Source organism: Chelonia mydas, chromosome 2 (assembly GCF_015237465.2).
Source record: "Chelonia mydas isolate rCheMyd1 chromosome 2, rCheMyd1.pri.v2, whole genome shotgun sequence".
In the NCBI taxonomy this organism is placed as follows: Eukaryota; Metazoa; Chordata; order Testudines; family Cheloniidae; genus Chelonia; species Chelonia mydas.
The window spans coordinates 124,535,109-124,607,197 of record NC_057850.1 but is presented as its reverse complement, the minus strand read 5'-3'; positions in this window follow the sequence as shown (position 1 = coordinate 124,607,197).

The window sequence follows — 72,089 nt, the reverse complement described above, 5'->3', positions numbered from 1 at the left end:
TAGAGCTAAGCAAAATTCCAACATTTCATCATGTGTTTTAATCCAAAAACAGGATGAAAAATTGATGTTTTAACATTTCTGCAGAATGGAAAGTCTGAAAAAAATAAATTGGAAATGTTGGAATGTTTCATTTCAATATTTTTGATGGAAACAAAATATTTGGACATTCTCAAAACTGAAATATTTCATTTCAGTTTGTTGAAATGTGCTAAAATCTTGGTTTTTTGTCACTTCAACATTAAACAGCATTTCCTTATGGTGTTGCAGCATGGGAGTCACATGACTTCACGCATTCTGGGAGTTGTAGTTTGGAAGCCTGATGCCCCTTTTTCCTATATAGGCCAGAGTCCCTGGGTGGACTACAGACTCCATAATGCAACCAGAATCAGGTAACTCTCATGACACATCATGCAGCCTGGTCAGAGTGAAATCAGTGCATTGCCTCTTAGAAGCCGGGCCCATAACACAGAATGAAGACTAAATTATAATTCCTTAAGATAATGCACCATTATAGGAAAATGTAATCTAATGGTTTGTTTAACTGATATGAACTTAAACATTTTTGGTCAGTTGAAAAACCAAAAATAAAATATACTCCCTTTTAAGTCAAACCAACTTGCCATGAAATATTTTATTTTCCTGACAGAAAAATGATTTTTCAATGGAAAATATATATTGGCTAAATCAAAAATTTTCAATTAAAATTTCTACTTTGCAGAAACTGCATTTTCCAGAGGGTTTTTTTATCCCCCCCCCCCCCCCGCCCAACTGGAAAATGCTGCTTTGTCTAAAATGAAACTGTTCGTGGGAAAGGATCAGTTTTGACAAATTTCCCACTAAAAAACCCCCCCAGAATTTAAAAGTCTTGAAATTGTAAAAACATCCTGTTTTGACACTTGCAAAATGAAAAATTCATTTTTCCATGGCTTTTTGTTTTAAAATTTAAGCTATGTTATAGTGTAAAAAATAAACAAACAAAAACAAAAAAAACACCCAAATCTGTTTCCTGATCAGCTCTACTTTCACCTGTGGGTTTCTGTCTACTGAGTGTCATTGATTTGTAGTCTTGGGGTCTTATAAAACTGATCTCTCCTTCTTGATTACTAGACAGAGTCTGTGACAGACTGACAATAACATGTAATATCCCAAATTAACTTTGATGAGTTAAATTAAACCTTACTGAATTAATGTTAATACCATTGAGGTACATTGTATTAGAAAAGCAAATATTTATGTAGTGTTGTGAGAGTGTATGGAATTTCTTGAGCAGGAGACAAGATGAGAGCAGTCTAATAGTTTGAACGGTATTAGAAAATTCTCTTTTGGAACAATATGTGTGAAGTGGATTTCTTGGGAAGTACCCTGGGGTGAGGGGAATGCAAATTCTCCCCCTCTGAGCCAACCTTTTGAAGATAAGCACTGGGGAGAGAAAACCATTGTGTACGAATTACTTGCTTCTGGAAACTCAGATCAAAGACCCTCAAACTATATAACGGGAACGAATCATGTTAGTAGGGTGCTTGTTCTGAGCTCAAGCTGTGATAAAACGGTAACCACACAGACTCCCCTAAAGTGGGTGGTTGAAGCATTGGTCCGACCAGAGTCCAGGTGACAGTTATACATTGTAATCTATGCAACCATGACTTCCAGGCTTGCTCTTGCAACTTACTCTGATTATTGGCATATATTGACTTAGGACTTGTACACACTAGGGCTTACTTCGGTATTAAGTGGCTCAGGGGTGTGAAAAAGACACCACCTGGAGTGACATAAGTTACACAGATTTAAGCACTGGTGTGGACAGTGCTATGTCAGCGAAAGGAGATCTCTCACTGGCATAGAGCAGGGATCAGCAACCTTTGGCATGCGGCCCGCCAGGGTAAGCCCCCTGACAGGCCGGTTTATTTACCTGTCGTGTCCGCAGGTTCAGCCGATCGCGGCTCCTCCCACTGGCCGTGGTTCACCGTTCCAGACCAATGGGGGCTGCAGGAAGCGGCGCGGGCCGAGGGATGTGCTGGCTGCCGCTTCCCGCAGCCCTCATTGGCCTGGAGCGGCAAACCGCGGCCAGTGGGAGCCGCGATCGGCCGAACCTGTGGATGAGGCAGGTAAACAGCCCGGCCCGGCAGGGGGCTTACCCTGATGGGCTGCGGGCCAAAGGTTGCCGATCCCTGGCATAGAGTATCTGCACTAGTAGGGCTACAGCTGCGCCTCTGTAGCAATTCTTGTGTAGACTGGCTGTTAGTCTGTAGAGTGCTTAGCTACTATGGTGATGAGTACGGTATAAATATCTACAGGTAGGGGTTTTGGCTTTGTTTTGTAAATGCAGAAGTATGCGGTTAAAAACAGCCATCTGCATATCAAGAAATTCACCCTTGTAGAGATTCAGCACAAGCTGTATGTACAACTTCAGTGCCATGTACACAGAGTCAATATTAAATGTCATTTTGACTGCTTCCTTCCAAGTTTGGATGCATAAAAATAAAGGTTTTCGATATTGCCAATAAATAACTGTGAACAAGAGATGTGTCATATTTTCTAAGAATTCAACAAGATGAAGTCAGCTTTATATTTAACTTATTTTTTTTTTGGTATTAAATCATGGGTAGAAGGCAATGAACATTGATAATTGAGGATCTATTTTGATTAAAATGGCTCATGTTGATCAATAGAAGCAGTAAATCTTCCAGATTTCTAGCGAGCTTTTTAGCATCTATATTAATCAATAAGATGAATCTTAGATTAACTTTGTTCTCCACTGGAAAACTACTTCTGTTGCAAATATCCTTTACCCTCAGTAATCTATCCTTGGCCTAATATGGGATATTCTGAAATCCAAATAGTCCACACCCTCACTCTATTTACATCAAAGCAATAGAGTTTTCAGGGAGGGATCACAAGACCAGTGGTTAAAGCAGGGGACCAGGAGACAGATGCATAGGTTCTATTCTGGACTCCTTCTCTATCTTCATGGCCTTTAACAGGATACATATGTTTCCTCCCCCCATTCCCATCAACCAATTTTTTTTTTAAATGGAGAAAATACATAATTCCTTCACCAAGATTTTTCAAGGCTTAGTTAATGGCTGCAGAATGTTATATTCCTCAAAGCAAAGACACTCTGTAAGAGAATTTTTAAATTGCATTAACTTCTTCTATAATATTCATTACTTGAAACATTTTATAAAATACATATGTAACAAATGTAACTAGTGAGCATGTTCTTTTCAGTGCACCTGTCTTTTGTTAGAAAGAATAAAGCAAAATATGCAGGATGCATATCTGCATTCCTGTATCCTGATTTTAGTAATCATGATGGTTGCCTTCCTTTCAATGTTTTGTTTGTCAGACTGTTTAGTTTGTGTTTTTCAGTCTTGTCTTTACCTCTTACAATCCTAGTGACCCTTTATGGGATCTGGGGCTCTGTTGCAACTTTGCCAGGCTTAGCCCACTTCCCCAGCTGGACAGAATAAGAGTACTAGGGCCATATGACAAAAATAGGCCTGCTGAAATGATAGAAGGGCAGCCTGTTGTCATGAAACTTTTAGGGAAACTAGTAACTGTATGTTTTTGCTAAAGTTCTTGCTAAAGAAGCACTAGGAAAGGAGAGCACAAAGAGGTAAACAAGAGTACACAATCTGGCAAAGACATAATGATACAAGAGAAGTTCCCCAGATTTCACTTCACATTCCTGATCTCCATTTTGAATCAGCATTAGAAGCTGCAGGTCACATGATATTTACTGAGCAAGTGTAAACAAAAGCAAGGGAAATGTCAGCAGCTCATAACTCTGAGGTAAACAACAGTTGCAGGCTAAAAATAGAACTGGCAGTGGGCATCCTTTGAATGTTGGTACTGAGTATGTACAATAAAAATTTGACAGAAAGATATTATCAAAAGTGCCTAGAAAGTTCTGATAAGATAGTATAAAAGCCAGTGTGTCAGTGGGCAGCTAGGGAGTTGAGAGGCCAGGAGAAGAGAGACAAGGAGATGAGGAGCCAAGAAGCGAGCAGAGTGGAAGAGAGCAGCTGGTGGCTGATGGCAAAGAAGCAAGGGAGCAAGCAGCAACAGGAAAACCAGCACCGGAGGAAGTCCTGCCACTGAAGTGAAGTCAGCAGGCAGAGTAAGCCTGTCAGCTATAATTATAGTATAGAACTGTATAGTGTTAGTGTGTATGTGTGTTGATAGTGAAAGAAATGTATAAGATTAAAACCATTTAAGAATTGCTGTCAGCAACCTGTGACAGCCTGGTAATCTGTAACAGGGTACAGTTTATTAGAATAACCTCAGCTGTATGTTGTTCTGGTTTAGGGGTGCTCTAATTTGTAAGGTATTTGTGCTTTAGATTATTGTATCAGGGACTGCTGTTTGCACCAATAAAAGGTGCCTTGTTTTGGAAAGAACACTGCTTGTGTCAATCATTTATTTATCAGAAGGCTGAATCCATGCCCTCCAGATATTTCCTTAGTCACCATAGAGACCAATCCCTGATGAGAACAGGCTGTTTTATAAGAGGTGGGCTGTTTTTGAGAGAACCCTCGGTAAACCCAAGAGGGGGCAATAAGTGGGCTATTCTGGGGGTACCCTAAATCTGTTTTCAGGGTAACATAAGCATAACTTTAAATATGTGGGGGTGTCTGCACTGCATTACAGAATGATTCCCTGAAGCAAGTTGTGCTGTCTGGGTAAAAATTGAGAGTCTGATCTAATTTCCACTGGAATTACCATATAGGAGTCTTTCATTTCACTTTCATGGAAGCTGGAATAGGCCATGAATGAGAAATGGACCTATAAATAAATAGAGTATTACAGTCCTTAAGGGAAAAAGTTAACATTGTATAAATGCAAAGAATTATTAATGACTGTGACCAGAGGCCTGGGATGGACCACACTGAGAATGCCCCACTCAGGGCAGACTGCAAGAATCAGGGCAGACAATCCCCTAAACTGGTGGTTTATTCTATAATTAGATTCACCAAGGCAGTAACAAGAGCTTTGCAGTACCACACTGAATCATAGAATATCAGGGTTGGAAGGGACCTCAGGAGGTCATCTAGTCCAACCCCCTGCTCAAAGGAGGACCAATTCCCAAATAAATCATCCCAGCCAGGGCTTTGTTAAGCCTGACCTTAAAAACCTCAAAGGAAGGAGATTCAACCACCGCCCTAGGTAACACCTTCCAGAGCTTCAGCACCATCCTAGTGAAAAAGTTTTTCCTAATATGCAACCTAAACCTCCCCCACTGCAACTTGAGACCATTACTCCTTGTTCGGTCATCTGCTACCATTGAGAACAGTCTAGATCGATCCTCTTTGGAACCCCCTTTCAGGTAGTTGAAAGCAGCTATCAAATCCCCCCTCATTCTTCTCTCTGCAGACTAAACAATCCCAGTTCCCTCAGCCTCTCCTCATAAGTCATGTGTTCCAGTCCCCTAACCAGAAGCCCAAAAAGGTCCTTCTTAGGCATTCCACCCCTTGATTCCCAGCCAAATAAGTCTAATATAGTGAGGGCTCACTGAAAACCCAGTTCATTATACGTGATGTTCTACTAATCCCAAAGAATCTGAAATTTACCACCAGGTCAATATGTATCTCAGATCTTACCCAAATATCATACGGTCAGCCAATCTTCAGTAAACTAATGATTTATTAATAAAGGAAAAGAAGAGTTATAAATGGTTAATAGATCATATACATGCAAATAATTACAAAATCCTTATATCAGGTTTGTAGCAATGATGGAATAGACTGCAGGCTTGCAAAAGTCTCTCTGATAACTCCCAAAAGACTGGAAAGTTCTCAGGCCATATTTCAAAATACTCCTTTTAATTGAAAAGTCCACAATCTAGAGAAGTTGGAGCAGGAGTGAGGAAAAGCAGAGATGTCACAGCTTGCAATTTATAGCCCAGCCCAGCCTAATGGAAAGATACTGGCCCAAGATGGAGTCCAGGGTCACATGAGCATGAAAAGGTACTGGTAAAATATGGAGTCTTAGGTCAGGTGTCCTCATCTCATGTCCTTACATGGTTTCCTGAATTACAGGGGTGGCCACTGGCCCCTCACTGTGTGATGCATCCGCAGGAAAGGCCTACTGGATGGGATCAGTTTCTTCAATTGCCCAATCTGAGAGTGGATGACCTTAATGGGCCATCAACAAATAGCTAAAATTTACCTTTGGGTTGTCACCTAGAAATGTTTGAGATACCAATGCACAGCCAATATTCACAACATCAGATACAAAGATGATACATGCATAAAGAGGATAATCACACTTAAAAATTCATAACTTTTCTATTGATAGCTTACATGACATACTTTGTATCAAACGTAGTGCAATTGTGCAACAGTGGTAGCAACAATGATTTAAATGGTCATCGTCATTCATACAGCATCACAATGACAATGCAGATCCTAGGAGTTTCAGAACTGCTTTCTTTGGCTAACACATTTTCAGACAGCTCAAATGTTATTTGCAAACCCATTTATTTCTTATTTACTGGAACTATTTTTTTTAAAAAGTCTGAAGATTATTGGAAAAGATGTGCTAATGTTTTTAAATAAAAAGGTTTACCAGTAATTTAACTACAATCAAAGTATTTAGATTGGGTTGGGATAATATTTCTAAATTTATTTTACATTACTCTACAATGTAGTTGAATCCACAATTTCTTCCAGGGCACGATAAAACTCTCTAATTATCTTTTTTTTCCACTTTAGTTTCATGAAATATCAACCCATTTTATCTTTAAGTGGCTTGATAGAGCTAGACTCATTTTTGTCACCTAATTAAATGGAACAGGAGTTGACTTGGCTTGTTGCCCAGTGTGTATGGCCTATGTCTGATGCACTGAACCAGGGGAGGGAAAGGGATAGCTCATCTTATTGAGTGAAAATCTGGAGTGCACAGATTTTTATTTATGATCTTTTGAATCCACATGAAAGTCACCAATTAGTTGAAATTGTAATTAACCCAGTTTAGATAAATGAATAAACAATTCCATAGCCTGAGACTGGTGGCTTTGTTCAGAGAATAAAATAGAATAGATTTTCACTCAGTTAAGACCATGTTTTCAACATGCATTAGTAAACCAGAGAGCTTATTTTCACTTTAAAAAGAAAAGGAGGACTTTTGGCACCTTAGAGACTAACAAATTTATTTGAGCATAAGCTTTCATGAGCTACAGCTCACTGCATCGGATGCATTCAGTGGAAAATACAGTGGGGAGACTTATATACACGGAGAACATGAAACAATGGGTGTTACCATACACACTGTAACGAGAGTGATCAGGTAAGGTGAGCTATTACCAGCAGGAGAGCAGGGGGAAAAAACCTTTTGTAATGATAATCAAGGTGGGCCATTTCCAGCAGTTGACAAGAACATCTGAGGAACAGGGGGGGGGGGGAGGGGAGGGGGGGAGAATAAACATGGGGAAATAGTTTGACTTTGTGTAATGACCCATCCACTCCCAGTCTTTATTCAAGCCTAAGTTAATTGTATCCAGTTTCCAAATTAATTCCAATTCAGCAATCTCTCATTGGAGTCTGTTTTTGAAGTTTTTTTGTTGCCACTTTTAGGTCTGTAATCGAGTGACCAAAGAGATTGAAGTGTTCTCCGACTGGTTTTTGAATGTGATAATTCTTGACGTCTGATTTGTGTCCATTTATTCTTTTACATAGAGACTGTCCAGTTTGGCCAATGTACATGGCAGAGGGGCATTGCTGGCACATGATGGCATATATCACATTGGTAGATGTGATGCTTTTGTCAGGACCACTTCCCCCCCGCCCCGGTAAATGCTGCCTAGAGACAGTTCCTTAGTTTTTGATAAACCTCTTTGTAATCCTGTGCTATTCTTCTTTTCCTTCATAAAAAGTACTGAGCAATTAAAGAAAGAAAACTTACAAGCCTGCTAGAGTTTAGTAACTGAATATTTGCCATGCAAATTTCAATGCCTAATTTATCAATTTTTAAAAATAAAATCACATTAACTATGTTTGTACCTGTTAGATTACTTTGCTACAAACTAAAGCGTATCAAAACAAAGTTACTTGCAGGATTGTTTGTCAAACACTGTATCTTAAGCTATTATGGAGGAATATCCACAGAAACTGAATTTAACATTCATATTCATTAATGTATTCCCCAAAACCATCAGGGAACAGAAAAAAATTGTTATAAGCTGGGGACGCATCACTTGGAAGTAACAGAGGAAGAGAAAGACCTCGGAGTATTGGTTGATCACAGGATGACGATGAGCTGAGAATGTGATAAGGCTGTGACAAAAAGCTAATGTGGTCTTGGGATCCATCAGGCCAGGTATTTCCAGTAGAGATAAGGAGGTGTTAGTACCGTTATACAAGGCACTGGTGAGACCACATCTGGAATATTGTGTGCAGTTCTGGTCTCCCATGTTTAAAAAGGATGAATTCAAACTGGAACAGGTACAGAGAAGGGCTACTAGGATGATCCAAGGAATGGAAAACCTGTCTTACGAAAGGAGACTCAAGGAACTTGGCTTGTTTAGACTAACCAAAAGAAGGCCAAGGGGAAGATATGATTGCTCTCTATAAATATATCAGAGGGATAAATACCAGAGAGGGAGAGGAATTATTTAAGCTCAGTACCAATGTGGACACAAGAACAAATGGATATAAACTGGCCACCAGGAAGTTTAGTCTTGAAATTAGACGAATGTTTCTAACCATCAGAGGAGTGAAGTTCTGGTACAGCCTTCCAAGGGGAAAAGTGGGGGCAAAAGACATATCTGGCTTCAAGACTAAGCTTGGTAAGTTTATGGAGGAGATGGTATGATGGGATAGCCTAATTTGGGCAATTAATTGATCTTTGACTATTAGCAGTAAATATGTCCAATGGCCTGTGATGGGATGTTAGATGGGGTGGGATCTGAGTTACTACAGAGAATTCTTTCCTGGGTATCTGGCTGGTGAATCATGCCCACATGCTCAGGGTTTAGCTGATCGCCATATTTGGGGTCGGGAAGGAATTTTCCTCCAGGGCAGATTGGCAGAGGCCCTGGGGATTTTTCGCCTTCCTCTGCAGCGTGGGACACGGGTCACTTGCTGGAGGATTCTCTGCACCCTGAAGTCTTTAAACCACAATTTGAGGACTTCAGTAGCTCAAGCATAGGTTAGGGGTTTGTTACAGGAGTGGGTGGGTGAGATTCTGTGGCCTGCGTTGTGCAGGAGGTCAGACTAGACAATCATAATGGTCCCTTCGTACCTTAACGTCTATGATTCTAAGATATTGGTTAGGTGTCCAATCTAAAAAGCCTGAATTTCATAGACCAAAATATCAGAGAGGACTCTTCATGAGCAATCAGCAAATAAAGAAGTATTTGACAAATAATTTTAAACAAGGAATACATTCAAGAAAGTCAGGATCTACTCATTGATCAGAGATTTTTCACCTGTCTTCAGTACTATTGTATCTACTAGGCCCAACAAACAATGAGCATTTTCTCAGTTATCGCAGAGTGTTCACAGTAGTATCCAATATAGTGCAGTTATTTCTTTATTTTGAATAGGAAATCATTGTCATGTCTCTGATAACATGAAGTAACAGTGAGAATTGACATTCTAATGGTGATTGCTGTAGTTAAAACATGCTCTTGAGGTTGATGAGAAACTGAGGGATTATGGGTAGGGGAATGTCTTGCAGAGATATATAATTTGTTCACCTAAGGAGACTATTGCATTGGATGGGAGCTATGCTGAGAAGTGAAAGCAAAGTTTCCTTTTTCCTTTTGCATTCTAATCAAAATAAAGCTGACAACTTTTAGAGCTCCCTTTGCGTGTTAGGAGTATTGCTTCAGAGTCACCACTTTGAAGGCGTGATTCATTAGTGAACTTCATTCTGATGCATGTACATGTTCATTTCATTACTAAGGAGACAGATTGAAGCTGGTCCCTGAATGGGTGCTCCCAGCGGGAGAGCACAAGGATTCTCTTCTTCTCTTTTGTACCGACATATGGGCTGGCCTGTCATTACTTTCCTAAAAGTTTCAGTGGCACTTAAGCTCCTACGTCCCTTAGGGTACGTCTACATTGCGATGTAAGCACAGGGTTAGTAGAACTTGAGTTGGCAGTCTCTGGTTTTGTTAAGTTAAGGCTTGAGCATCTATATTCATTTGTAACTTCAGGTTAGGAATTGTTGAACCCTGGGTTGGAACCTGGGGCTTCAGCATCTACATTGCATTTTGCAGGCCTAAGTCCAACCACCCATATCCCAGACTTCATAGAGCCCTTCCAAAATGTGGATGCTCTAGCCCTTTGTTCATGGTTCAGAGTGGGAAAACTTGACTGTCCACCAAACATGACTGTCAAAAGGACAAAAACGTCAGCCCATGTGGAATACTTTTGGAGGACTCCCAGAGTCCAAATGCAGTGGGGCTGCATCTACACTGCAAAGCAATAGTGCTTGAACCCTTTGGTCCCGGTTTGACTCAGGCTCAGCCCCCCACCCCCATGAGGTCTGGGGACTCTGGGTCCAAGTCCTGGGTTACACAACTTGTGTATAGATGGAAGGAGCTTAGGCTTGAGCCCGTATTTGAACCCTGAGCTTACATTGCAGTGTAGACATATATATAGCCCAGCCTTGTATTTTATATATTTGCATATATTAGAGAGAGAGAGAGAGAGAGAGAGAGAGAGAGAGAGCCCAGCCTTGTATTAAAGGCTGTGTTGTATTAAAGAAGTGTATAGCCACATCTTTAATCTTGCATCCTGCATGTTAAGAATGTATACTTTACTTGTAAATGGAACTGACTGAGCACATTTAGTTGCAAAACCACTGTGATTAATAATGTCTGTTAAAGGAAAATTAAAACCATCAATTTATATCTCTCCCAACCCCCCCCCCCCCCCAAATCTTGCATTAGCACTGCTAATTCATTACATCTAAAAGCATCATTATGTACACACATCAGATTTGTAGCCAAAAAGCATTTGTTGTGAGGGAATATTTTCATTACACTGCTAAATTATATACACTGACAGCCATCCCGAGTTCAGTGCATTATATAGTTTTATTTTCAAAACAAAAATGGTATATGATGTTATGTACTTGATGGTGCAGTGTTAAGTACTTGATGTTCATTACTTAGTTTAATAATTGCAGCATTTAAGCTTTTAACAAAGTTCGTATTCCTGGAATAAAGTCAAAACTACTTTTCACCAGCAGAACGTTGCTGAATAGCTAAGGGAGTATGCACAACTGCTAGATCACTACTTCAACTAGTAACATAAATTATTTCTCATGTAGTACATTGTGAAATGAGTTGGTTATCTCATTGGGGTTGGGTGGCACCACCCTTTCTGTGGCTAGGGCTCTGCATTGGGACTCAGAACACCAGTGTTCTATTTTTGGCTCTGCTGCTAACCTGCTATGTGACTTTAGGTAAGTCACTTCACCTTTTTACTTCTCCTCCTAACCTTTGTCTTTTCTATTTGGCTCATAAACTCTTTAGGGAATATCTTTTGGGGTGTATTTGTAAAGTGCATAGAACCAGTGGGAATCCATCTCAGCTGGTGCCCAAAGGCCCTGTAATACAAATGACTGGTTTTTTTAAACAAAGTTGATGACAATCAAGTTGGCAGTCCTAGCAGAGATATTGGGCCTGATTCTCCTCTGACTCACCCTGGTTTAAATTAGGAATGACTGAGGTCAATGGGGTTATGCCAGTGTAAAATCGGTATATGTTAAAGGAGAATCGGGCCCCTTCATATTTAGAGCCTTTAGTCAAGGCATGTTGGTGGCAATGTGGGTAGCCTGTATTGCTGTGTATCTATTCTGTGAATAGTTATCTCCAGTGCAGCCTAGCCAGCCTCTTTCACTGGCATGCACTAAAGTCACTTTTTTTTTTTAAATGTGGTAATGTTGGGAAGGGGAGGGAGAGGAACAATGCAGAAAACTTCAGTGGGCTGGATTTTAGAGTGAAATTTGCAGAAAACTGCTTAGCCAACCCTCTATCACTCCAGCTCCAGTTAAGGGAGGTGAATTGGAGCTGGGTAGACCACCTGGCCCTGATTGGGGAAGCTTGAACAGCTGCAGCCTCATCAGGCTGTGGCTGGATAAGAGCCCCAGGGGAAGAAAGTCAAGAGGGAGCTGGAAAGAGGAAAGGCAGTGAGGGGAAGTAGAGAAAGATAGTTTGCCCCCCTCTCTCCTGCCGGTGGAGTGCAAGAAGGGGGGAGGGATAGCTCAGTGGTTTGAGCATTGGCCTGCTAAACCCAGGGTTGTGAGTTCAATCTTTGAGGGGGCCATTTAGGGATCTGGGGCAAAAATTGGAGATTGGTCCTGCTCTGAGCAGGGGGTTGGACTAGATGACCTCTTGAGGTTCCTTCCAACCCTACCCTTCTATGATTCTATGACTACTTGTATGGTGGAAAGGTGGTGTGAGCACAGCCTGTAAATAAAAGCACTAAGTGGGCACTGCACCTATAGGTCTCTGTGATTTTCTCAGCCCAGTGTGGGCAGGAGCCAGGAGGACTCTGCAGGGATGCTGCTACAACCCATCATGTCATTTTTTCCTTGGAAAAGAGAGACAAAGATTGCAGAGCATTTACTGTGTATTTAAAGCTTATAGGAGAATGGCTACAAAAGGGAGGCATTATGAAAGCAAGTAAGAGTGAGAAATATAAGAATGCTGGGTTTTCCCAATAGTGGGGATGGGCAAGATCTTGTGGAGTTTATGGGCTGTGCTTTGTATTAGAAGTTGGGTCATCCTCTCTCAGGGGTGCAGCCAGAATTTTCCTAAGGAGTGGGCCTAGTTTACCAGCCATGTCCTTGCTGAGCCATCTCTCCTTCTAGAGCAGTCCTGTATAAACTGACCTCGCAGAGTTGAGTTATTGTGTTATAATTTGAAACAGCCAAGGGTCACCCCATTCCAAAACTACTGACCAAGGTTTAGCAATGGTCCGTCACAGTGGTAGTATAATTTACTCGGCAGGTGAGAGCTGGGGAGAGGGGAGCAGGAGTGTTAAACCATAACATCAGGTTACTTAATGGTAGATAAAATAATTGGTTGTCAAAAAATAACAGGGATTTTATTTAAATTAGAACAAACAGAACTACGATAATGTTATTTTTTATATATTTAAGAGCTTGAATACACAAACTGTAACCTACTACTAAGTGTACGTAACTAAGTATAAACCTCTAAGGAAAAAAATCTATATCTATTTCTTTATGTACAAGCTATTATCTTGCAGGGTTTTGTTGTTGTTAATTATTATTATTAGTTCAAGCAAAAATGTTTTGTCTCACCATGTGCTCACAGCAGTCTGTACTGGTTGAAAAGCCTTCCAACCAGGACCACCCCTCTTCCAGTTCAATGATGCTTTTTCAGTCTTTTGAACATTGTAGCTGCCATGAGCACAGATGAGGGGAGAGAGAGAGTTGACGTGTTGTGTGTGTTCTCCATTCTTACACAATTCTCCCTTCTTTGAGGAATATCTCCAGCTGGGGTACAGGTGACAGCAGGTCTGGGGAATGGAAACCCCCAACTGTGTCTTTGCCAATATGCAAATCTCTTGCTCACACCCTTCTTCACGCCAAAGAATGGCGATGAAGTGAGCTGTAGCTCACGAAAGCTTATGCTCAAATAAATTGGTTAGTCTCTAAGGTGCCACAAGTACTCCTTTTCTTTTTGCTTAACTTAGTGATACTTTACTTGACTTCGACACCTGGCTTGGGTACTGGTCTGCCCTTTTGTTTCTGAGAAACTGGTTCGGGCCTACTTTTCTAAACTTGGAACATGTTACAGCAATGTGTTACAGAAGAATCCTATTATTTCACATACACAATTTTACCAGGACAATAATGTTCAGCAGATTATGAGTTTTCAAATGATACCTCACAAGGCATACTTTGATAAATTTTGGACACAGTCTTGTTAAAGTGATGAACATAGTGGTATAGACTGTCACATTATGCCTGTTCTGGATCTCTGGGACCACAAAAATCAATGACAGGAGAAAACCGGATCTGATGTACAGGAACACACCACCAAACACAAACTGTGGGACTCTCTTCTGCACATCTGTCTGTCCTGCCCAACCTCAGCCTCTCCACTCTTGCTCATTTTCTCTCAGTCCTGGTTCCCCCCTGTCCCTGTCGCTGTCGCTGTCCCCTTCCCACCCGACCTGTGTCTCTCAGGTTGCTCACAGACTCTCTGTTTATCTCAGGCTCCCCCTGCCTGCCTCTGTCCCTCCACCATTCCCCTCTTCTCCTCCAAGTTTCTGAGGGGATGGGCCACTTTCTCCAAATGGGGATTACCTCCCCGCCATAGAACAATGACAGTGCATTCACCCTGAATATACCCTAAATCATATATCTTCATACATGACTGAATCTTTTTGTCATATTTATACCTGGAGGTAGAGGAGGCAGCATAAGGGAATAGTAGCCTGGGATTGTGGGGAGCCTGGTCCAAGGCATGGAACCTCAGGAACAGCTGCTGTCCAGGCTCCATACCACCTCTCACTGCCCTTCCAACCAGAGAGACAAGGAGAGACTGTGAATTTATGGTAATATTTATGGCCAATGGGGTGGTCGGGAACTGGGCCTCCTGTTTCCTACTCGCGCTTCTGTTACCTCCATATGAAGAGGGTTAACACAAGCCAGTAATGTAGTCATCAGAAATACCAGGCAGTGGAGAAATAATAAAGGAGTACAAGCAGTGGATATTAACGAGCATAACCACATAGACTCAGAGAGCATCATGGTAAAAAGATTTGGAATGTGACAGCAGAGTAAGAAGTCCCTATCTTAAGCAGTTCTGTGAAGCAGAGACACAACAATGTTATACTCAGGAAAAAAAAATAGGATTATCTAAAAGGAACATTACATACCTACTGGGAAACTGCCTGACTGTCACCTGTAAGATAAAATTCAAGCTGTTTAGGGAATTATGTGACTCTGACAACAGTTTGTCAACATTATTTAGCAATCCAAGTCATTTTACCACTATAAGTCAGGATGCTTCCATACAATATTCTGTTTTATCTCCGGAAAAACAACTCAGCACCCATGTCTAGTTATCTTTAAGGGCTGATTTTTAAGGGTTTAGACAAGCTATATAGTTTTTTCTCTGCAGCTCTATCCACAGACAGTGGACAAATTCAGATGAAATAGATACCAAGTTTAAATATATTTCTACACCCTTAGAGATGTGTACAGGATATGTATGGTATAGTACAGGGGTCAGCAATCTTCGGCACGCGGCCCACCAGGGTAATCCACTGGCGGGCTGTGAGACATTTTGTTTACATCGACCATCCACAGACATGGCCCCCTGCAGCTCTCAGTGGCTGGGAATGGCGAACTGAGGCCAATGGGAGCTGGGGATGGGGGCATGCCTGCAGACAGTCAACATAAACAAAATGTATCGCAGCTCGCCAGCGAATTACCCTGCTGGCCCACATGCCGAAGGTTGCCGACCCCTGCCATAGTATCACTTTTAAATATGTAATTTTGAAGCCAATAGCAAAGCAAGAATAAATTACTTCTTGTATACTCTTAATTTTCCCAATGTTGTACCTATTTTCCTCAGTTATGTAAACTATAAATGTAGTAAACAATTATAACTGTAATCTCTCATTTTGATGACAGGATGTCTCAGGAAAAATGGTAGGGATGCAGATCCTTTAACTTCAATATTAAGGCACTCCTGTTGCAATGAGGCTCTCCCTGATCACAGTTTCTGCCTGCACAGAGCCCCATTGCAGGATCTAGGGCTTGCTCATGAGATGTGGGGACTCATATTCTGCTACTAAGCACTAGTGTTCTCCATTTCTGTACTTAGTATTTTATTGAACAGTTCTCAGATACATCACTGTGTAAATATTCCAGGCGTTCAAAAGCATCACATAGTAGAGGAACAAATACAAGAACCACTGACTCAGTAGAGTACCTAGATTCAGACACACTTGAAGTTTAAGAGCATTTTTTTAGTTAATTAATATAATCTCTGCAGGGAAGAAACTTTATTAAATAAAACACGTTTAAACGACGTTGAACTCAGGAACAGCAAGGAACACCTACTAAAAGGATAATAAATAAGCAGGCACCCATTTATACTTGGGTATAAAAGGAACACACAGTTCCAAACCTTTCATTACCAACAAATTTCTTTGCCACAGAAAGGTAGTTATGTGCCTAATTTTGGGGGATGGGTTTATAAAGAAGTATTCACAGATTATGAATGTCCTTCTTTGGTCTCATTTTCTAACCATTATTAACAAAAAACAGTTAATGGTAGTTTACATCATATATTGCAGTTCTCTGACAATTTCTGCTAGAAGCTCCACAGGGTCCCCAGCTCTCCTATTTCTCTTGCAACATGGAATTTAGGAGCAGCACAGGTTGCTAGCTACTCTTTCAATTTTCTCTGGTCTTACAATTTAAGAGCTCTGCAGGATTTCAGCTGTCCCTGTCATGTGGAACTTAAGTGCTCTGCAGGGTTCCTGGCTCTCCCTAGCTAAAACTGCCATGAAGGCTGTAGCAGGGCAATCTTCCCCTTTAAGGGCCTCTGGAAAAAGGAGCATCAAGCCCTGGCCTAAGGAGCAGTCTAGCAGGCAGGTGTTGGGACTAAACAGATCCAGCTAAGCAGAAGCTAATGATTAGCTCTGATTCCCAGCAGAAAGATAAAAGTGAAGACCCAGCTTTTGATGAGAAGGTAGGGCTAGAATATTTTCCTGAATGGTTGTAACAGAGTGGGTAACCTCTATGATCCTTCTGAAGCAAAAGGAAATCTTTGAACCTTGAGCTCCTGGAAAGTAGAGGATACTGCAGTATTAGTTGAGGTCAGGACTATTACTTTTCCATATGTTTTGTGGGTGTATGGCAGAAGAATAAAAGAGCCTGGACAGAAGGCAAAAATAGAATTGGGCCACCTGACTATTTTGTCCCCAGTTGGAAGATAGCTCCACCAGGCTATGCAGACCAATCTCTCTTTCCTCCATCCCATTGTGGAGAACTGGATTTCTGCAGATTTCAAGGTGTGTGTGCCCTATGTAGCAATTCCTAGGTTGCCATTTCTCATCGACTTTACTTTTCCCTACACAGAAATTCTTTGTATGGACTTAATACAATGTGTATCACTACACCAAGTGATAAAACAGACCTATTTTTAAAAAGGTCAATTTCCTAGGTTTTAGTGTTATCTAACTGCTTCTGAAATCTGGAATTGTGATCAAACTTTTTTTCTTTTTAAGTTAAAGGTACTCAACATTTCATGCTTCTATAAAGTGTCAGAAGAGGGCTATTTTAAAACATCTAACTTAATAGCTGGAGCAATTGCCTTCAAATTGTGCAAAGAACTTCTGAGTATTCTCTGAAAGCAATCACACAAGTAATTTTTGTGTGCAAAATAAAAAGGGACTGAACATAGTGGTTTATACCAGAATCCTGCTTGTAATCTTAACTGTGCTGCTGAGCTGCTATGGAGTAGCTCTGTATTCTGAGTACTTTTTAATGACTTGTAACTCAAAAACAGCTTGACAGATTTAACTTCATAATTTCCAGGAAAATAAACACATTTGGGTGCCATTCTGCGACAAATCCATTACTACTATGCATGGGGCAATCTACATAAACCACCCAAGCCTTCATAGCTAGGATTAGCTATTACTAATCCCCCTTTTTGCTTCCCCCCCGCTGCTTCCCTTTCTCTATTACATCAAGCATAAACAATTTGCCTTCACATTCAAAACCCTTTCTGGCCTATCCCTGCCCAACTTATCATACCTGCTATGGTTGGAGACATTGACTCCCACCTACTCTTTGCCAACAATGTCAGCGTACATTGCCTGACTGTTGGAAAATGTGACAAGCACTTTTATTCATTCTCTTTTGCTGCTTCTTGTGCATGAAAATAGTACCCCCACAAAAATCCGCTAAGGCATTAGTCTTCCTTCAAATCCCTTCTTAAAACTTTCTTCTGCTTAGATGATTACAACCCACTTGATAATGGTTATACAGCTGATGTGTTGTGACCCCTGCTCATCACATTGATTACAATTATTTCACGGTTACCTTGTTCTTCTCTCTTCTTGTTTTATTAACTCTTTCACTTTAGACTGAGGAAAAGCACATGTTGTGTGTTTTCCTCTAGCTTTCCTGTGTTTATAGTTGAAGAGATGAGACAGTCTCATGTAGATTCATAGTGGTATTTCCTCCTACAGTGTCTGTGTAGGAGTTTAATATTCAGTCCTGGGAGGCCCTACATGATTTCTGGAAAGTTCTGGGTGTCCTGAACTCCCATTGCAGCCACTGATTCTTAATACCATAATGTTCCTAATTTTAAAATTTAAATTTTAATGCTGGGATTTATAAAAGATATTGAATTATTCAGGCTCAGAATTACTTTTCTGGTAAAATATGCTAATAGCATGGAAGACTCCTTTCTGTTAACATGTTACCTAATAACGTGAGGTAGACCGGCAGTAACTCAGGCCTATGGGCAGCAACTGACTAATCTCCTAAACAGAGTCTGTGGTGATTCAGCCCCCAGGCATGCTGCAGCAACCTATCACTAAGCAAGGCCCAGGTCAGATGATTACTATCCCCACTGTGCCCAGGTGTTTCACTGATCCTGCCAGAGCTGCAAGTTACTCTATGCAACAACAGTACTCTACCAGGAGCCCTCCTGCTGCCTCAGTATTAGACTTCCTAGGCATCCAGTCTGCTCTTTAACTGGTTCCTGTTCCTTCCCCCACCCTGGCCTGAACTTTGTTCCAGCTCACTTCAGCCTTGTCCATGTTCTACCCTGATCCTATTCCAGCCCTGTTCCTGATCTGCACCCATCTCCTTTTCCCCAGACCCTTGGTTGACTCCAACCTGGCTTTGGCCTTCGTCCTGTTTCCTGACTATAATTATGATCCTGATTTGGCATATCTGTGGACTCTGAGCTTGCTTCTGACGCATGGCCTGTCCCCAGGCCCTGGTTTCAGCACTGCCCTGAGCCTGGTCCTGACCCTACATCTGGCTTTGACTACCACTCTAATCACCAGGCCTGACCACTATGATCCGGGGCCTGACAAATAAGGCCTCCTGTGTCTCTCCCCTGAACATAAAACAAACAAGCAAACAAAAACACAGAGGGGTAGGTGGCTTAATGAAATTTACCACTGGTACTACTTTAAAGATTGAGGTTCAGGTTGAGGAATGTTGTTTTATAAAATTGTCCTTGACTTCCTTGTTGACCATCAAAAGCTGTTTGTTTTTAAACTTGACTTGCTTATCTCCTGTCCCATCTTTTTCCTCAATTTAATTCTGTAGGATTGTTCTAAAGCCAACCCTGTAAAGTGTAAATTAAAACATAATTCATTCAATTGGCGGCTGTGATTGCAGAGCCATTGGCCATTATCTTTGAAAACTCGTGGCGAACGGGGGAAGTCCCAGATGACTGGAAAAAGGCTAATGTAGTGCGAATCTTTTAAAAAGGGAAGAAGGAGGATCCTGGGAACTACAGGCCAGTCAGCCTCACCTCAGTCCCCGGAAAAATCATGGAGCAGGTCCTCAAAGAATCAATCCTGAAGCACTTACATGAGAGGAAAGTGATCAGGAACAGTCAGCATGGATTCACCAAGGGTAGGTCATGCCTGACTAATCTAATCGCCTTCTATGTTGAGATTACTGGTTCTGTGGATGAAGGGAAAGCAGTGGATGTATTGTTTCTTGACTTTAGCAAAGCTTTTGACACGGTCTCCCACAGTATTCTTGTCAGCAAGTTAAAGAAGTATGGGCTGGATGAATGCGCTATAAGGTGGGTAGAAAGTTGGCTAGATTGTCGGGCTCAACGGGTAGTGATCAATGGCTCCATGTCTAGTTGGCAGTCGGTGTCATGTGGAGTGCCTCAGGGGTCGGTCCTGGGGCTGGTTTTGTTCAATATCTTCATAAATGATCTGGAGGATGGTGTGGATTGCAGTCTCAGCAAATTTGCAGATGATACTAAACTGGGAGGAGTGGTAGATATGCTGGAGGGCAGGGATAGGATACAGAGGGACCTAGACAAATTGGAGGATTAGGCCAAAAGAAACCTGATGAGGTTCAATAAGGATAAGTGCAGGGTCCTGCACTTAGGACGGAAAGAACTCAATGCACAGCTACAGACTAGGAACCGAATGGCTAGGCAGCAGTTCTGCGGAAAAGGACCTAGGGGTTACAGTGGACGAGAAGCTGGATATGAGTCAGCAGTGTGCCCTTGTTGCCAAGAAGGCCAATGGCATTTTGGGATGTATAAGTAGGGGCATAGCAAGCAGATCGAGGGACGTGATCGTCCCCCTCTATTCGACATTGGTGAGGCCTCATCTGGAGTACTGTGTCCAGTTTTGGGCCCCACACTACAAGAAGGACGTGGATAAATTGGAGAGAGTCCAGCGAAGGGCAACAAAAATGATTAGGGGTCTGGAACACATGACTTATGAGGAGAGGCTGAGGGAACTGGGATTGTTTAGTCTGCGGAAGAGAAGAATGAGGGGGGATTTGATAGCTGCTTTCAACTACCTGAGAGGTGGTTCCAGAGAGGATGGTTCTAGACTATTCTCAGTGGTAGAAGAGGACAGGACAAGGAGTAATGGTCTCAAGTTGCAGTGGGGGAGGTTTAGGTTGAATATTAGGAAAAACTTTTTCACTAGGAGGGTGGTGAAACACTGGAATGCGTTACCTAGGGAGGCGGTAGAATCTCCTTCCTTAGAAGTTTTTAAGGTCAGGCTTGACAAAGCCCTGGCTGGGATGATTTAATTGGGGATTGGTCCTGCTTTGAGCAGGGGGTTGGACTAGATGACCTCCTGAGGTCCCTTCCAACCCTGATATTCTATGATTCTATGATTCTTCTGAACTTATGTCCCAGGTTGTGCAGAACAGAGAACCAGGACTGACTTATTCAGAGTGGAACAGGTGGCATCCTTATCTTTAGTTTGCCACCAGCATTTTGCAAGTTATAGCCAAATTTTACATTGCTCATCTCCAGAAACAATTTTTGCAGTGGCTGTTTGCCATTTTTCATTAGGCAAAGGACATCAGTCAGATGTGATACAGCAGTTATGTCAAGTTGGCATGTCACTCAGGTTTAGGCCTTTAAGGCAACAGAAAGTGACAGCTTATGTCTATCCACTAGAATGCAATCGTGTAATTTCTCAGTAACACATGTCAGCACAGTATAAATTAGCTTTGCTTTTCCTAGCTGAAAATAGGTGAAAATCCTTTCACATTTTCGGTGGTGCAGGAACTTTCTATCTGTGGTGGTGTTTGTGGGGGTGGGAGGTGTTAGATATGTGAAGGGTGCTGGTTTATGAGACTCATGCCATTTGTCAGCCTCATTTTCTGTGTAACAAGCAACAAGATGAAATGATAAAATGATGCTTCATGGCAAAGTTCAATGTAATAAAAAGTTATGTTCATCTGGGAATGTAGCCATCAATTCAAGTAGTGACTCTTTTAGTAGGAAAAAATCATAATGAGCTGGCTAGCATCTGAGATCTGGTATTCAAATTATGTGCACATTTTATATTTCTAATTTTCATCATTTAACCAAATCAGAAGGATAAAATTGTATAATAATGAAGCACAAAAGGCCCAATTATCTTTCCACAGACAGAATTGTATGAGTGATGGCACATGCAAACCTTCCTTTTCATACTCTTATAGCTACTTAGGTATGCATTTAGTGTGTGTGTTTACATGCATGACTAGTGGGAGGAATAAATGCATTTAAATGTGTGTCCAAATTGGGCATACATATACTCTCAATTTGTAATGCATCTGCTCTTTGCTTGTTGGTTAATGGAGGCACTGGACCAACTCCAGAGATGGCCACAGAAAGAAGGTTGGACAGAGCTGAAAAGGGAAAGGCAGCAAAATGTCATTCTGGATATTCCCCCCGCCCTTTAATTGTTATGAGCCACTGCCAAAAAGACTACTAAATCCCTGTCTCTTTCCCTCTCTGGGACACCAGTAATCCTTAAATGCTTAATCCTGGATTAATTCTTGAGTTTGTCAACTTTACTGGAGAGCCTCGTATTGTCCTTGATAAGCACTGTAATTATGTTACCATGTGCCAAAACCATATTTTCCACCTCATTGACATTTTGCTACTGAGCATTCGTGTATGTTGAAGATCCTTTGACTATTTCCTTAATTGCCTACGGTGACTCCTGTGGGCCATCTACTTGTGTGTGAAGGCTAAATGTCTAAAAATGGAATTTTCCCTTTCAGCAAATTAGATTTCATCTTTAAACAAAGAGCAAAAATCTGCTCTCGATTACACAGGCCTCAGTCCAATATAAAATCATTGGCACATGGAAAGAATAGAGTCCGACTCACTCTCTCAGCTGTGTTGGGTCTGCAGGGCTAATAGAAGAAAAACATTTTTTTTTAATCACCACAGTAAAAAGGTATGACTGAATACACATAGGGAGCAAATCGGTTGAGTAAAAAGGTGATATTTTTTACATAGTTTTCCAGGGGGAAAATATGCTAAAATCTTAGCTTAATGGAGGGGTTGTGTTTGACTCTTTTTTGGTGCTAGTGCACCGTTTATCCCAACACACATCACTGTTCCTGAGATTAACAATCCTTGTTTGTTTTAATTCTAAGCTATATAAGGAATATAGCGTATGTTATGTTTCTTGGGAATGTCCCTAATGGTGATTTCTCATGTCAATTAAATTGTTTGCTATGGACAACCTGTCCAGCAGTTCTAGCAAATGACTCTGGGTCTGATCTTTTCAGAAGTATAGAGCAAGCAAAACAGCAGTTGAAAATCAGTGGGAGTTGTGGAAGCTCAGCACGTCTTAAAATCAGGCGAGATGTCATTTACTAGAGGAGTCAGACAGTCTGTTCATAGAAAACAATTTAACTGATAAATTTCACCCTTTTTTCTGTTCGTGAATTGTTCACGAATGGGCTCTCTTATAACTTTGCTTGAAATTACTTAATGAAGGTTTAATGGATTGGAAACCAATTTTCAACCTATAGATTGCTCATTAATTGTGTTCATGTATATTTGTTGTTGTTGCTGAGTGATTGGAAGCATTAGAAATGGGTATTGTTTCTTTTCCCTGTATGAGTATATGACTAATGAGTGTTAGAGGGTGTCATCAAGGGTAAAAGTTTCAAAAGCTTGTAAGTCTCATTTTCAAAAAAGACTTCGGTGCTTAAGTCACTTTTGAAAATGGGATTTGTGCTTTGAAGTTATTTAGGTGCTTTTGAAAATTTTATCTCGTATCACTGGATCTTTAATTTGCTTAGGGATAGGGTGAGAACAGTTCAGATGTTAAGAGGAAATGGGCCAATAGAATTAGGACACTTATGACCATTTAAAAACTTTTATTTTCTGGGCCATTGAGTCAGTCCTTGCTACTCCATATTAAGTGACAGGATAAGATCAACTATGAGGATATTTGTAGTCAAACCATCTGCACTGGTTCAGTTTCAGCAACTTTCTTGGTAGGGACATAGTATTAGGACTGAAGACCAAAGAATTACAAGCATATTTTCCAAGGAACGCTGCTACACTGCCAGCAACCACGAGTGGCATAAGTTCACCAATGATGAATATAAATTGAATATCCAGCCAGACCCTCTTAATGACCTCGTTAGAGAATGACCTGGATGGAGTTTGATCTTCGAGGAGGCTATGTCCCTTAGGGATTTGCTGTGATGATGATGCCTAAAATATCACTTTTAAATTCCCCCTACCCCGAGGCAAACAAACAATCTGGTTCATTTTAATATTATTGGCTAGGGCCACATTTAAAATTTGATTTATTTCCTCATGACACACACAAAATAGTTGCATGTTGTGTTTGAGTGCAAGTCCAAACTATGTGTTTTTTCTTGCTTATTTAATTGACGGTGCTAGATGACTGGTCAGAGTAGTTTTTGTTTTTGTTTTCCCCCATAGCTCCAAAGGATATGATCACATAGATTGTCTTATTTAAATATGTTAGTACCAAGATTCTGGCATGGGGTTTATTAACCTGGTCACTGTTTTGCCATGTTGTCAGACATCCTGTTTGTCCCATCCAATATTCAGCAATGCACAGAATTAATGAGTATACACATTGTAGGGGGAGTGGTCACTTCGGATGAGCTATTACCAGCAGGAGAGTGAGTTTGTGTGAGTATGGGGGTGGGGGAGTGAGAAAACCTGGATTTGTGCTGGAAATGGCCCACTTTGATTTTCATGCAGGTTGTAGGGAGAGTGGTCACTTTGGATAGGCTATTACCAGCAGGAGAGTGAGTTTGTGTGTGTGGTTTTTGAAGGGGGGTGAGGGGGTGAGAGAACCTGGATTTCTGCAGGAAATGGCCCACATTGATTATCATATGCATTGTGAAGACAGTGGTCACTTTGGATGGGCCATTACCAGCAAGAGAGTGAGTTTGTTTGTGGGAGGGCGGAGGGTGAGAAAACCTGGATTTGTGCTGGAAATGGCCCAACTTGATGATCACTTTAGATAAGCTATTACCAGCAGGAGAGTGGGGTGGGAGGAGGAATTGTTTCATGGTGTCTGTGTATAAAATGTCTTGTGCGATTTCCACAGCATGCATCCGATGAAGTGAGCTGTAGCTCACGAAAGCTCATGCTCAAATAAATTGGTTAGTCTCTAAGGTGCCACAAGTCCTCCTTTTCTTTTTGAGTATACTAAGTTTAAAGTGTCTAGGTCAAACTATTTCTCTCATATATGTATACAATCCTTTTGCCATGTCGTAAGCATTTGACAAACGTGGTTCATGTTTAATTTTCCTGTTACTATACCTCAAAAGTTCATTAGTATTTATTAACAAAGTGGTGGATACTAGTGCACAAATTTTATCAGAAAAGTATTTAGGTCACATTGCTAAACTATTCTGATGCAGCACTATCCATGTTGTGCTTGAATGGGGGACTGCCTGATGCAACTTAATCTGCAAAATTAATTTCACAAGGTTCAGTTCTGAAAATTACTGTATTTAAGGAATTAAATGGTGAATCTAAAATGAACATCCGAGAGGCTTATCATGAGTCATGAAAACACATGAGAAGCCTTAAAACCAGCGGCATGGGAAAAATTGGCATATGAGGAGCACCCTGAATGTCAGCTTTGAACAATGTTGTCAAATTTCTTCATTCAGTCCTTTTCTGCCATGGCTCAAATGTATTCAGAAAGGGCAGTGGGGGAATATATTTGGTAGAAACAGGAGTAAAATACTAAAATCAAGTTTGAATTTTTATCAGCTGACATTACTTGGGAGCTAAGTATGTAACACTGAATTATCAGCAGAGGATGTCAGTTTGCAACCTGTAAACTCAATAATTTGAATTTTATAAAAATCTGATTTCTGAAGTGTTTTCAAAAATTCATATTGGATGCCAGCTTCCCCGGTTAAGACAAGTTTTAGCTTTTTCAAAAATTCACCCACACTCCTTGCTGTGATAATCTCTGCAGTGGAATATAGAACTGATGTTTTAGAATGCTAAACTGGCAGATAACGTATAAAGGGATAGCTAGAAGTTTCTTCCTGGAAGTAATATCTCCTCTCAGAATATGAAAACAATCCCAAAAAACCACACCCGTTGCTCAGTTTTGTTTTCAAATGAAACTGTCACAAATAGATGTTCAGTTATTTCCTTTCCTAAACTGTGTATTAACAGATGAGCTTTATTATAATTATATACTTATATAAAATTATACAATTTATATAACTTAAGGGCCTTTATGCAATTGGGTTCCCATTATGCTGGTAACTGTACAAACAGATAGTGAGAGAGAGTCTGGAAGAGCTTACAGTCTAAATAGATACAACAAGGTGTGGGAAGGAACACAAAGACATTTATAAGTGAAGTAACTTGCCCTAGGTCTGACAGTAGATTTGAGGCAGAGCCAAGAACAGAATCCATATCTCCTGAGTCCCAGTCTAGTACCCTATCCACGAGATCACATTGCCTTTTCTTAGGTTTCTTTAAAAGTTTTTATTCTTTTGCTAAATACAAGATTATAGATATACTGGCCAAACTTGGAACACAGCAGCCGAACAGACTCAAATCCATATTTAAGTATCTAAGTAAATGGCTTGAGTTTCAAAATTGGATTCAATGGATGTAGCCGGATGTTGGTTTCAGCTCACTGATTTTACTATAAGCAAATAATGAGGAAAGATCAGGGCTTCAGAAAGCTGAAAAAAGAAACATGACTGATGTTTTTGTCAAAAATGAAAAAGGTTAGCTCATGAATTCATACCCAACATATGTTACTAATAACCAAAACTCCTGGTCTGATATCTGTTTTAATGTTCTTTCTGAGTCCAGTGTCTATTGGACAGGTGTTCTCATCAAAACTCTTTGTGCTGTTTGATAGCCTTTTTAGCTATCTCAGCAAAAAAGGGTAATATTGAACAGGTCTGAGGTCCTGGTCAGGCATGGTGGGGCGTGCCTTTAATCCTAACTACTTGGGAGGCTGAGGCTGAGAGATCTCTCAGGGGTTCTGGCCTGTGATGCACTATGTTGATTGGTTGTCAGGTGCCACTGACAGTCTGGCCAGTGGGTGGCTGAAGGACTGGCAACAACAACATGAATGACGTGTTGTGATCAGTGCTCTGTCTCTCTCTCTGAGGGCTGATGGACCGACTGATCAGTCAAGGTGATGAGGTACTGACTACTGTCTCACTGCCAGAGATGTGTTCCTCCTTGCACATCACCAGCATAATGTGAGAGAAGCTCACTGTGTGCACCTTATCAGAGGATAAATAGAAGAGAAAGCATCTAGGTCAGTAAAGTAATCAATTCTCAAGGGTATTGCATCTGCATGATACATTTTGATTACATTAAAATCTACCATTTTGTATACAATCTTTCATGAAGGCAAAACGAGGAGATGCACACAGCTCCAGTGCTCTACTGCACTGAGTCCTACAGCGTAGGGATGCTCCCCAATATGATGTGAGATATAAAATATTATACATATAGCTTTCAAAGAAGGTTTAAACAATTTCATGAACAATAAAAATGTCCCAAGGTTAGACTAGCCAGAATAAAAAATAAGGCATATCAGCTCCCAGTTCAGATCATGAGCTAATCACTAACTACTTGGTGTTCATTAGACTGTCCTCTCAAGCATCTAGTACTGGCCATTCTTAGAGACAAGATATCATACCAAAGAGACCACTGATCTGATCTACCAGTTCCTGCTGAAGAGAGAAGCAGGATGATCTAATCATAGAATATCAGAGTTGGAAGGGACCTCAGGAGGTCATCTAGTCCAACCCCCTGCTCAAAGCAGGACCAATCCCCAATTTTTGCCCCAGATCCCTGAATGGCCCCCTCAAGAATTGAACTCACAACCCTGGGTTTAGCAGGCCAATGCTCAAACCACTGAGCTATCCCTCCCCCGATTAGCGTGCTAACCTAGAACTTGAGAGACCTGAGTTCAAATACCTGCTGTGCCACACACTTCCTCTATGACCTTGAATATATCACTTAACATCCCTGTGTCTCAGTTCCTTAGAGGATAAGTCTTCCCTACCTCACCAGGGCTGTACTGGGGAAAAATACATTAAAGATTGTCAGATACTATGGTTAAGGAGTGCCAAAAAGTACTATGGATAGAATGTATCTTCTTGGGTCTCCTCCTAAAATATTCAGTAGTTTCTATATTAAGTAGCCATTGTTCAACAACTCTGACTCCAGCAGCCTGCTTGTTATACCACGGGCATGCTCTGGTCTCCACCAGCCTTGGTTACTACTAGCCAAGTGAACCCAATGTACACCCCAATCCCAACTTTCCCCAAAACTGTCTGTTCTGAAATGTCCAGCCCTCCTCTGGAATGTTTAGCAATGTAATTAGGTCAGTTGCTGTGTTTTTGTGTCTTTAAAGGAGTAGTGGCTTGCTTTAACTGGAGTTAACAATCACTTCAATTCAAACATAGCTGAAATGGTTTAGATTCCAAGTAAAACAAGATTATTAACAAAAAGAGAGAGGTTTTAGGTAAATTCAAGTACACGGGATAAAGACAGGATGTAAAAGTAAAATACATTTTATAGTGTCTAAGACCTAACAAGCTACAGCCTTGGTTCAAAGTTAATTTCTTATCAATCGCTTCATTCCAGACATGGCGGACTTTCTCTCCATCGGGGCTTTCTACAGAAGTACAAGCTGATAGTTTCCCTTATCTAACTAAGTGAAATATCTTTCCCTATATTCAGTTCCCAGAGACTGCAACCCCCTTCATTGAAGGACCCATATTTCCTAGCTTGAAAGAGCTCTGGCCCACTGTATCTATCCAGTGATGGATCCACTTTTTTAATGCAGTAATATTGTAATAAAATAAGTTGATTCAACTATTTATCATTTTGAGGTTCAGACCCTCTCCCACCTTTTTATAGTCCAGCAGGTATCTCCCCCACGCATTAGGTTGATGGCTTTTCTTTACTTTTTAATTAAATGTGCCTTCATTGTCTTTGCCTGACGACAAATATACATTCCTTTTTCTAAGGGATACTGTGCTTATGCAGTGCTTTCCAAGAATATAATTCTAGCACATGTTCGTAACTCTTTGTACTTCCCATACATACATCATGCAAGAATATTAATGATCAGTGAGTTATTATTTTTCCAGTGATACATTACAGGCAACCTTCTGGGTGTATATCATGACCACTGTGTGTTAGGTTTAGTGAGTATGTCAAGCCTGACAAAAGTTGCTGACACAAAAGAGTAGGCCTGATTTTTGTTAAATGGACACAGTATGTCAGATAGCAAAGTAATTCTGATTATATTCCTGACTATGCAGAAATTGCAGTTATACTGTAGCGCTCTGTATCCTGATATCACCTCTTGCATATGTCCATGTTTCAGGCACAATATAGTATTAGAGCTGATGGTTCATTGGCCAGGTCAGGTGTAGAAAATACTCTGTATGAGTCTTTAAAAAATGTTATGTTTTAATCAGTTCACTCACTCCGACATTGGCGTGATAAATGGGGAAGCAGAAGAAAGATGTTATTCTGCAATGGCTTATATATAAATTTATAGTTTTTTTTCTGGCTTCTGTATCCTTTCAGCATTTCATTTCACTTTGGTTGACAAGGCTACATCTGTCCTTGTGTTTATATATAAATAAATAATTTGTTGCTTCTTCAGTTACATAGTTACTGAAGAAAGCAACAAATAAATAGGCCAAAGTGTATTGGAGCTCCCTAGAATGCAATGTTTCTAGGGAAGGCAACTTCTGATGTCAATGAATTTAATAAGACAGCTCTTTCAGTAGAATGGAGACCAAGTGCTCATCCTGCCGAACCATACTTTCGCTAAACAGAGTGCAGTAGCATTAGACATAGAAATTAATTATCTGTTTTTTAAAGTGACTGATTTACTCAATCATTTCTGTACAAGTTCTTATAGAATATTAAGATTTCTTGAGGATATAGAATCAATTCTTCTGACAATTTTCAAGGGAGTTTTCTTATTCTATGACTTTGCCGCCCCTTTTCCAGCCTTCATCAAATCTCACAAAGGCTGCCTTATTTCTACATGGCTAACCTCCCTCAGTCTCATCATACAATCCAGACCTTCTTTCTTCACACAGGGGTCAGGATGGCTGAATCTAACAAATATCAATTTAGACCAAGATTTTCTAAAGCTGGTGTTTCAAGTTCTTTTCCTTGGTCTAGATTTAGGTAGGTGAATAAGTACCCTGATTTTCTCACTGACAGATTTATCAGAAGGGGAAGTCAAGGGGCCAATTTTATGGAGAAAGGAGGATAAGGACTATTCGGGAGAAAGGGAGATAAGGACTATTGAACATCTTTAAAAAGGCAAGATAATTTTGATGTCTGGCTAAGCATCGATACCCTTGGGCACTTTTCATATGGAACCTTTCTGCGGCTTGCCCATCCCTGGTTAGAATCCTAATGTTCCTACATGGCAGCACAAAGACAAAGCTGGACTTTATATATGTATTTATCTATGAAGCTCATGGACTTCTGTGTTTGCATTGTGGTTTTAACAAGGTCAGCTAAATCTTGAAAAATCAGCAAACAGTATTAAAACAATGCATACACTTTAAAAAAAAAACATCATTTGGAAACTCTTTATCACATTAGAAGCATGATTCTGTTTTTTTACCCCCATATATACTACGTTCTGGGGCACTTTGCCCAATTTTTGTCTTTTGCTTATTGTACGGTGCCTAGAGCAATGGATAGGTGCTTTATCAATCAAAATTATTAATTCATCTTTTATTTTATATTTTAGGCCAAATGGCAGGATATTTCAAAACCTACTCCACCTGCATTTTATTCCAGGGATCCAAGAATGTGGCTAATAAGAATGAAATGTTAAAGCAGGGCAGACTGAGCTCAGATATAGAATTGTTACACAAAGTGAGTAGAGGAGTTAGAGAGCTGTGGCAGCATTGCAAGGGGTAAGTGTGTGCTTACAGTATGGAGCAACTTGTTTACCAAAACCTGTGATGAATCCATCTCCCTGATCTGTAGATCAAAGACGTCTCTGCAATATGGAGAAAATTCAGCCTATCCTGGACCTGCCTCTGTACCTGCTGAGGTCTGTCTGCGTTTTGGCATTGACTTCAAGTGCTGCAAAATCAAACATATACGTTACCAGAACTTCAGCCTGCTCTTGTCAGTCTGTTAGCTAAAGAAGGATCACTCTGATACTCCTGACTAGGAGCACTCTGATACTTGAGGGTCCTCCCCAATTGTGACCCTTTAATCGTACCCCCAGAACCTTTCATGATAACTTTGAAATCTTGTTTCAAAGGAAGTGAAATTTCATACGACGCCTCAATTAAAAGCCAACTCAGTACTATTGAAATCTCTGTATCTACAATCGGAGATAAAAGAACGGGAAATCAACCATCAGTGCTCTCAGAGCCTTGCACTCTATAGGGAATTCGTATGTAAAATCTAGATTTTTATATTCCAGAAAAATACATTTGCGTGAAACTCTGTGTGTGGGCATGGGGAAAAGAAAATTTTATTTTCCCCACTATTTTTTATGCCCAATACTCAAAGGCTAATGTGAATCTAATTAATACATATGGGCAATATCTCCCAAATAAATCCTAAAGCCACCACAAAATAAAGCAAAAGGCAAAACAAATAAAAAAATCATTCCCCAAATACAATGTACAATTCAATGCTAAAAAACTCTATGAAGAGAATGTTACTTAAATATTTAAATAATCAAAAGGTTGGTAATGCTAGACTTAATGTTAACTCTACCCCTTTGCATGTATATTACAATACAGTGTCTACGTGGAGACATTATTTCTTATGGTCATCTAATTAAAGACTAAATCATAATGTTCAAGGAGGCAGAGTTCAACATAAATGTGCCACCTCAGCTTTGTCATTTCCTGGGTTTGAGTGCTTCACTTTGCAACCTTAGTGCTATCTTAACAGTCACTGTATGGAAAGTTACAGTAGGCGACCGACATTCTCATTCTCTGTCACGCTCTGACTTTAGGAATGTCTCTCACCATACAGTTTATGTAAAACAAGTGGGAAGTTGTGCACTTTTCTGTACTACAAAGTAGTATCATTAATCTAGATATTTGCCTCGTGTACAAATTTTACAAATGAAATATATCGGATATTTTGTCTTACTGTTTCCCCTACAGGTTGCAACACTTAAAATAAATCAGAGTGCTCATCATTTGTTAGAATGAGAAGACATATGTGCCTATGCCATCTTCCAAGTGCAGTGTGGGAATACGTCTGGAAGCCTTGCCTTTTAGTCCTCAGGAAATGTAATTATATGACATAAGTCAGGGTTTCCTACTCACTGAATGTTAAGCTTCTATCACTGATATTTGGCTGGTTGTCCCCACTGCAACCATACTTTTTACGCTAGGAATATACTTGGAGTCCATGTCTCGTATTACATCAAAATGAGGTAAAAGGCCTTTAAAGGGGCAGCATAGGGACCAGACGACAATGTTTATGTCCCACTGACACATGAGATTGGCTAGAAGGCAATCGATTCTGCAAGAATGATCTGAAGGAACTGATGTGTTATGATGATTAATTGTATTACAGTTTGCTAGTACCCCCAGGGCACAAGCAGGATCAACAGAGGAAAAGAGTGGGGGGATGGATATTGTATAAACCCATCAGAAGACATGGGCATTGCCCCAAAGATCTGACAGACTAAACAGAGGCATATGAGGGTGGGTAATGGGACACAGCATACAAGCAACGTGATGAAGGTGATGATAGTTATGTGCACAAGTGCTGACTTTCATTTTTTGGGGTGGTTGCTTCACCCCCACTGCACCTCAAGGCCTCGGCCCCACCCTCACTCCACCTCTTCCTGCCCCCACTCTGCCATTTTCCCCCAGCGCCCGCTGCCGAATAGCAGATCAGTAAGTTACTGGTGGGTGCTGAGCACCCACTGTTTTTTTTCCGTGGGTGCTCAGCACCCAGCCCTGGAGCACCCATGGAGTTGGTGCCTATGGTTATGTGACTTATTAATTACATGGTTATAAATCTTTGTCTTAATATACTATGTTCTTTGCAATGTTTCAGCCAAGGCTCTTTTTCCATTTTCTTGAATGTACTTTCTTGCATTGCCCAATTAGTTCCTAGGTGCAGGATGATGGGGTGTCATCTTTGCCTCCTAGATATATTCCCCAAAGTTTATGGTCTTTGCATGTTGCTGGATTAACAACCCCTCACCACCCGCCCCATCGCCTCTGGCTTCTTTTTCTCTTTGGGCTCCTTTCCTTTCTTTTCCTTTCCTGTTGACTCTGCATGTGTTGGCTTACAATGCTTAATTTATATGCCGAGAGAGAGGTGAATAAAATCTTAACTCTGCCTTGATGCAGACTTTAGAGCATATTTTTAGTATACATGCATAACTCCCTAGAACCTATCTGTACATATAAGATACAAAAATATGAATGACCAGTGTGATGGTGGCTTTCATTTAAGACCTCACATGACATTCATTATTTGGTGAACCAGAATGTATACACCACAAAATCAGGTTACTTTTGTAACCTTCTCTCCCTCTTCCGAACACACTAGCCAGTTGGTATTGAGGGATTCCTGGGTCACAAGTTGTTGGGGAGTATTTCCTCAGGATCTGGCAGGATATAGGAAGAAGGCAGTGGAAGGGAGGGGGTGAGGGTGAATAACAGGGAGGAGGAATTGGGATCAGAACAAATAAGAGGTGTGTATAAAAGAAAAAGGGCAAAGGATTAAAAAAAAAAGATTGAAAGTGCTCAGCAAGAGCATGTATCATGAGACTGGGTCAGAACAAATAAGCAAATAGTCAATAACGTTGAATCCTCAGATGTCCTGTATAATCGGATGCTTGTGTGGAGCTGTTTGACGCAGAAGGAAGCAGGAATATCAGAAGGAGCGAATCTAGAAAATATACAGACAACTAGAGGATATGCTGCTGCTATGACTTCTGGAGGAGATGGGTCTTTAAAGCTCTGCCCTGGCAGCTGGTTCTAGCAGCTAGTGAAATACAAGCACTTTCCAGGAGACCTAAACTTTTTACCTTAGACTTAGGACATTCTGAATTAATGTTGCCACACTATCCTTACTTCATCCTCTTGTGCTTAGACATTGCAGACACTGTAAACTGTGGTTGGTAATTTTATTTTCCAGTTATACTGCATCACTGTGGTGTGAATTAAGGATGGAATCACAGTCTGTTAATTTTCCTTCTTCCATTGATTTAAGACAGACAGATCTTTAACATTAACGATAAATTCTTTGTTAAAAGTGCAAGCAATAGCTTAAGAGTCTTGGGGGGGGGAGGACTTTAGAGCTTAATGCTGCCCTTGGATGAAAGGGAGCGATTCTCATTGACTTCATACGGATTTGTACATGTGTGCACAAGCGGAATTTGTTTTCTGCAGTCCATTCTTGTAATTGTATCACTTATCTTCATCAGAACTGCTCTACCAGGTCTGTAGTGAGCAAATCTTTGTTAGTGAATCTCTGTATGTCACCTTTATTAGTATTAAACCTCATTACTACCATGTACTTATTTATCTTTCTAAATAAACTGTCAGTTTTAAATGAGTTGTCACCTAAATAGAACCAGATTTTAAATAAATGGACCTATACCTAAGTGATTATTAGAAAATAAGTGTTTTGGATAGTACAACCAATGTCATCTTGTCATTTGCTAGGACGGTGTTGGAAGATTCTGTTCCTCTGTAGAGGGACACAATATAGGCAAATGTCAAGAAAATCTATATTCCTCAAGGGAAAACATCTAGCACTTCAGTTGCCAGGTATTAAAGGGTCATAGGCTTTTTACAGAAGATAAGTGATGTAGTTAAGATTCTCACTCAAAAAGAATCTGCTGCAAATAAAAGCACCAAAAGGATTTTCACTGGCAATTAGCAAAGAAGAAAGAGTCCCCCTCCCCCACATGCATTAGTATCCAAGTAGCAAAATTTAGAATGTATCTAAATGGAGGAACAGAAGAACACCCCCACACACACACACACACAAACTTTTCTACAACCAAGCTCTTAATGGTAAAACACAATCAGGTAAAACACACAAAATACTGTATCACCACATAGACAAAAACTGAATTATGGCTGTGAAAAATGTGACTTGATTCACATCCTTACCTTTCCTTTGTGGCTGTTTCAGTTTATCAGTTAAATACAACTCTTTCCCATGAGGAGGACCATCCTCTTCCCTGTTGTCGCTCCCAGGATCTCCCCCCACCAATTCCTATCACCTTCATTTTGCCATCTTTAAGCTTGCCTCTGGATAATACTTAGAATTGAGGAGGGTGAACAGGACTCCTACTAGAGTACATTAATGTTGCTCCCTGAGTTGATCACAGATATGGCTGGAGAGTGACATGAGTATTCCTTAGAGCAGTGGCAGTAAATGTTCAAGCTCAAATCAATTGCTAGGCAGTTTGCAAGCTTATTATGAAAAATGAGGTTATCTTCTTGTTACTTGGTTTCCTTTCCCTCCATCTCTTTGTTTCAACCACCTGTTGTGTCTTGATATAGTCGTAGATTGTGAGGCACTGGCAGCAGCCATTGTCTGGCTATGACATGTCTGTTCAGTGCAATGGGGCCAGCTACTACAATACCAATAATAATAATGATGAAAATAATACCCCATACTCTCGTCCCCTTGCATTTGTGCATTGTGCTCCTTGTAGGATGCCAAGCCATTTAATTTATTTGGAAATAAGATTTACTTATCCACACAGATTTAAATTGCTGCAAAGAATTTGTTCTGGTCTACTGGGTAAATACATTTCATACATTGTTACATCCCGACTATAGTAAAACTTAATTTATCATTCTTGGAGAGGAGGTTTGAACTAAAAGTGATGTTAAATCCCTATGGTATATTTAAATTTGGAAAAAGTAAAGTGATTAGTGAGTGCGTTACTGCAAGATATACTGACATGACATATGTTAGTAGTGCCCTTCATTTGCTGCATCCAAGCTGAATGGCATACTACACACATGTCACATGATGCTCCCTGCCCACACAACACTAGGGCACAAGAAAACAATAGCATTTTGTCCATGAAAGGTGCTATAGAGACCTGTTCACTATTGTCTAACTGATAATAGAGGACCTAGTCTCTCCCCATTAAAGACAATGGGAGTTTTGCCATTAACTTCGGTCCAATGGACCCAATGCAATGAAGCAAAAGAGTAATGGAAAGGGATTTGTAAATATATACCATGAATGGCAATAAAGCCATGGATATTACAAGTGAGCAAGACCTGAAGTTAGTTACAGCTATAAGTTTTGATGTTATAACTCAGATGTGTCGGAACCCAAATCTAATCTTCTGTTCTGAACACCCCCAAAGTATGGGGTAAATTTGGATCCAGATCTCAGCTTTGTGGCTTGCCATCACCGATCTGATCCTGCAAATACTTAAGCATCTGAGTGGTTCATTACCTCAAAATTAATTTTTATTACAGTGGTCTTGCTCGTGTGAGTAAAATTATTTGCATAAGTATTCACTGGATCAAACCCTGTGTCTATAATGAGATGAACTTTAAAAATCTGGATCTGAACTCTGCAGATCCCTAAACTTTAGCAGAATTCAGATCAGGATGTGAAGTTTGCAGCTTGAGCTTATCTCTAGTAATAACATTAACTAAACTCCTTCAAGTGTAGACTATACTTAATAGACACCATGAACTCCTTAAAACTCACTCACTCTGGCAGTATGAGTGAGTTAATAAAAAGAAACAATACAATTAACAGATCTTCCACATGTGTCTGCACCAAAATTGAGTGCCCTCATGATCTCAGTTTTCTAACACTGGCTCTTCTTCCATCTCTCCTCTCTGATTTTTTGGTCACCATATAATTGTATTAAGATTAAAATTATACTGTAAATTCTTCAGGGCAGAAACATTACACTTTTGTTTCTGTAAAGCACCTAACACACTCGTGGCTGCAGAAAAGGGGGGGGAAACAGTTTAAAAATAACTCCTGCATTGCTTACCATAAATATCTTCTCTTAATACTTTATCACTTTACATAAGCACAAGGAAAATAATAAAAAGTCAGTATTCCAAGGTTAAATAATTTAGCAGTCATATCATTTTTTATTTTCCAAAGGCACCTACATTATTCATTTAACTGGCTTTTTAAAAAGTAGGACACTTAAAATATATATTGTTGCACAGAATAACCACATTTTGTTTTTTAAATCATATAAATTAAGTAGAGAAATGAAAGCTTGTTATGGATCAATAACATTTAAAAAAATGCCAGTCAAATAAGCAAAATCCAAATGTTCCTCATTCTAGTGTTTTGAAAGATATTTGACAGTCCGGTGTGAATTTTTATAGCTAAGCTGTAAACCCCGCAGAAAATGGACAAGTTGACAGAACATTAACCATAGTGCTGCGACTGGCATTGGTCTCTAATGTATTCATCCCATTTATTTCTCAATGTCATATTTATATTTTTGTTTAATTTTGTGGATATTTTGTTTACCCAGAGATATGAACTACTAATTTTGATAGATAAGAAGCGACTGGAACTGAGAAAGTGATTCAATCATGTAAATATTCAGAATTTTATTAGGGTGCCAAATACAATAAACTGCAGGCCTGCTTTCTTTGATCTGTGTCTGAGAAGAAGGCAGGAAAAAAAATTGGCTGTCACTAAATATTTCTGTTTATCTGCATGGATCTCAAGAAAATCAAATAATATAATAAAAGGCTGAAACTTCATCTAGCAGCATAATATGCTCCTGTCACCTTTTATTAACATGACAAAGTTTAAACTATAATTAGTATGTGTACTCTTGTACCTCATTATTCATAGTCATTCTGTTTTCCTTAAGATTTCTGATAGGGAAATGTTACTGAGAATTTGGTACCATGTGTCAGTTTCAGGGTAACTGAATCTTTATTTCCGTTCTGTGTTCTGTTGAGGACACGCAGCTAAAGTTTCTGGCTCCCAGCAATCACTTGCATTAGGCAAAGACCCGCATTTCATTCCCTCCTGACTGTTTGTTTTTTTTTCTAGGCTGCACAGTACCCTGACTACAATGTAATATCCCTGTTTAACAAAAAAAAAAAAAAAAAAAAAAAAAGCCAATGTCTAAAAAAAATAGCCAATGTCTCCTCTTTGCTTTCTTGCAGAGGCTATGAACAGCATAATTGTCTGCAGTTATAAGTTATCACACAGCTCCTTCTAAGTAAGCACATTTATTCTTAAGGTGAATATGTTACAGAGAAAACATATTGAAAACAATAAAATACCCTATAAGTATGCTAGAGAGCTTACCAGAGATCACCCATCAGTCTTATGGTGCCCTTATAGGTCAAGTCACTCCAATCCTTCTGCGGGGATTGGGGGTTCTCCCTGGGACACAAGTTCCTGTTCATTTGCTGGATTGGAAAAAAAGGCCCTGCATCAGATTAAACCCAGGCTGTTTATCCAAAAGTCCTTTCTTTGCTGGGCCTCTGGAAAATACAGTTGAACTAATATATGTGAACTTCCTCGGGGTGGAACCTCTCAGAGTGGGGAGGTGTTGCAACCTAGCTGATTTGCATTAATCACCACCTGCTGTTTTTAGTTCCTGGAGGAGCTGTAGGAACACTCCTCCATGGAACAGAACACAGTCATACATAAACCATTCATTTGAAAAAAAATAAACCTATAGATACTGCATGAGGTTGCAATATCTCTCATGTCTTCCCCGCCACCCCCAGAGAGGTTACATACAATCCCAACCCACAATTATACATAAACTTAATACAATAAGGTCTTTTCAGGATATTGAAGGAAATATTGCCATATCTGTCCCTCCATGCTTTCTGTTCTGAAATCTCCAAATTCTTTCCCAGTATTGCCTCTTCTTCCAAAACAAAGGAACAAACCTCTGCAACCGGAAAAACAAGGAAAGTTAAATTAGAAGTTGTAATATGTTACTTACTAAATAGTGTGTGTTTTTTTAAAAAAAATATCATGGAAGAGAAGAACAATAAAGGGGCATTCTCTCATAAGTAGCTACTGTGTAAGGTATGCACTCTTTGCAACACAAGCTATTGTAGGCTGTATAATCATGCATACGTAGGTGCTGGCTGACACCTTATCTTCCCAGATGCTATGGGCACTTGAGTCTTGTGGATGATTGGATAACAATACTTATTCACTTATTTTATAATTAGATAGTAAGTTCTTTGGGCCACAGACTATCCTTTTTGTTTTGTGTTTGTACAGCACCTAGCATTGTGGGGTCCTGGTGTATGACTGAGGCTCTTAGGGGCTCCTGCAATGCAAATAATGCATAATAATAACTTCAAAGTGTTTTGAGATGTCTGGATGAAAATTGCTGAGTGTCGATGTTATTTCCTGTCTATCTGCATTTCTAAAACCATGGTATATAGTTGACAGAAATTTCTCATCTTCACCATAATACATAACTGTTTATGAAGAAAGAAAAGGAGTACTTGTGGCACCTTAGAGACTAACACATTTATTTGAGCATAAGCTTTCGTGAGCTTCATCCAATGAAGTGAGTGGTAGCTCACGAAAGCTTATGCTCAAATAAATGTGTTAGTCTCTAAGGTGCCAAAAGTATTCCTTTTCTTTTTGCGAATACAGACTAACACGGCTGCTACTCTGAAACCTGTTTATGAAGACAAATTCAATTCACATTGAGTGGGGGGGATCCTTTCCCCTGAAGCAAAATATATTCAATCAAAGTTATATTTTTTGGTTTTTTTTGTTTTTGTTTTTTGTTTTTTTTTTTTGGGGGGGGGGGGAGATCCAACCAAAGCATTTAGCTCAGTTTTAATCAAAATTCCTATCATTTTAGTTAACACTCCATGGGCAAAATCCTCATGTTTCATCTGAACTGAGATTGACTAAAAGTCAATTTCTCAGTTTCCAGGTGGAAACTATTTCTGTTTGGTGGCCTACTAACTCTCCGTGCAGGGTATGTGTGCTAGAATCAGATTTTTGTGAGGGGAATGGTCTGGCAAAAAACAGAGTGTTGGCTCCTGAGCAAACACCTTAATCCAAATTATCTCATTCCAAATCAGGCTGAAAGGAATGTCCTGTTGATTGCAAAAATATTCCTCTATGTAATAACTCTAATTCTTTGTGTGATTAGCTGATGCACAGCAGCTGTCACAGATAGAGCTAGTAGGGAGATAGAAACAGTTGAAGAGCAAGGAAATATACCACACAAGCTACAGAAGGGGCCAAATATTATAGTGTCTTGAGTATCTCCTGAAAGATGCGTCCCTTCAATTCCCATTAAGGGTATTCAGCACATTTTAGGATCAGGCCTTAGATGTGTAATATCTCAAATACAGTTTTTTTCTTCTAAATGTGTTGCTGCAACATAAACTTATACTGTGTGCTCATTACATTGGATTACGAGGCAAGCAACCCTGCATCACTCATTTGCAGAGTAGGCAATAAGAAGAGTTAAACCAGAATATCATAACTACTCTAGGGCCAACTAGAACTTGATGGTTGGTGTTATGTTGCACCACAAAGCCACGTGGAGATTTACATCATCACCAGAGATAGTGCTGTGGCCCTTCTTCTCCATCAACACAGGTTTCTACCACCTGGACTAAAGGTGAATCTCTCCATTAGCATTTAACAGTAGAGAGCCTATGACAGAGGCAAACAGTTCTGATTCCATGTCATAGAAAACCATGGCACACAAACACAAGGGCTCATTTATTAATGTATGTTTGACCCTAACCCTTGCCATTTGAAGTGGATTTTGTTGGCTCTAAAAACAAAATAATCAAATCTTTTAGAATCAGTATTTACTTAACCAAGACCAGGATCCCAGAGTCTGTCCTCACAAGTTATATGCACGCATATACTCCCAACCCCAAACACACATAGTGATAGCTTATTTTTAGGCATCTGATTCATCTTCCTGATTTAGGTGATGAAGATTAGAACATAAAACACAAGTGGTGCAGCCACAACTGTGCACATTCCCAACTAAGTGAAGATTAATGCTGTTTCTAAAACTAAACCATTAACACAGTCTGTTCTTGTTTATGCAATGGCAATATTAAAAATGAAAAAGAGCAGTTAGTCGAAATGCTGATGGCACAAAAAACACTAAAATAAATGGCTGATAATGCACAAAGTGATGGGAAAAGATGTTTGTTTCAACACTTTGTACATCATCAGGCTTTAGCATGAATACAATGAGATTAAGAAGTGGGAATAATGCTGTGTGTATCAAAGGGAGTTATCAGCTACCTTAGTTGTACAAATATGACTCATCTACAAGAAGCTGACAACAGTTTCTTCTCTATGGGGCAGCAGGATTTTCTTAAATTTCTTTTGTTATTGTTCTTGACCTGGCACAACTGTACTTTGTAACTACAGGCCAACTTTATATACCCTCCCCGTAAGGCCAGTTGTGCTTCTCTTGGCTTTCTGATAGTGATTTTACAGAATACATTCGTCTGGAGTTTTTGTTTTTTGTCTTTTTTTCACTGCTTGTGCTTGAGGAGGTCAACTTAAAACTCAGTAATACTTCTAAGTTTTTCTGTTGCCTGAAGCAAACAATTAGATTAGAATGTCAGTTCAATGGCATTTGAAAACATACCCATTGTAAGTGATCTAATCTTTAAATCCCCTTTTGTATTCTGGTCTTCTGCACGCCTTTTACATTGTCTGAAATTTGTTGCTCATGTTCACCTTTCTTTTTAAAGATTTAACGCTGATTACGTAAAGCAATAAGTATATCTTATATAGCTAAGCATCAGAAATGTCACTGTGCACTGTTCTCTCCTATGCACTATGTGACATGCTGCTGCTCCCACAGAATGTTTCATGACATGCACAGTGTCAACAGAGTTTAATCAACATCTCTGAAAGCAAAAGTCGGAAAGTCAGATAAAGCTCTACAGATTTCCAGTCTGCGAGGGCTGAGCAAGAGGACACAGATGATTGTTGTTCACTCACCCGAGAAGGAATGTGGTTTCCTGACCATAAGTCACTCCTTGTTACAGTGGTCTTGGTCATTTATGTTGCTGACATTCTGAGGGTCTGGCTTACCAACTGTAAGAGAAACAAACCATTATTCTATGGTAATTACTATTGCTTGATTAATGATGATCAACTGATGCACACTTAGGGCCTGATTATATAGTCTTTGAGACAAAACACTATTGACTCCCATGTGAGGTTTGCATGGGGAAGTGTGAGATTTTTATGCACTTTGAGCACATTCTATCATCTTCTAATACTGTCTGGCATCCCAGTTTCTGTTAAATGACAGTATAGTGTCTAAATTCCTACAGCAACCTAAGGTACATAATCTTCCCCCATATGCTGTCTTATAGCTATTTGGCATACTTAAACTTTTTTTCTCATTAATACTGTTTTGTAAATGGTGGGATTCCAAATTAAGTTAATTAGGAGATTACAGGCACCATTCTAAACTACTGTTTTAATAAACTCATAATTAAATGAGCTTTATAAAAGCTTCTGTCATCTTCCTGAGTCTTATAGAGGCAACAATGATGTTTTTCTTCAAAGATTTTCAAAGGCAGCCTCCAAGTCTTTCTTCACGTTTTGTTTATTTCTCTTTGAAAGATCTGCAACTGCGTTATTTTCTATTCAAATTGCACTTTGTGGGATTTCATCAAAACAACATAGAGAGCTCTACCCTGCTGTTCATCATCAAGCAAGATAAATGCCATACATGCTGCCTCAATACTAATGTGTTCGGCAAGACTTGGAGAGTCCTTTCAGGGAAAGGCAGGCAAAAATAGCTGAAGACGTTAAATTAAAAATGCCATTATCCCCAATGTTTGAAAGTCAAACAATTAACGTGCTGGCAACTGTGAATAACTAGCAACTGGAATGAACCTTTGCTAACAGCATCTGTTGGAAGCAAATTGGGAACAGGCAAATATACAAAAAAGATACTTAAGATTTCATCTTGGGCTAACAGATGTACCCAGACTTTTCCTGACTCTAGGCCACATTGGAAACCTGCCAGAAGCCTGGGGGCTGAAGCTAACTTTCATAAAATGGAGAAGATTTTAGCCATCTCCTTCTTTAGATGGAGTTGTGGCCCAACAGGTTTACACATCCCAAGTGGAATACATCTAGACCAGTATTTCTCAACCGTTTTCATACCAGGGACTAGCTTGCTGCCTTCCTAAACTGTGTCCGGGAGATCTCATGGACCAGCATCAACCGTGGATCAGGTGTTGAGAAACACTGACATAGACAGCTTGGCTCAAAATAGAGAATCACATGCTGTGCCACTGGCTAAATCTCCATAGTCAGAATAACAGCAATCTCAGATCACATTAAGGAACTCCTTTAAGTTACACTTCACATATAAGTCATGATACTTTACCTGTTTCTGAATTAATCCTTATGGGCTTGCCGTAGTCATATGCACCGTTTTTTCCTCCCCACCATTTACTTATTAGAACTTGTGATAAGTCACAAGGTATTGGAGGAAGATGTTGGAGAGATGGCTGTGAGTTGCAAAGCTCAGATCTGGATTCAAACATTCCATAGATATGGTAGGGTTTGATTCAGTCCATTATAGACAGAGTTTGCATCCAGATCTCAGCTGTCTTTCCAGTCAAGAGTATTTGAGCACAAGCTATATTCAGACCTTGTGCACTATTTTGTTTTGGATATTTTTGAGGGGGTGGGGGGAAAGAGGGTTTCTTAAAATAAAAAGAAAGCCTCTAGTGTTTTCTCCCTTCTAAACTCTCTAACTTTAATTCAGTCTGTGCTCTGAATCCTGGATAACTTTGTAAGGGTAAAAACAAGAAAGAGCTTACTTGACAGGTAAGTTTTGCAATTCTTAGAGTGTCCATTTCTTCTGAGCATTTCATCTAGCTAAACTGTAAATCGCAAACTGTGAATATCTCCCATTAGGTACTCAATTGCTTAAAGGCTTCCCATTAGTGACAGAGCTAGTATAAAAGGTTATATTTCTTTCTATATAAAATAAATAAACCATCAAGTTATTCTCTAACTATCACTGGCACTCACAGAGGCAATCCTTTAAGGCATGTGCTTAAAGAATATGAAATTCAGGTCTCTAGAAACTGTGCTTTGCTGTTTCCTCCACTGTTATCATTAATTTTGCCTGCTTTTGATACTGTAAAATCACGGAAGCTGACATCAAAGCCATTTTCCATATCCTCCAGGGAAACCATACCTAAAAAGAGATATCATACCAGAAGGCAAAAAACATGGGGGACACTGTAGACCTTGTAAAGAAATATATGCCTAAAGGGAAATTTAGACAGCCAAACAAGTGAATTATAGATGTGATCATCTATTTTTTTCATCTCTAAAATAAATATGATAACTTTCAGGTGCAGATAAAAATTAATTTCTGGAAAATTCTGACTCTTCTGTCTAGTAATTTATATTATAAACCTTTCCCCCCAAAATGCTGGAGAGAACATCTCTTTAAGTAGCTCTTCAAGTGTTCATCATATTTCTCCTCTTGGCTTACTATATAAAGTTATATAGAGAACAGAAATTTTGATTGGCAAAGGATTTTGAGATTTAAAAATTGGTTTTCATTCCAATTAAAAACAAAACCCAAAATGTTTCTAAATTCTCTGTGAAAGAAAATTCTGGAAAAAAAAATCAAGTCATTTACTAAGGAACAATCAAAATGTTTCAATTTGGAAAAGTCAAAATGAGACTTTGTGAAATTTTGTCAGTTTCACTGAAATTTTGGTTCAGTGAAAAAGGGGAGAAGTTCTAACAATATCAAAGTTTTAATTTTGATGGAACTACATTTTCCAACAGAACACTGTTTCATTGAGGTCTTTCCGGCCAGCTCTAAAAAAGTGTATATTAGGATTTAATCTCAATAAATACAGTGCATTTCTTTCTATCACATTTTTTCTGAATAGAAAGCTTTAAACTCAATTGAAGAAAGTAAACATTGTAGCAATTTTTATAATATTTCTGTATGAGGAAAATATGAATTGTTGAGTGATATCTAAAATTGTGTTCTTCTTGGGAACCTATTCTCTTGGCAATGCACATGCAGAAGTCTATCTGCCTTACTAGCAAATTCCTCAAAACTCTGCCGGTAGAAACCTTGCCTTCCAGGACTCATTCAGTGAACCCCAATTCCCAAGTTCTCCAGAAATGTATCTCTCTGTAGTGTCCAGTCCCTCCCACTGGACACTCACAGACATTAAGTTTGCTGTCTCCAAAGACCGTATTTTAGGAACGTATTTTAGAACAGAGAAATCTTTACACACAAGCTGTACATATATCACATTATAATATTAATGACCAACATGTCATTCATTATCATATCATATCGTATGATACCTTACAAGACACTGTTTGGCTAAATATTGTGATAACAGTGTTGTGTGAACCCTTTGCCAGCTGGCACAAAGGGCAGTCTGGGTCACAGTAGGATTTCAGTTTTGTGATATCTTTATGCTTTCTGAATACTCCAAAAGCCTGCTGGATTGTTGGTGCAGTGATGAGTCACGAAGGAATATTGCCACCTACTGAATGAGCAACATCACTCATTATAGCATTTACCATATTAGGTATTCATAGCAGTGTCCCATCCCTGCACTGGCTTAGCCCCCATTGTGTTTAGTTTACCAGAGCTGATGGGATCAGTTAACAAGGTCATAAAGCTGCAGGCTAGAGAATCTTATTTGGCTGTCAGTTTGGCCATTTCTAATGGCAGAATTAATATAAGTTATGTGAAGTTCTTGGGCAACACCCAAATCATTCAGATTGTGCAACATAATGATTACAAAATAAGGTTCCAGGCATATTATGATTTCCAGGCTTGCTTACAGTAGAGCTGGGGAAAGTTTATTCACTAAAAAAGACAGCTTTGGCTTGACCAAACTGTTTGTGAGTTTTGTCACTTTTGGCAAACAGTTTCACTCAAAAAAAAAAAAAAAAAATTCCAAACGGGTGACATTTTTAAATGTTTCAATTTTTCATTTTGAAACAATGTTTTGTTTCTAATTTTAGCTAGATTTAACTAAGAGGTAAAATACAACCCCAAAATGAAACAAAACATTTTATTTCAGGTCAAATGAAATGTTTAGTTTGCTCCAAAACAACATTTTGGGGGGGATCTTTTAGTTCAGTCATCAAACTGAAAAATCGTTGATTTACCCAGCTCTAGCATATACATCTGTCAAACAAATCAGGGTTTGTGTGCACCGAGCAACATTTTTTGCACATGCAAGTTAGACGTATAAAAGTGAATGTAGACTTTTACATATATGCTTTTTATAAGGTGGACCATAGTGAAAGCTAAACAGTTGCCTCATAGAACAATTGGTAGGAATTTTCCATCGTTGGATAACATTAGAGACACCAGTAGGAGGTATTCTCCTCACACCCTTGGAAGAAATCTTAAACTTTATGTAATTATTGTTGCCAGGATTAATGGTTGATTGGAAGGCGGGAGTCATGAGCGATATGAATACAAAAATATTTAATAGTTGTTTACACTGCCTGTTGTGTATATAATACTATAATTACTGTCTATCCTTCTTCAGCGATTATATCTATTGGAAGAAAATCGCTTTCCTGGTAGATGTTTGTGTTGATAGAAGAGTTTGGAACATATTTCTGGCTGCCAGTACTTTTATTTGAGGTCCTTTGTCTCTTCAGTGTCAGGCATGTACCTATATAGTGTTGAATAGGAGAAATATGCAGTCTGTTCAGTTCAAAGGACCTAGTGCATCTCTTTAAGGAATCTTTCAATGATATGGAGCGTTTGAATACATTCTAGTGAGTTTGATACACCAGTGCTATTTTATTCTTGTAGAAAAGTGTTAAAAAGAAAGCTTAAAGGCTTTTAAACAAACTTAAGTCTGTTCATTCTATTATATGTTTTACAACTTCAAAGAGTAGGTTGTGATAAATTATTTAGATGTAGTGTATATCAAAGAGGAAGCTAAGATCTTTACACAGCTTTTCTGACAACTAAGTGACAACAAAGCCTATTTCTTGATACCATCCAGTTTTTATCTAGTATCAGCTGAGAGTTACCCGTTAAGTCAAATGACAGGCTAGTTAGTCAGAAAAAAATATGTTTCTAAACAAATGAATGAAAGAAGAAAAAATGAAGAGAGAAACTATAAGCAGAGTCCCTTCTATTTCAGTCCTTCATTGATGCTTAACAACATTCTCCATTTTATTTGATCAAATCTTGGGAAACAAATCATTTGTACTCAGAATAATACAGCTCCGACCCCCTTGTCTTAATCACCTTCAACTCTTGGGTATCAGAAAATCCATGCTGATTAAAATAGGTTGCCGTTTCAGAGCGTTTTGTGTACAAGATGGGCTGGCCTCTGTTCACCCTCATTTGTTCTGTGCCCTGCTCTGCTAATTGTGCATGTGTACACACATGGAGTTGTTTTCAAGGATGACTGGCTGAGTTACATGTACAAATGAAGGTGTGTGCTTGTGTAAGCACACTTTGCAAGTGGAGTGTCTACTTTTTTGAAAATATCTCTGTAGTCACTTTAATACATTATGCAAGCTATGTTATGCCCCCTGGTGGCTATATCTATAACAAGATCAGGCACTACTTTTCAATCAAACTGGTAGGGAAGACTTGGTCCAAGTGAGTATAGGACACCATGCATAGCTATCCATGCACTGGTTGATGTAAGTTCTTCTCTGGCTGGCTCATCTTTTCTTTAACTGACACTGCTGAAATGGAGAGGTCATCTAGGAGGCTTAAATGGGATCCCAAAAACTCTGCATTTGTGAACTTGCAAGTACTGGTGAAAAATCTGCCTCTTAACAGAGAATATCCTGTTAGCCTCAACCATCTGCAGTAAACTGGAGGGGGGATGGGACAGAACCTCACCTCCTAATAGATTACTTGATTTTACTTGAGTCAAAAATCTCTTTTCCTACTCCTCACTTAGTGGAGGGAACCAGTTCTCATTCCACTGTGGGAATGGGGACACAAAGTGGAGTTATTCCTGTCCTAGTGATTTTGGAAATCTTTGTGGGCTTCATGATTTCAGTAGTGGAGAGGAAAAGGACAGGATCTGACTTAATGTAGGAATTTTCAGTAAGCAAAAGGGCCCCAGACAGTTCTACAAATCCCTGATGTAGAACTGTTTTTTTACCTTTCTGGCCTTATTCTGCAGGTTGATCCCTTTCAGAGGTCATGCATGCTGGAAATTTGTATGTATTTTCATGTAGATAGAGCCTTAAACTGTGAAAGGAAGTTCTGACTGCAGAGCAGGTATGCCCAGATTGGAAATACCAATTCCACCGTTATAGTCCTTGCACTCCCAGAGGGTAAGGACTGTAGGAAGTTAATGTACATGGCATATCCAAAAGGAACAAAGTACCCATCTTGCCTCCACACAGATCAGGATAGCTGAGTAGACAAAGTAGGGAGCACACACTCATTGACTCCAGTAGGAATACTCATTGGTTAGGAGTAAGATGATACTCTGTGTGAGTAAAGCTGGCAGAATCCAATTCTTTTTTTAAGGTAGGATGATGTGGGATTTTTGTTTGTTTTTGTTTTGTTGGGAGATGTTTTATTTATTTACCAACTTTGGTTGGTTGACATTTCAGGCCAGATGAGTTGTTATGAAGAGCAGAACAGTTTGTTGCTTGAAGCTGTAGGTGTTTCTAACGTTCAGTTGGTGATTCAAAGAAAATGAATTATAGAAAAATAACCCTTTATAGTGGTATTTATGACTTTGGTTAATTATCATAACAAATAAGTAAAATTAACTTCCATTACCATTCATTTACTTTACCCATCAAGGTATTTCACTGGGTACATAAAGTAACAATGAACAAGAGATTCCCTCTTGAATTTATTGGAAACTGCTCTTTGGAGCAAATGTATACCAAGGGATGAATAACTCTAACTAATTACAAATAAATATGCAGGTACAAAATGAACTTCTATTATTGTGTGCAAAGGTAATTCAGTTTTCTGCATTGCTAGAAATTTTCATTCTTCTTGCCTCTGGACTATCAGTTATGGGATAAAAAAATTATACCCTGAAATGTAAGTTTTCCAATACAGTTTATCCATCTTGATGTTGAGGATATTTTTTAGAAACCCTTTGTATCTTATTTTGAGAGAACAAACAGCTTTCAATATCCACCTTGAGGACAGTTCTTCTGGATCCCTTGTGGGTCCATGGAACGGAGACCTGGGTTTGTTGTTTTCTTGCAATTTAGATTGAATGATGAAAATATTGCCCTTATCTGTAGTCAATACTGATATCAACTTTTAGGTCAATAAGTGGTGACCAAAATATTTTATTAAAGTAGAGCTGGGTGAACTTTTTGGCCAAAACATTTTTTTGCTGAAAAATGCAGATTTGGGGGAATGAAACATTTGCCAAATTCATGTTGAATTCACCAAATTGTTGTGACACTGCTGAAAAAAACACCCCCCTAAAAATAAAGAAAATACTGAAACATTTCATTTTGACATTTTCAAAATGAAATGTTTTGATCAATTTGAAACAACTTTTCATGTCAAAATTTGTTCCAATTTATTTTAAAATGTTTTTTAAAAGGTCAAAGAAAACAAAATGCCTTTTTCAAGTCAATGAAATGTGGTTTGACCCAAAACAAATAAAGAAAAAATGTTAGTTTGCTGGGAAAAAAAAGTGAAAAAAAATTGTTTGGGGGTGATCTGAAACTAATCTTTTTGGGCAGCAAACCAAAAAATCAGTTATTTCTACAGCTCCATATTAAACAGATGTATCACCATGCCTCTGTTTTTAAGTCCTGCTAATTCGTTGTTACTAAAGAGCCAGAGAAACAGTCCAAGAATTATGTGTAGATCATTGTAAGACAGTGCTCTTGTGGCTGATATGTGAATATGATTTTTCGTATTTTATAGAACATTTTTCAAGCAGAGTGTTTTACTGCAGTAACCCATAATAAACTATTTTCTCAGAATAGCCTAATACTGTCAGTTGTTTTTTTGTGTGTGAAATGGACCTTTCAAAACCCCTTCATCTCAATTTCATCTGGAAGAAGAAGGTTTTTGGAAGATCTCTGATCAGTCATGTAGAACAGCAGGATAAAAGAGAGAATCTGTGCTTCACCTTTATTCGTTGGGAAGAAAATTATATTACAACAAACATTAACCACAGTAGCCTTTTGCAGTATATCATTGTATCCCTGTTTCTCCATTATTTACAAGAAAATCAAACACATCTAAATCAAAATGCAATATTTTCACTCTTTTAGCTCTTAATTATTTATTTGTGAATTCAACTCATTTGCATTGTACAGTAATGCACTTTGACCTTTTGAGGCCCCAAAGATGAATATACTGGGTCAGAGACCAATGCCAATTCAGAAGTAGCTCCATAGATATTACTAATTTGCATTGCCATAATTGATCAGAATCTGCTCCAGTTTCATTTTACTGTATATGTTTATCAGCCTCCTTGTTAGTGTCAATTGTCTTTTGTTGTTCCCCGACTCATCTCATTGTTTTCAAAGTCTGGTATTGACTTCATATACTCTGGCTCATATCCCATCTCCTTTAAACCCTGTTCAGTTGAGTGCAGCACACCTGTATCTATGCCTGGCAGACACTCAAATTCCTCATCGGTTTCCTGAAGATGTGTTCTGATCCTGCTAAAGAAGATTGTTATACCTGGTAATATGGCATTTAAAGATCTAGGTGTTAGTTCCTTCAGAACCCTATTTCATTCTGAGTTCCGAGGTGGAAATTCTCTTACCCACTATCTGCAATATTCTGTTGCATTACTGTTACAAAATGGTAGGGTGATTTATCAGCATTTCTTCTGTTGTATTTTAAACTCCTCATTTTTAGGGCAGGTTCAGCTGCCGGTCAGATCTTATTGGTGTAAATTTGCATTTTAGTGTCACCTCTGCAGGACAAAATATGCATCCCATTTACAGTACATGAAGAGCCCATAAATCTAAATATGTGTTTTGTTAATGACAGATACTTTTTTAACCTCTTTTTTAAAAAGATGCCACAATTTGAACCAATTATGCTACACTTAGCACGTCTGTACAAAGCCTCTTTGTTCCCACCACAAGAAACTGCGTAGGATGATTCTACCATCTCTGACTTCTCTTCATTACCAGGAACATATGCAATATCTGCAATCACCTCCTTCAGTTCTCCGCCAGATTCCCTTCCCAGGGATTGGGTAGCTTCATTTGCTCCAGTTTTCGCAGATTTTCAGTTTACTCTGACACTATGCACGTAAAAGAGTGACACAGAGGAGTGCTGGGAAAACACTAATCTTTATTTCCTAGCCCTAATCATATAATAGGGGTCAGAGTTACAAAGGGTTATGCAGATGGCAGGGGTCAGTATCACTGGCTCTAGAGAGGTACTCTTGCCCCTCTCCCCCCCTTCCTAAAAATTTTAGGAAACACGTCTTCTCCATGCCACGCTGTAATTAAACTCATGACAATAATATTTAATACAAGTCCTTCAATTCCCTCTCATCGGTTTGGTGCTTTCATTTGGGTTTGGTTGGTAAACAGCTTGGTTTCAGTTCCTAAATGTCCTAAATGTCCCCGATATGCACTAGCTTATTTCATTTTTCATAGACACAGATATTATGACTGTGTCTGCTGTCAGTACTATTCCTCCTCCTAGTGTTAGCTTGTCTCAGAATGAATAGCATTGCTTTCATGCACCATTATGACAGCAATGCTGTAAGTCTGAAATCAATTTCTGAAGCATAGATATTTGCACTGTTTCTATAACAGGTCTCATCTCCAGTTGTATAGATAACGTTGTTCCCATCAAATTCATAAGAAGTCGTCATTCTGTTTTCAGAGTATTGTGGCGGGGGGAGAGGGGTTTCCCTTACACATATTGAAGAGCTGCCTATTTGCTTATACATGTGATTATTACAGCTGGCTGGAAAACACTCATTCCATTTTCTGACAAACCAAGCTAAAGAGTCAGTCTCCCTAACAAGTTGGAACTGATCAAATTTTTGTAAATCATTAAATATTCATTGGGCCAAACAGAGACTGTGTCTGTAGATCAGTGTTAGGACATTGATTCAGAGTAGGGATTTGATCCTGGGTCTCCCACAAACCATGTGAGGACTCTAACCACTGGGCTATTGATTATTCTTGGGTAGGTCGTGTCCGTCTGTCAGATGCATATATTTCCATTGAAAGAAAATGGGCCTTAGGCTACTAATTCACTTAAGCACTTTAAAAAATGTTACCCATTGTCACTTATTTATGTTATTATAGTACCTAGAGGCCACAATTGAGATAGGGCCTCATTGTGCTTGGCACTCTACAGACACACAGTAGGAGATCATACGCTGTAGGGAAGGGAAGGAACTATCTAGAAAGACAGGACAGACAAAAAGTGAGAGGAAGAAGAGCATGACTTGCTTGAGTTCATACAGCAGATCAATGGCAGACCCATGAGTAGAACACCAGTCACCTGAGCATCAATTCAGTGTCCTATGTATTGAACTATGCGGTCCCTTTGTTTTTTCATCTTACTGACACTCCCTAATTCTTTCCCTGCTGATATTGCACATGCTAATCATATCTCTTCACAGAAAAATGAATGTCAATGTTGATTTGGAGAAACCAAATATATCAGACATCCTGTGTGTGGATAAGTATGGGCTGAACTAGACTTTGAGGGATTCTGAGCAGAAGATTGCAGTGGGCCAACCCCGACTATCCTTTGTGGTGGGGCCTGACTCACCCCTTGCCATCTCTCGGAGCTGATTTAATCATTCCCAAAGTCTTGTTCTGGGGGCCACAATGTAGCATTCTCTAACACCCATGGACTCAGTAGCCATGTGAGGTTCCTGGTGATTAGTGGACCAGCACCTGGCAATGGAAAATATGTGCTTCTCTTCTTCTCAGCGTTTATAGGGGCTTAACCTTCAGCTACCTAACACCTGTAAGGACTGTCTCAGATTGGGGTGAAGGGTGATGCTCGTACCAGGTGCGCCATACACGCCTGGCACAGGAAGATGTTAAAATGGCAACTCAGCTCATCCAGATGGATGACAGTGGTGGGGTCAAGTTTCTAGCCCTCTATGAAGAAAAAAATATGTGGTAATTAACAAATGGCCTATAAAAACATCATATCATCAACTACTGAACATAGTAGAATTTTTCACACCATTTTTTAAACAACTCAGTCTCAATAATATACTGAAACTAATTTATAGTTACAGCTGTTTCAGAAGGCTTTCTTATTCCATCTTCAACCTAACATGATTGACATGTTTAAAAATACTTCATGCATTTAATCCTGAATACAAACTGGTTCCTCTTAATAATTTGAACAAAATTGTGTTTGATCTACTGTAGCCTACAACACTATAAAATGGTTGATTTTTAATATTTACATACAACATATTATGAGACTATATTAGTGACATTAAGATGTTTAAGTATGTATGAAGGATTCTGTTATTAACTCAGACTCAATCAGAGTCGGTTCAGGGTACTAGCAATTCCAGTGGGGCTACTCGCATAATAAGTGACTACTCTGTGTCAGTGGGTAAATCTATCAAAAGCAACCAAGTGATTTAGGGCTGGGCTTCCTAAAATACGTGGGTGTGTAGCTGCCATTGAAATCACTGGGAGTTAGGTACTTAAATAACTTTGTGAATCCCATCCTAGGAGCCTAAGTTCCCTTTTCAAAAGTGCCTTGATCACTTAGGAGCCTAAATTCTATTTGAAATCAAACAGGAGTTGGGCTTCTAAGATACTTCTGAAAATTTGATTTACAGGGATTAAGAGTGATAGGATTTGGGCCATTAGGTGGGAGTAGGGTGACCAGACAGCAACTGTGAAAAATAGGGACATGAAGTGGGGGGGTAATAGGCACCTATAAAAGACAAAATCCCAAATATCGGGACTGTCCCTATAAAATCAGGACATCTGGTCACCTTAGGTGGGAGGGTCCCAGAACTTGGGCTCAAGCCCAAGCTAGAATGTCTACACTGCAATTATATAGACCCTCAAGCCTGAGCCCCACAAGTCCTGAGTAAGCTGGCATGGCCTAGCTGTATGGATGGCTTACTCGAGTTTAAAGGGCTAAGATTAGTAGCCCTTTATTAAAATAAAGGAAGATTTCAATAATGGAATAAAGGGTAATGTATAAAGAGAACTGCTACCTGGTTATGAATTGCCCAATGAAGTTTTTCCAGTTATGGAAAATAGGTCTCTGGGAAACAACATGAATAGAGAGATCAGTTCACATTCATAAAAGACCAATCAACCAATCAATCAATGTTTTCTTTCGTAAAGAAAAATCTGAACAATATATGATATACATGTTGATTTGCCAGTTTGAAGAAAACAATATAGCATTATTATTGTTCACTAATTTCCCATGTGTCCTGGAGGTAGATAAGTGCCATTACACAACATGCCCCAGATCTGTAAAGTTAGAACCTTTGTTCATTAAACTGGCAGTTGGTAATATCTGAGGTAATTTGTTTTCCCTTGATCTCTTAGTTGCTAATGTGATCCTTATAGATGGCTAAATGTCCTTGAAGTAATTAAAATGCAAATTAAAGGGAACAATATATCTGCCAGCAAAAACACTGGGTCTACTGGGTAAATTATTTTTTTCTTCAGATCCTTAATTTTAACAACTTGTATCACTCAGCATTATGGGGAAGAATAAAGTTCATGATTAGCATGGGCCTGACTAAACACATCTACATGACAGAGATCCATAAGGGAAATAAATTCACTCATTCATAATCCAGAAGAGGTACCAACTACGACATTAAAATAATTTATTTTATTTCCAATTTGGCAATTTTATGTATTAAATAGGTCATATTTCAATTTGTGCTAACCCAATCTACCAGTGTAACAACTCTTGTGTTACACTGGAATACAATTATACACTAATTTGCAGTGGAGTGTTTGTCCATTTAAAAATTATTGAATATAAATAAAGATGTATTTATTTTAAAATAACATATATTCAAGGCTCTAGGTGTTCTAACACACATTAACAATACAATTTAAAACTCAACAGCACTAAATGATCCATTCAGCAGGAGCTCAGCCAGTCAAACTGCTTTCCACTCTTTCTTCATCCAGGAAGCTTCCCCTCAATCTTCTCAAAAAGCCCTTTCAAGCAGACCCTTTTAGCAGCATGCCCAGAAGATCCCGAAATTCAGGATTATTCTGGAGGAAGGGGTAACAAATTGTAGAGTTCCAGAGCCCTGAAAGAGAATTCCCTGCCAGCTGCCCTATATCTTTTTTTTATAACTAGGAGATTTAGCATCATAGTGATAATTATCCTGGGAACATCTCCATGTATGCATATAACAATTTAATCCAGAAGGATATTCCAAGCACACTGAAAAGCTTACATGTTCTTGCAGCCCTCCATAATCATACCTCCGAGTGAAGTCAGTGGGAGTTTGGTGAGTGCAAAGGCTGCAAAATCATGTCCATAATCAAGTGATAATTATCCTGGGAACATCTCCATGTATGCATATAACAATTTAATCCAGAAGGATATTCCAAGCACACTGAAAAGCTTACATGTTCTTGCAGCCCTCCATAATCATACCTCCGAGTGAAGTCAGTGGGAGTTTGGTGAGTGCAAAGGCTGCAAAATCATGTCCATAATCAACATGGTCCAGATCCTCTCACTCTTAGTTACACTGGGCCCAGGTTCTGATCACATTTACCATGATGTATATCTGATGACACTGAGTTCAGAACCTGGTTCACTGGGCAGCACTCTGCTTTGTGAGTAATCTCAATTATTAAGGTACTACTTTAAGAATAGGTGTTGGAATTGTATTAGGAAAATGGGTTTGTAACATGATTTACAGCCACTTCTCCCTAACAGGAATACCCTTTGCCCCCACCTACCCCCATGAATACCCTTTGTCACCCCACCCCACCCCCCAGGCCACATCAGCGGCTGTGGATGGGATCTTAACCTGCCTTTAAAGACCTTTTCTTGGAATTCAGTTTTCAGAAACAAGTCGAATAAGTTTATGCCCCCTTTCACACTGGCAAACATAATGGTGTTTAAATTGCCTAGGGGTGATGGGCTGTACAAACCCCACACTGAGCAACAAGGGGTTAAGGAACTGATATGGGCTCAGCCAGCCCCACACCACCACACCTGTAAAGAAAGGCATTAACTGGAGTAGGAGTTAAAAGGCAGCTCATTTGGTGACAGACCAGGGAAGAGTGCAGACCTGCAACCACAGCAGAGGAGAGCTGAAGGAAAGGCAGAATCTCTCATCATCCCAACTGCCAAAAGGTCCTCCCTGAGGGAGGTGAGGACCTGCAACAGACACCTCCTGAGAGAGAAGCAATGCCCGCTCCCTCTCATAAGGACTCTGAGTTTTATTAATTCCCCATTATTTTGTTTGGATTACCCCAGCAGTGAAAAGCCCTAGGAATGATCTGGCCCAGGAGGGTGGAGCATACCACAGAAGGAGGTAGTTGTTTCCCAAGAGAGACTGAGTACTACCATGCTACACGCAGCCCCCAGAAGGTACCATCTGGTGAGCCGACACCCGCCACGTTGCCTTAACGAGACAGCAACTTTGGGACAAGCATGTGTGTGTGTGCGTGATAGGAAGTGGCCCACATAGAGCAGTCTTAAGCATTCCCAGGCTGACAGCCCTCAAAGGGCCCTGGGTTGGAGCCTGGTGGAGTGGGAGAGCCCAGACTCCCTTACTAACAGCTCCCCTTCAAGTCATGGGCCTAAGCCCTGACCACTAGGTGCTGCTACCCTTCCAACCAGCCCCCCTTTCCCTCCCCCCGTGAGAACCGTTAGACAGGGACAGAAATATATTTAAATGGTTAGCACTTTCCCTAATTTGATTTCCACGTCAGTGTAGTCAGGGCTTATATAAAATATGCAGGCCACTGTTGAAGTGCCAACTATTTAAAAGATGGTGACCGCTTTAGCAGTATGCAACAACACTATAAAGCAGTTGAGGACAGGAAGTGACATACCTTATCTAGTAGAAACTACAGGCTATAATTTAAATATACTGATTTACCTCTGTAGGAATTTGATTCAGGACATTGTTACCCGATAAAATCTAGGGCACCCCGCCTATACCCTAGTGAGGGCTCAAGGTGTGACCTGGTCAATTTAGGGCATCCCCACCTTTTCCCTTTCAAGGGCTCAGGGTGTAAGACACCTATCTTTACCCATGGGGCTCAGGAAGAAACCTGGTCAATTTAATTACCCGCCCTTTCCCTGGGAGCTCAGGGCTCTACGGGTCTGCGGAACCTTTTCCCAGTGAAAGAGCCTTACACGGTTGTGCACTAAACATCTACTTATTAGCAACACACACAGAATACGTAAACCAAGCAAATCTCTTATGCTCACCACTCCCAATACACAGACAAATTTCACTCGATGGCCAATCAGGATTCATTCATCTGGGAGTTCCCGGCGATGTCTCTGCATGTCATGTTTGTGCAGAGAGGTCAGAGTTCCAGCAGCTTGATGTTGAACTGCAGTCCGGAAACGGTTCCCAAAGAACATTGTTTCTCATTTACATTATATAGCTAAAACTAGCTATCTCCTTCAAATCTACTAAACCTATTACATTATTCCACACTCCTAAATAACAAAAAAAATTAACAATTATGCACTGCACCTATGTGTCCTCCTTTCTGCCCAAGTTTTTTACATTTTATCTTTCATGCCCAAATTGTAACTTCGTTGTGACCTTCTCTGTTTATGCAGATGATCAGCATAAACATGCTGGTCAGAGCTTATCTTACCATTTATTGAGTCTCTCTCCATCCTCCCTAATTTCCCAGAGCCTGAGTTTCTCTACTTTACAACTATCATGGAGTCACCAGGTCAATGCTCTGGAAGTACTCTGTATGAAGCCAGTCAGGACTGTGGGGGAGCATGCCTCCTCTCTCTGAGCATACTGTCTCAAGGGCAAGAAGCTTGCACTGCTTCGACCTTCCTGGGTCTGACCTTGGAGCATTCAGCATCCCTTTCCACACTGTGGGCTTCCCGCAGTGAGTCCGCACAGACGGGGCTCCTGGGGAAGCCAGAGGGCCCTGCACCCCAACTGCGCAGTCAGACGTGACTCTCAGCCAGCCGCTAAAACAGAAGGTTTATTAGTCGACAAGAACCCAGTGTAGAACAGAGCTTGCTATTACAGAAATCAGTGACTTTCAGCCAAGTCCATCTTGGGAGTCCTGGGCCAGATGCCCTGGACTCCCCCTTTTCCAGTCTCCCCACTCAGACTGCCAGTGACCCAACCTCCAACACCCCCCTGTTGCTCCTCCTCCATCTCTTTGTCTCGCTTCCCAGGAAAAAGGTGTCACCTGGTCGCATCCTCCTCCTGGGTCTCAGGTTTCGTTGGTGCAAACAGCTGGGTAGCCTTACCTGCCCTGAGGGCCTCAGCAAAAATCATAAACCCAATTCTCACCACCAAAATATTGGTGCAGTACACAGGGAAAATAAGGTACACACAGTATTAGTATAGGACGGTAAGACTCACATGCACCATAACAAGATAAATAAAACCCCACTTCATCACAATAACCTTGGCGTGGTTATAACTCTTGTTAGGGACAATCCTGAGGTGGGGTTGCTTTAGCAGCAGCAGAACATTATTTTTTTTCAGTTTTAATGGTGAACTCCCTCAGTTTCACCCAAGGCTAGTTTAGTGGAGGGAGGGTGTGTTGATCAGGTCTAAAGCCTACAATATTGTGGGAAAAGACTCCCCTTCTTGTTGAATCTTTAATGACTAGTCAGATGGAGTTCAGTTTTAGGCTACATCTACATTTGAGCTGGCGGGGGGCGGGGGGGGGGGGGGGGCGGCGGCATTTCCCAGCTTGCATAGACGTGCCTGTGCTAGCTCTGATTGAGCTAGTGTCTAAAAATAGCAGTGTGTTAATGGGGGCACGGGTAGTGGTTCAGGGTAGCCACCCAAATACTGACCCAGGTGGTCAGGCAGGATTGTACTCAAGGCAACTAGCCTGAGTGGCCGTCCTTGCCACCATAGAAACACTGCGCTCAAGCAGAATTAGCATGTGTACATCTACATGAGCTGGGAATCACACCTCACAGCTCAAATGTCGATGCACCCATCAGCACCCATCAATTTCATCTGAAAGATGCAACCTGTTGTAGTAATTGGGCCTGTGCATTTACTCTAATTGTGAGTTCAACTGTAAAAGTATGTGAAAATTCATAAGATGTCACAATAACCTATAACAACAAATGTTGATCGGAAAAGGCATGAGAAGGAAACAGACTCAATTAGTCTAAACAAAAAGGCCTACTAATATGGTTCAAGGACTATGTTAAAATCATGTTTGGTAAAAATAGAAGATGTGGAACCTGAAATTAATGAACCGAAGTTGGTGTGTCAAATATTAGGCCTACCTGGTGGACAAAATAATGAGGGGATGGGCTATTCTGTCCACCATTTCCTCTTTTGGGTGCTTCATGAAAAGAGACTTTGGGGAGCAGCAGGGGAATGGAATAACAGACAGAGGCTACTGCAGTGAGCTTCACCATTGTAGCTGCCACCCTTACCATTTCCTGGGAGCCCAGGCAAAGGAGCGTCATCCTAACATAAGATCATATGAACATAAGAACATCCTGAAAGATGTCTTGACTAAAGCAGGGTAGCGAGAGGGATCCAGATGACATCACCACCCCTACTGGCTCCAGCTGAAACTCAAACCCCACCTGAGATGAAATGGGATTTGCCTTTAATAACAGCACCAACAGCAACAGCTCCAGTACATCGTAACTAACTTTTTCTCTTCCCCAAACAGACAGTTATTACTAACTAAGAGACTGGCAAACAATAGAGTGTTTCCTTCTAACACTCCCTCCAGCTACAGTGAAAGGGAACAAGGAATGTTGGTAAAATGAAAGCCTTATTTAGTGCTTCACATTTCAGATGCTTTAACTGTGCTTCTTTTCTGTATCTTTACTAAAAGGTTTAAATGATTTTTAATGGTGTGTTTGCCATGGTACTAAGCAGTCTGAGATCTCTGTATATCAAATCATGGATCTTATTTAACACAGTTCATTTAGTATTGGACAGTGATTGGGTTATGTTAAGACCTTTGGCCCACATAATCCATCTAATTTAATATTACAGATGTCTAGCTATATAGAACTCACTTAGGCCAGGTCTACACTGGAAGATGTTTGCCTGGTATACCTATAACTGCAAACCCTCCTATGGAGAGACAGTTTATGCCAGCACAAGTACACTTTTGCTGACTTACACCATTTTCCTGAGTGAAGTAAACTATACCAGCAAAAGAACTCTTATGCTGGTATAACGGCATCTAAATTAGAGTTTTTGTTAGTATAGAAATGTTGCCAAAAAACAACACCCATACCTGACACTGTACTACCAAAAGTTCATACTGTAGACCTGGCCTTTCTCCATGCTGGGCCACTCCTTTAATCCTGACTAGTGCTGCCTGCTGAATTCTGATTGCATGCAGTCCAAAGCTACTATATCTGATTTTCGTTATTAGATGGTGGTTTCTAATTAAAGTTTTGGGATGAAATCTCTAGGCACCAGTAAACCTGATTATAGGCAAGTAGCAGTGGCTTTTGGGACCAGATGTGTTTACAGCTTTTGCTTTGCTCACTACCTGCAATGTAGTTGCTTCCCTGATTTACATAGTTACAGGTTAGGAAGCTTCATATGTATTGGCCATGTCTGATTTGAAAGATTTGCAGACAACTTCTGACATGCCTTAAATTATTTTAAGAGACGTTTTAATGGAAAATCCCTTTAATGTAATAGGAAACAATATTTTTTCCATTACACTCTTAAATCCAGCCTATAGAGGTTTATAGCTGGGGCTGAATTCTCTGTTAAATTATATATGTTAATTTAAAAATATCTATAGGGAAGACATATTTGTCTAGTATATTTTATGACCCTGGTTCAGAAAGGTACTGAAGCACATGGTTCTTTTTAACTACATGATGACTTCAGTGGGACTATTCAAATGCTTAAAGCTAGGCATGTGCTTAAGTGGCTTTCTGAATGTTTTTTTCAGAGAATGTATATAGCACCCTAGTCAATTACAGACCCCTGTTTGGCTTAATGCTAACGAATAGGCCCGCAAGAATTAGCTTTTTATTGGTAAATGTTGGTAAACATCCATTTCATTGTTCCAATGAAAAAAATACTTCCATTGATAATAATTGACACTTATAGATAGGCAAAGTAAGAAAAATGCTGCTTGATAACTTCTTAGAGTTTGATTTAAGGATACTTACTCTGCATTATTTACAATGATGTTGACAATTTGTGTGTTAACCTTTTTATTCTCAATAGCTGTCATTAAATAACTCTCTGACTTCCCTGCCCATCATTTCCCCAAACTGTAAAAAAAATTGATAATCTAAAAAAACTTTAAAATAATTTTTGATATTATTGACAAAATTATGAAAAAAAATCAAATTCTGCCAAACCTACTTACCAATAGAAATGAGTGTTTTAATTTAAAATATTATGCCATAAGCTTTGAACATAAAAATAAACAGTCTTTAAAATGAATGGGCATCTTCAGAATGAAATATGTGGTTTTAATGTGTAGATTTGACTACTCTTCAGACGTCTACGTGTGTCCTTTTAGTCATAGAATATACAATTTCATGTCTGGATAGTTAACCTGCTTAGTTGAATTTAATGTATATTATTACGAAAAATGGCATTGCTTCAATATTTTTTATCACCATGATAATGCCTAAATAAAATATTCTTATGATTTGGGCTCCTAAAGTCACTCTGTATTAAATTGTTCTTGGTACATTGTAAGACAGATCAATGGTCTGTACAAATGGATATCAGTCTACAAATATATAAGCTTACCCACATTGAAAATGACAATGCATGTTCAAAATATAGAGATGGCCAGTGGTATTATTTGATAGCCTACAGCACTACATTTTCAAAAGAATTTATGCATCTACTCAGCTCTTCATTGTTTTTCTTAAACCAGCTTATGACAGAATTTTAAATAACTAAAAGCAATTTTCTGAAATCACTGTCTGGGAGGTGAGGTGAGCGTAAGGGCAGTGACACATAACAAGTTAGTAGGTATTTCTAGGATTCTTTTCATGATATAATAACAGTAATTTATACCAGGCAGAATGAGTTTTAATTGAACATCTTTCAAGCTCCTGTACGTGTAGTCGTTTCGATTAATGTTAGTAAATGTGGAGAGCCTTAATGCTTGGTTTAAAGTGTACAATAACTTCCTGTTTTATCAACATGTCAGAGTGAAGCTTAAAGCATATTTGGCATATTTACATATTCATATTCTGCTGTTACTGTGCAAATTCTGCAATGTGACATTCGGAAGACACAAAGTAAGTAAATATAAAAGTAAGTTAATGTTAAGGCTGTGCAAAGCCCCCAGTTTTTTTCTGCTGTTTCTATTAGGGTGGCCACCTTTGGTGGATGGAAATAAGAGGAAAACACAAAGAATGCTTTATTATAAGGGATGTTTTAGGGAAATACGATTTCCCTTAGTATATTATGTATTTTTCTTTCTAGTGCATGTTTCTACTCATCTCAAGTATACAATGCAATTATCATAAGATTCAATTTAATAATGCTACATTTAATCAGTTTTAATACATTTCAGTACATCATAAAATAAGGAATGAGTGGTCACTCAAAGGGCCAAATCAATGAAATAAGGGACAGTCTTTTGAAATAAGGGATGGGTGGTCACTGAAGTGTTCATAGATGGCATTTTAGGTCAAAAATGTACACTCCAGCGACTGAAACTTAATAGCCCTCACTAGGCTCCAGAATCTAGCATTTTGATTTGCAAGTCTTTTTTCTTTCTTTCAGATCTTTATTCCTCAGACATAGACATATATGTGTCACAACTTGTAATAATTCTTTACTCCTATGTTAACTACATGCAACTTGCATTAGTAAAATTATATAATTATTATAATTACATTATCTGAGGGGAAGCTCATGCTGAACTCCTTGGGTTTGACTCCTGGAGTCTGAATCATTCACGTTAGCAAGGGGCTAGTGCAAGCAAGGAGTAGATAGGACTTTCCAACCACATGGAGTTTATGGATCTACAAGGAATGATAGCACCAGCCCCACTAATCCTATAACATCTGTGAGAGTGGAAGGCTCTCCAGTGCTCTGACCTAGGCTTCTGTTTCTTCAGGAACCACAACTGTCTCAAGACCCATATTGGACCTGCTGTACCCAGACTTTGTGAGTCTTTTGCCATTGATTTCTATGGGGATAGAATTATACCCTGACTCCTTTCCAGTGAAGCTCACAGTGTAGAGTGAAATGTAATGCTGCTACAAGGTGCTGTAATTTCGGGATTGTCTTTTTGTTCTGTGTTTGTACGGTGCCTAGCACAATGGGGTCATGCTCCATGATGGGGGCTCCTAGGCACTTCAGTAATGCAAATAATTAATAATATTTGCTACAGAGCAAAACATATTTTTCAGTCTGGATGACATTTTTACCCTAGAGTAAAGAAAATAACAAAAAAAATAAAAATAAAGGTAAAGTGTCCTAGAGAGAGCGAACACAGAGACCCGCTAAAACATTCTACCGGCAAACAAATACAAGAGGGAGCTACCCCTACATTTAAAGGTGTAGTATACAGATAAAAAAAGCACATCCTCATTTCACTTTAGTTACATACCAAACACACCACACTGAAGAGGGAAGAACATGCTACTGTGCTGCTGATTTTCTCCCTTTGAATGTGTAAGGAACCTTTCTGATTCCTTTTACTCTTCTCCGTACTTATGCAGGGGAGCACTGTCTCCATATTAGCTATGTATTTACTGCAGATTATTTGGTAGTTAAATTTAGGTACAAGTGTAATTAGCATTTATTAAACTGCATTTTAGAGGACAAAAATAACCCATTTAGTTCACTCAGTAATTATATGGTCTTTCTGTTTATAGTAATTGCCTTACACTGTATGTTGGTTTATTGTGTAATCTAATGGTGAACACTTCCGTAAGGCTGAATATTCATAGTTCACTTCAAAGTTTTCATTTTGGAGACACCAACTATCATTATTTTAGTTTACAACTTTTTGCTTTTATTTCCCCAAACTGCAAAAGTGTTACAGGAGCAAATATGACTTACCCCATTCCTTTTGATTCCAGAATTTACACAAGTGCCAGTGAATATAATTTTATTCATTTTTTCCGTTACCTTTGCTGAGAAAATATGTACAGAGATGATCAGAATAGCAGCTTTTGATTTGGAAAGAGGATAATTTTAACTTATTGCATAAACCTTTAAACGAAAAAGATGGTTCATCTCTAGGTAATATTTCTGAAGCTTCTCACCAAACCTCTGTGTTGATTTTCTCCCTCCCTCTTCCCCTCCCCATATGAAACTGTAAATTAGAATACATATGTAAAGTTAACAAATGAAAATGCAGCTCTCTGAATAACTTGTAGTTGTTTTGATCACATCATGTTACATCAGACCAGACGTGACTTAAGATAAAGGGACTGAAATGCAATCCTATGTAAAACTGCAATTTGCTTAAGGTCACAAATTTGAACTCTTGTAACCAAAATCAATTTACTTGACCAGTTCATCATTATCCTTGTTTAAGAAATAAAGCAGATGCTGCCTAAAAGACTGGCCATCAGGAGGACCAAGTCACCCAGGAAAAAAAGTATGAAGGAGAAAATGTAGAAAGAGTAATATGCAGAAAAATGTTGCCATTTGGTATAATTTCATAGCAATGTATAATGTGAAATACTTTTAAAAGATGCTATTGTAAAGGGTAGTTCTTCTATTGGCCCTCCTGTGTTAGCAAGATTTCAGATCCTGTAAGAAAATGCTGACTAATTACTGATGACTCATGGCAGGTGTGACTCATTATCTGCACCCTGGGTATAGGCAAGTGGCGGTGGCTTTTTGGGTAGAGGTGAAAGTGGTTTACAATAGAGAGGGAGGGTCACAACTTCAAATGTATTTAGGTGCCAGAATATGCAAATAGGCATTTAGTCTGTACCTACTCTGTAGCTGCAAATTATAATTTCCAGATTCGGGGGGAGAGGTACAAGTGCTAGCAGTGTAGCTGTCACAGTACAACCTTGCCTGAGATCATTGGTGTATACTTTATTAGATAAATCTTTCTAATATACTTCCCTTGGTCATTTTATATACACTCTCAACCTTAGAAACCACTTCTGTATTGATAAATACACAGCTGTATGTAAACTATAGACATTTTAATGGTGCCTTACTGCTTCCCATCTTTGCTTGTTTAGACCGAATAAATGTGTGGCCTATCCATTTCTTTTAGCTAAATATTTGCAAAGACAGACATGTTTCTTGGGGCAACAGGAGCAATGTCACAAGAGAATACCATTTTCTTCATATCTTTCCTTTTGTACTTGGAGCTTTCATTTGCTTCCTCTGTGCATAATAAGAGCATCATCCTTGACAGTGATTTTTTCTGCTTCCACATCTCCAGTGTGTGCAAAATCTGTCACCATCTTCACACAACATTGACAGTCACAGGGTGTGGGCCTCTTAAGGCAAGATGGGCTGCATTTCACTTGTTACAAGTTAAACTTGTCTCCCTATGTGGAGGAAATAAAGGCCATGTAATAGAGGATAGGTTCTTCCTATCAGAACAGCAGGAATCTGGAGTGGAGGTTGTTCGGGAGGCTGAGGCAAAGATTACAAAGTGAGAGAGGATCCTCCAGACAAGACCCTGATTTTCCAGGTAAATTGCCCTAGTTAGGAGTGCTGGAAATAGTCCACAAAGGCAGGAGCCTGGAGGATGAACTCCAGATAGATAAAACCTGGGAGAGATGAATGGACTGGAACCCAGCTCTGGGAAGGAGGGGTGAAAGCTCCCTACTTATGGAGGAAGAGAGACATTGAATTGGTGGCTGGGGCCTGCAGGGCCAAACTCCTGCTTGAAGAATGAGACCTTGAATTGGGATGGGATCCAAAACACAGCAAGGCGAGCTGTGGGCTCCCTACCTAAAGTGGTGCATGGGGAGAGAGAAAGAGAGAGATTCTGAAAGTGGGTTTGGAGCTTCGGGGGGGGGGGGGGGGGGGGGGGGGGGGCAGTGTGTACCCAGAGAACTGAATAAAGTGGACCCCAGAAGGGGGGGTGTTTAAATTACCTTTGGACTGAGGGTGTGGAGTTTAAGAAGAGGGAGGAGAAAAAGAGGCAGGGTGCCAGAAAGTGACTTCTGGCCACCAGGGGACACTTGGGTGGCAGCAGGCCCTGTTACAAAATTACCAGTCCCACCTCTGCTGCAGTCAATAGCACTGGTACCACAAGGGTAGTTGAGAATTGTTTTGTTCAATGCTGAGAAAGAGAGCAAAGCCTGATAATAATGGGAACATCTTTACCAACAGTTCATAGAGTAAAATTACATAAAGTAAAGGAGTGTCAAGTTCTGGGGTATGCAAAATATAATGTAGACACTTTACTGATGTTATGGGATTCATTTTTCATCAGCAAGGTTAAGGTTCCTCAAAATAGAATGATTTCTTATGCAACAAGTTTTCTTCACTGTCCCTAATAAATGCAGCAGTATTTGCTCATTCAACTGCATGTTAGGACAGGTAGAGATATTTAATTTGCGCATAAAAGGTGTTTCATAGACAAACTATTATTTTATAAACAGACTATGTCTGCTCTTCATACTGGTGTGTAGCATTTTCAAAATGCACCCCATAGTTTGCAGATTCAAAGTGCTGGGGTTGGCATTGCCGGGGGGGGAGGAGGAGGAGGCTAGCTTGGCAGAAGCTGCTTTTGACTGTAACGGGAGTCACAAAACTAAATCTCTGTGTGTTGCTTTGAAAATGTAGGGGCAAAAGTAGGGAGTGAAAATAGGTGTCAGTTTGCATAACAAGCCTTCCACAGTGCCATTGTTATAGTGACAATACTAAATGTCTGTGGAGAGTGACACTTGCTTTTACTGCTGGTGGGAATTTGACGAATGCAGACTTTGTATTAACTTTGATTCTGTCTGTATCTATGTGCCCTATTCCGGTTTGTGTGCAGCTTTTGGTACACAGATTCCATTAATTAAGATTATTGCCCTCTTTCTCCTGTAACTCTTATACCAGCAGATCTCATTACAATAAATATTTCCTTATAGGCACTTGATGACATTGCCTGTTCAGTTAGGAGTGGTGCAGTCAGCCTCCTTAACTTTCTTTTTTACTCATAAATATGAAATATTGTCGATCATCAAACATCATTCTCCATATATTACAGACGTTATGCTCTCTGGGGGTAACCTAGATACTACCTAGATTTCATTAACATCCTTAGTGACTTTTTAAAGCAATAATGATCAAGGTGCAGGTCATTTCCTGGGGATTAATGACTGGCTGAGAGGAGTTGAAAGCACAAGGCACAGCTGAGGACCATTAGCTTCAGCCAGGCACTAGTCCCCAGGGAATGTAGCTATAAGATAAAAAATAAAAAGCAAAACAGAAACATAAGGACATTTTTGAGTGATGAAATTGTATGTATAAGCCTTTTATAAGGAGTTATAGCTCTGTACATTAACCAGATTGCTTGAAACTTCATTAATCTTAAAATGTGTTATGATATTATTTACTAACTGCCTTAGAAATTGGTCAATATTAAATATAATTATACACTTTGTGAATAAAACACGCCTTGCAAAAGGGTGGAATGCACTGACTCCAATTCTAACAATGAAGAGGTTGCTCTGAAAGAAAAGAAGAAATCCTCTAAAAGAAAGGTGAACAATTTATCTGAAATCTGACATTGTTTTCTAGTTCTTCTTCACAGCCTGAACAGAGCAGCATCAGTACATTGAGGAGCCACTGTGATACCTTTTTAATGAAAAAATCTGAGGCAGTTGAAAGATAAAAAGTTTTTCCACTCTTCTATGCAAAATTCAAATCAATTTATTTTTATAAGGCATCCTTCATATGAAGTACCTTAAAATTATTTACAGTGAAAGATAAAATAATGAGATGGCACTCATGGAAGCAGCTTCAATGAGTCTCATACAGACAACAAGCAGAAACAAATGAAATTGAACCCACTTGAACAGCACGAGCTTGAATTTTTCCAATAAAACCTAAAGCTAAGCTTTGATTTACATGATGGCATCCTGTGCTTTTAACTTGGCTGTAGGGGTAGGCTTTGTATTTGACCTGTTCCAATTTAGCTGCAGATTTTGTACACAAATGGTTATAGTCAATGAAATTTATCACCTTCCCTGTTTCATTTACACTAAAGGTGCTTAGCCTAATAATCAAGATGTAGTATTTGGTCTGAGAATTGAAGCAGAAAAAAAAAAGACTGATTAGGCCATTAGTTACATTAATTCTGATCTGTGTAGTTGTTATATCAGGTCTTCCTACTGTTGAAAGCTTCACTAGATAATTAAATCCCTTACTTCATAATGCCCATATAATTAACAAAAAGAAACTTACACACAAATAAATTATTAATGATGTTCTACAATGTGTAATAAGTCTTGCATAGGTCACTGGTAATGGCATGTTTCAGGCCCCTTTTTTCCTTTCTGTTTGTGAGCATTCATGAGAACAAGATTTTATTTGCTTAATTTGGGGTGGAATGTGATCAGCATTACTTGTGAGAAAATGGTTGTATTTTTTATTTACTATTCATAAATTGTTCTAAAATGTTTTAACCCTCCACTCAGTGAGCAGAAAGAATACCATATGACTTTCACTGGGAGAATTCATCCCATGCAGAGGTATCTCACAAAGTCTTTGCACCACATCAGTTCCACTTAAAATAGGTCTATAATGGAATGTATGTGGTGCATGGTATGTATTGCCAATCCCAAACATTTAAAAATCATGATCCAGGTCCAAAGATCATTAGACTTTTTAAAAGAATTTGAATTTAAAAATGAATTCTTTGTATTTGCCTTTTGAATGTTGAGCCTTTAACAATAACACTTTCAAGCTTATCTCTGCAACCATGAAACCTGGGAGCATACTTGTTTTTTTTATGAAAGCTGAGTTCCTGATGTAACCGCATCACACCAGGAACTTGGACTTATAGAAAAAAACAAGATTTTGCAAAACTCAGCAAAATCATGAGTTGGCTACACTGGATAGTGCTCGTGTGGACCCTCTGTCCACGGGTGGATTTTGTCCATATTTAATACTTGTGACCAGTTTCTGAGTAATCCATAGATGGAAAGCATTAATTCACACTTTGGGGCAAATGCTTATGAACAGTAGATATATTAGCGGAAATCAGAAAAAAAATTCTCAGCTAAAAAGAGGTAAATTCTTGGTTAATTTCATTTGCAATGAATAACACAATCAGACTTTTATGGAAGGAAACTTATTGTTGTAGTAACTAATAGTATGTATTATTTAGACAATCTGAGACTATAATAGCCCTCTGTTCCTGGGATATAGTCTTCAGTTCCACTTTGTGCAAGCAACTTTTAGTTTGAGTCAGGAAAAAAGGGATGTATGGCAGAGGTGATGTATTTGGAAGACAGAGGATATATTTTTTACAATGCATCTGCTAGATGGAGGAAGTAGAGGAGGTAGTATATATGGTTGCCAAGGTAGTGAAATGGGTCGTTTCACCTGGGATGGACACTTAGAGGTCAGACAGAGGTTTGGGGAAAACTAGTAGAAAGAAAGCAAGCAAACAAAGGCCAAAGAGAACCCCCACAGGATTCAGTAAAGAGCTGTGCTCATCATGAGGCTGTGAACATAGAGCTAGTTTTACTTTCATTGGTTTTGTTCATGTTACAAAATAGATATTTAAACGCTATAGAGAACATGTAAGCAATTCTAAATGATTTCCCCAGGAAATGGGTTTTTGCAACATGTATATTTATTATTGCAGAATCAGAGCATGACTTAAAAGATAAACTTCAAATGGGAAAAATAGATATACATCACTGAATTCTAAATATAGTACAGTATTAGAAAACATGCCACACCTGTATCTCACTACTGAGCCACTACTTGGGCTTATGCCAGTGGAGGGGAGAAGGATGTGGTACCCAGCAGAATCTACAAAGTTCAGACTGAAAACATTGGTGAAATTGTCTTGATTCTATTGGAAACCAGGAATCACATGCATGTGACATTAAGGACACCCTGTTAAGTTTAAGATGTTTGTATTTTGCCAGTGTTATAGAAACAAATGCACTTTTAAAATATGAATTTTTATTATTTTTGAGAGCCAGCTAAAGTGATTCAGGGGCTGAGTGGTAAAGAGGATTGTGCTAGTGAGTGCTAACACTGACCTCTAATTCATCACTAATATAATTCTGACAGATGTCTAAAGTTTTATTTTTATGTTAGAGATTTTTGTTGTATGCTAAGCATATCAATTTCACTTGGGGTAAAATTTTCAAAAGCCCCTTAGTCCATTTTCAATAGTGATTTATGTATTCAGGAGCTTAACTCTCATTGAAAGTCTGTGGGATTTAGGCTCCTAAATCAATTAGGTTCTTTTGAAAAAATTATCTTTAGGAGCCTAAGTCCCATTTACTTCCATTAGAATTGAAATTGGGGGCAATTCTGTTGATACTAACCTGTTTTTCCACATTTCAGACTCCTTCCTACCCCCTTTCTTTAGGGTAAGACCAAGGGTCAGTTCCTTCTCTTTTCCTTCCTCTTCACTGAAGAGGGTGTCCTCTCACATGATTAAGGTGAAGGTGCTGTAATAATGTGGTGTAATCCAATCCAAAAACTTGGTGTTGGATTGTGAAGGATGCTTGTCCTCTGTCTGGAGTGAGCAACTAGGCCACTGGCAACATTCCACCCCTCCATCCTGCAATGGGTGAAATGGGTGCGGTTGTGTAGGCACATACAGCTACAATCACAATATTAAAAAAAATGCATATCCAGTTTATGCGTGATCCTGCAACCCTTGCTCATTGAAAAATCCCAATGACTTCAATGGTTTACATAAGTAAGGCCTGATTGATCTGACTTTAATGACATCATAATGCTGTGCTATGTGAAAACTATGTGGTCTATCCAGATGTTAAATCTTGCTTTGTTGAACAGGCAGTAACTTTAGGTAACTTCACTGATGTCAGTACAGCTACTCCAAATGTACACAAGTATAACTGAAAACTGACTATGCTCTGCTGACGTCAGTGGAAAATGACAAAATGCAAAGTCTGCTTTTGTAATCACAGCATATATCCAGCCTTCTAGATACAAAGCCATATAAAATGAGTGAGTATGAAAAGCAACATCGCACATTTCCAACCCAGTGGAAAACAAAAACGGCATACTGTATAAAATAAATATTCAATGCAGCTAAAAAGCATATTTAATTTTATGCAACATTGTATGATTCTTTGAACATATTCACATTTCCCATATGATTCCCTTGAAGAGTTACAAAGTAAGGGAACCAGTGAATTTTCCTGTGCTTTGCTTTAAAAAGATTGTACTGATTGATAGTGACTGACAACCAAATATGGAAAGGAAGTTCAAATGGATTTCACCATAAAAAGTATGTTTCAAGATCTATGTCTTTAGCAAACAAGTAAGTTAGACTCCCAAATGCTTGCTACAAATCATAAATAAAATGTTTATTAATCTTACATAACATTAAACAAATCCATGATATGATTGCACCAAACCTTTTCTCTTTATTATTTTAGAGCAATCAAGGTGACTTCGTTCTAAAAGCAGCAGTGTGCGTTACCTTCTGACAATAAGTGGACATAACAGCTTGTAGGTTTTATATACATTACCAACTCTACATATTCTTTCGCTTACTTAAGGCAACCTAAAAGCATGCCTTTACACTTAAATCAATTTTTATGAGAGATACTGTAACACTTCCATTGAAAATTGCTTTCAGGTTACAGTCAAAGCACTGCTGTGCTTGCAGATTGCTTTGACCATGACATTCTCCCTGACTAGCACAATAATGTAACCTTTCATTCTCATAAACATTAGTTGCAAAGAGAATTTATGAAATGGCAAATCTGGATAACGTTTATCGAGCATATTCAGTTTGTACATTGTAAACAATGCAATACACTGTGAATTTAATTTATTTTACTATTACCACTGCAGCTGCTCCACATTAAAGGCCACAACCAGCATTCCATTAAAAGCCCTCTTTTAATTTCTCACCACCCAGATTGTGCAGCCTTTCTCCTCTGCAGGCACCACCTCCTCCTTCTCCACACATTCTCTTTACCTGGAAAAGTCTCATGCTTATATAAGCCAGAGAAGAAATTTTTTTTAGAATAGCTTAAGCAAATCTGTCAAGTTGTATCTGAGTAGTTGGGTAATTATAACTTATCTGACTTTTGCAAAATGTGTTCAATGTTTTGGGGGTAGCCCATCTCTCTCTAAAACAAGCAAAAATGTTTGGCTTTCTGATTCAAGCTTCTTGTTCTCTTTTTTTTTTTTCAGCTGGTTGAAAAATTTCTGCTTAAACTTTTTTTGATGGAAAATTGGAATATATTTTTCATAAAAAGTGTTCACTCTCTGTGGAAAACATTGAGTTTGTTGCAATATCAATTTTTTTGGCCTGTGACAGGCGAGGCCTGGGTGGTTCAGCTGGAGTGCCCCCCGTTAGTCTAGTATAG